Here is a 72,089-nt window from a genome sequence, read left to right as displayed (position 1 = left end):
AAATTCAGCTCAGCTCAAGGAAAGAGAGGATGCTACTGTATTTACTGGCTTCATCTTTTGGTGGAGAAATAGAGGCTATATGCATTTAGGACTTCAGATTCTGGTAGCTACATATGTTTCTGAAATATTTTTAAATACATTTTACTACATTCCATCTGGTTCTAAACTGGATGTGTCATAATAGAGGTCATCAGCTTCTGGCTGAACCCTGCTGCATCCCGCAACTTTAGTTACAACATTGAGTATTAGCTCAATAATAAACCCTTCCTTCTGTTATAGATACCCGTTCAGATGAGACCCTCATTTGGCTTTTACATTTTCACCGAGACTTTAGAACTCCATCCTGCCAGAGGAATATCTGGATTTTTTTGCCAATACAACAGTCTCAGCAAATAGCACATTTCCAGTCAACGGGGGGAGGAAATGTTAGCATCAAAGAGTATAGTTTCAATTATTAGTTTATGAACTATAAGAGCAATGGGAAAATGTAAGCTCCTAGTGCCATAGACACTCTTTTCTACTTGCTTAGCAGTAATTGACAATAATGTACACAGCTAAGAACTGTTTTGAACTGCAGCTCCTCCACTCATCGGAAAAGGAATTCTTGCCTAAATGACACTGAAAATATCCTATTTTATGGCGTGTGTGCATATATTTAAAATAAGTCATCAATTTTCATGTAGTAATGTGTCAGAAGTGTTAAAAAATTCTGCTAAAGGTTTAAGTGCTAGAAAAAAAAAAATTTCCAGAAATATCACTAAGTATATAAAATAATATTTAAAAAGTGAAAAAAAATTTCAACATTTCCACAAAAAATTGAAGTCCTCCCTAGCAAGATGGTTATGCAAGCACTAAATGCCAGGTGAGCAGAGCATCCAGAAGCCAGAGCCAGACGCCAGATAGCCAAGAGCTCCCGAGAAGCGCCCATGCCTCCATAAAGTACAAACACTTCTTTTCCCAAGTCATTCTGGGTTTGGCTGTTAAACTCTGTATCGAGGTCTTGGCTCAAAGCGCATCTTAATGAATCGCAAACCCCATCTCTGGCAAGAACGCAAGGGTTGTTTAGACATTAGCGGCCCCAAAATCAAGGAAGCAAACTCTCGTGGTTTCATGGAGGTTTCCTCCATGGTGGGTCTCATACAGCCTCCATCAGCCCTTGCTGGACATCTCTTGCTCTCCTTTTGTGACACCTCACCTGCTACGACATTCACTGTCCCCCTGCTTGCAGCAAAATAAAGTAAATCCATCAGCATTATAAAGCTCACACACTGCTACTCTCGGTTAACAAGTTATATTTAGCTCAGGCTCAACACTCCTGTTTTTGATATAGTCTCTTTACTCCAGATTCAAAGGTAATGGGTTCTTCTATTAAAATTTTATCAGACATCTATAAATGTAGCAGTTGCTTTAGACTGCATCGCACAAAGGGAAGAAAGAGGGAGAGACTGATAAATCTTAAAGAGTTTATTATTAATACAGGGAGAATTTCCTTTGTTTGTTGTGACGTGTTTTATTGGTGTACTCACCGTGGCTCAATTTAGATTAAGAAGTAGGAAGATTATTGTTTCCCAAACGACAAGTATCATAAATAAACACAAGCAGAGAAATTCTTGTATTTATATCCCAGAGAGATATGTCAAACTATCTACAAATAGCCAGGCTAACGGGAAGATTAGAGTACCTGCAGGTTCACGGGTAGCCTGCCTGTATTTTACTGCCCTTGACAAACACAACTGCTAGGTTTTCTCGAGTTTTGATCCACTGCAGTGCTGGCACTGCACTGTGTCAGGTTACACTGGGTCGCATCTCATCTGTGATGTGACATAACGTGACATAACTCAATGTGATGCGATGCACAGAATAGGCAGGTGCCCACAGGAAGCATATACTCCATGACTACGAGCAAGTTGTTCGGCACAGCAGGTACAGCGCTCTGAGCCACTCTGCGCATCCATTGATGTAGATAATTAGTATACAAAGCAACGCTCTGCAATATGCTCATTCCAACTCAGTTGTTTCCTATAAACCATACCCCTAAAAAATATTTTATGGGGACTGTTGGCTGAGATTATTCCATATTTGGGTGTTACGGTATTATAAAGAGAAATGAAATCACCTACCTCAATAAACCATGTTACATCTTAATTCGGTATGCAGGGTTCAAACGTTGGCATACAAAGGGATGCAATGGACGTCAGCTAAGTAGATTCTGCATTTTATTTTGATAAATAAACCTTCCTATAATGTTTTCACAGCCTGAACATGACATTTAAAGGCAAAATAGTACTCTCTTCACCCCTGAGGAGAAGGCCACCCAGCCCACCAAGTCAAGCGTTGACAGTTACCTCTTTATGGTAAATAGGAACCAGCTACACTACAATTTGTTAGCAAGTAACAAAAGAAAAAGTAACCAAAAAGCTTACAATGAAGCAGAAAACTTACTTTGCATGCTTTGGCAAACTGACATACTGTGGCTTATCATAGGAACTTCAATATTACTGTTTCTAATTGTTAATTGGCAAAAACTTCTACAGTACCTTTCACAATTAACTTGTCATTTGCTTTAGTTTTTAATTATCATAAAGAGCCTCGTGGATTAACATAGCTTATGGTCCTTCAACAAAGGTCTGCTAATCTCCTCCTCTTTCGTAATCTATGCATTGAAAAGCATCCCGTCTTCCCAACGCAGGCAATCTCAGATCAAAAAATACCAGAAAACCCTGCTCATTTCTCAGTTTAGCGGCAGTTACTACCAAGTTTATTTTCAGTCAATTATTTTTATTTTATTGGAAGTGCCAACAAGAAGAATGGTGCAGAACACTATTCCACATTATATATTTTTAGGTGCCGTATGAATAGTAATTTTAAAGGCATAGAAATCTTCCTCCTGGCCACACTACCGCAAGACACCACAAAGTTATTTGATAATATAGCTCTCCAGGTAAAATATACAGAAGATATTGAGCGCGCTCACTGACCCCCAAACTTGTATCCCCCCTGTGAACAAAGGACTAAGGCTAACGCACTGGTCTGGAAAGACACCAGAAGGTCCTTCTCGCCTCCTCCCGTGCTATGCAGATTCCTGCTGCCTTTGGAGATATGTTGTTGTGTTTCGGTATTTAATTGGAGGAAAACGCTCCCGAGCACGGGAGCAAGCGAGGTTTAACAGCGCTGTGAATCTGAACTTCTCGCGTAAGCGATCGAGCGCATTGTCAGCAAGCTACAGGTGTGCATAAGGAAAGGCAGGAGAAGCACATGTGTGACTGCAAGGGGAAAGGGCGATAACAGCCCCAGTCAGAAAGCAGTCGGTCCAAGGTGCCCTTGTTTTATATTTAGGTATTCCTTGCCTATAGTTTTAAAAGCATGTGTGCAAAATGAGCAGCTTTATTTTGCCCTTACAGGAGAGATGTTCCCAGCCAACCGAAGGGGGATGATGTACTGTAGACTGACAAGGGCTGCTAGGCTCGATCACCGCAAGTGTTTCAAACTGTGGGAGAGCTAAACACAGAGTGAGAACATTTTATTTTTAAAAATCCTGGCAAGCCATGCTCCCCATATAGCTCACTTCCTCCCAGAAACTTTCCCTAAAATATTTTTGTTTGATATTTTGATCCAAGTCCTTATCAGATCCAAAATTCGAGGCTCCTGACATCTGCTCCCATCTCTTCTGCTTCCCTGGGCAGGGAAGGAAAAGTTGGAGCCTTCAAAAGAGGTAACTGCTGCCTCTGCAACCTGACTGCAAACACGCTTGGGGTAGCAGCAGTGGTCTGCTCTCAACAGTCAGCGTTTACCAGCTACTACCCACTTCTCCGAGATACAGCCCTGCCATATGCTCAGAACGGAGTAGCCCTTGATGATGTGTTGTATCAAGGATGATCCTGTTTAAAGGCAGCTCTTTGTACGTAATACTCGGGCTGCAGAAGAACACAAAAATAAATATCAGCATTATTGGTGCTGGCAGCAATGCATACAATCATTTGCCCAAAACCTCCTCTTATTAATAGACACTGATTTCAGTCACTTTTTGTCTAGCCAATTTTAACTGTTTGAGCTGGCATTTCTATGCCAGGTATCTGTTTTAGAGACAGATGCTTTGGAGACACTTTAGCTCAAAAAAAAGTTGAGGCATTTCTTTGATGAGGGCTGGGCTGGGGAGAGGAAATGCATTGCCTTGCCCAGAATAACAGCAAGACTTATTCTTGCCAAAGATCCTACCACTATCCAGAGTGGGAACTTGAGATTCAGTGGAAGCAGGAGTAACTCTTGTCCGCTATCACCTATTTGACTTTGGCCAGGTTGTTCTTACCTCAAGTTTCTGAGAGATTTTTTTAATTTTTTTTTTTTTAATCTTCTGAAAGCTGAAATACATTTTCTCACAGGCCAAGCCTATGCTTTCTCAGGGCTTTCAAAAGCCATCTACACAGCATGGGAGAGTTTTGCGCTGAGCTTAGGGCTACAGGAGTACAAGAAGTTATTAGTTGCAGATGCTGCTCCTGGCTCCAAGGCAGGGCTGGGCACCCAGAGCAAACCCAAATTCAAACTGTCAATGCTCCTCAGTCAGAAATGAAACAAAAGAGGGGTTTGGGGGGAGATCTGGGTAGAGGGAAACTAAGAACCTGCTAAAATAGGGTAAAGAGGGGAGAAGAAAACCTGATGAAGATCAGGTGAAATGCTGGCTCCCAAGAAGGATGGAGAAGCCCCTGGGTAGAGCAGCCCCAGCCCCCAGAGCCAGGGACTTCCCCAGCACGTACCCAACAGCAACCAGGCTGCAGGTAAAAACCATCCCACAAGGGAAACGTGATGTGCTTTGGCTTTGGTTTTAAACTCCCAAAGAAAACAGCTTGTCCACAGAAAAGCCCACATGAAAAAGTTGGGAGCATTGATGTTTGGCTTCTCAAACCACGAGCTTTTTGTTTCTCCCTCCTCTTCACAGAAACATCTGGCTTGCTGTAACCCCTGCCTCCCTCACATCACACTTCCAAACATTTACCCCATCAAGTACGTGATCAAACTGTATCATAATGTATACACATGAGAAGGCCACCACATATGTATACAATTAAGGTCACATAGGCATTTTCTGACTTTTGAATCCCGGGCACTGCAAGCTTTTGTATGCTCGAAGCAGTGTACAAACATACGATACACACGCGCGCGAGCCTCCCCCTGGGATGGGGTGCGTTTGGGAGCAGCATCCTACACCGAGGTGAAGTCTCAATGGAGTCTGTGGGAGCTGCAGGGTGCTCAGCACTTTTGAAAAGCAGAACATTTATATTTAGATTCCTAAATGAACTTCGCAGCCTAAATTTAGGCTCCTATTTCTGACACCAAATAAAAAAAAAAAAAAAAATTAAAAAAGAAAAGATCCATATGAGCCTCCAAATTTAGAGCTGGGTACCTCAACATAGTCATCTCGGAGTGAAATGTAAACCTTGCACTTCGGCCCACATTCCTATCAAGTTGATTTCCAAATGGGGAACCGATCAAGCACGCAAGATTTTAAAAGGAAAATAATAATCCAGACTTGCTCGTGTGAATTCCTTGCATCCTGCTTTATTGCTAGCTGCCAGTCAATTGATTTGGATCTCAGTTGCCCTCTTACACTGCTGCAACTCCATCAGCTCAGGGCTGGCTATAATGAAAGCAAGATTTTGCAAAATTTCCAACTCAACATCAGATGCTAAATCATATTTCCAAAGGGAAGCATGGCATTTAAAAGTTTTAGTCCCGCCAAAGTCAATGGGGCTAAGGCTCCTAAATCCACGCTAAAGTTTTATACACCTTTCAATTTTGACTGATATAAAATATCACTGTGCAAATATTTTCCATTTGCAGAAATCACCTGCTCCTGACAGCTTCTCAGGGAATTTTTCTTCACATGTAATACAATCTAAACATATGTGTTGCATTAAGTTGGGTTATACCAGGTCATGCCACCTGACACAGTATATCCCAACATAATCTAATGCAATGTAAATCACTCGTTACAACAAACTTAAAGAAAAAAAAAGAAAGAAGAAAAAACCCAACTTTCCTCCCACCTCACAGACAGCTGCAGCAGATAAAGTGTCTATATTGTCATAAATGGCCAGGTGAGCATCTGTGTTTTGATGTTATTTCAAGGCATTTCAGTACACCTCTATTTCTGCGGTGGCCACAGCTACAGTCCTAGCTTGCCGATCACTTAGCGGTGGAAGGAAGGGAAGTTTTATGACTCTGTTTTAGAGAATATTTCCTATTTTCTTAGCTAATATATGCCACAGCAAAAGGAAAAATGTCAGAAATATTATAGCGCAGTCATAAAATTCAATGCAGGTCCAAAGCTCGGTGAAAACCAGCTTGGTGAGGCAGAGGAACAGGTGGGAGAGCAGGCGAAGGGGATCAGCTGTCCCAGGAGGTGAACCCAAGCCACGGTGCAAATCCATTCCCATAGAGGCCAGATTTCAGGTTCTCCCACCTCAGCTTAAGCGACAGAAATTAGTAATTCTACATCACTTCATCAATTCTACCTAACTGAGGACGATCGGCCTCTTTTACCAGCCCCCCTGCTGCTCCCTATATAAAATAGGGCAGGCAAGAGGAGAGAAAACTATAGTGCAGGTTATCTCCAGCAATAGACCCACTCCCATTATTTGGAAGTGGCATAGAAAGGTCTGTATACCCTGTTTGCTCTGCACAACATTTCATCTACATGCAGTCCATAGAGCTGGCAAAATTATTCTTGGGGTTTTAAAGCAGGCATTGAAAATCAGCAGTTCTTCCATAAATATTAAACTATCACACTCATTATGACAAAGGCATCTGCTGAAGGCGATTATTTGTCTGAACATCCCACACAGCGTAGGTAGAACATGGGTTATGTTAAGAGCCTGTTGTAGGATGCAGTCTTGTATCATTTTATAAAGTATGAATTTTACATCCAAGGGGTAAGCTTAATATCATGAATTATAACTATAGTAAATTATTGCCGATTTTTTTTTTTTGCAGTTCTGTAATTTTAAAGTTGTCGACCTATCTAGTAGAACTGCACCAAGTTGAATTGAATTGCCGACAGATTTGTAGTTATAGTAATAGGAGCATCTTGTGAAGTAACTACCAAAGGACGTTTACAGGACCAGGAAAATAACATCCCTTTACACTGAAACAAACAATTACTGGTGATGTAAAAATACGGAGTCCCACAGGCAAGCACGAACCCTGCCTACGATTCAGATTATTTCAACTGAACTGGCTTTAAACTCAAATTCATACTAATGTAGGTACTGTAAATACAGCTTGAACCTTAATTCAATAATGAGATCAACAATTACACTTAAAGATTGCTTAGCACTTCAGCAGTGTGAGTAAAATCCTTTTGATCACCTATATTGTGCTATTCATTATTTTCTTTGATGGTTAATAACACTGAAATGGGCTTGTTAAAAAGAATAAAATGAAGTACAATATTTATACCTTATTACAAAGCACATTAGCAAATCTACATTAAAAAGAAAACATCATCAATATTTGATGTTTGTCTTCTTTAACAGCTAGTTGTGTTTTTAACATCAGTAAAGCTTTTGACCCCGCATCCATCGCGGTATCCAGAAATGTGATCTTTTGCCCACCAGGCCCACATGCTGGCCATTTTGTTACACATCTTTGTTTCCTTCTTTGTGTGGCCTATAGAAAATAGAAATCAGCATTTGCAAACCACTGTGTAATTTCAAGAGGTGAGTGCTGGAAGACATTTTAGTAAGCAAGAAGAAAGCAGTTATTTGACTTGGAGATTTCAACACTATTCTAAGTTGGGGAAAAAATGGCACGAAGACATTGTGCTAGGCAACAGATCATGTAAACATTTCCTATGACAGTCTTTCATCATATATAGGAACATTTACACTGCCAGATCTTGTCTTCTTTAAAAATGTCAGCTCAGTAAGTTTGATGCACATGTGCTCCTTCTGTAAGTGTCTGCTCAGGCAGACAGTTTACTAATTTGTGGCTCAGTAAACCTTTCACTGCACCGAGCACCTTGAGGTTAGCACATCTCTAATCATTATTTGATAACAGAAATCTGTAAGCATCACATCCCTGGTAACAAGAACATTGTATCTTAGCAACCAGCCTTGATATTCAAACAATTTCATTAAAGCGTAGCACCTCTTAGCAGGTGGGTGAGTGCGGGTGTTGATAAACATTTATAACATGATCAACCATTGTGTTTGCCAACACTATAATCAGCATGACAAATTTATGAATTTGTTTACAAGCTCTTAGGTACCAACCTAAGTAGGTAAACTACCTTATAGCACGCTTCTATATCTATAGATAGAGGCACATTCAGAGATTTGATGCTTCTTTAAATTGAACATATTGGGTAAAAGGTTAGCAGATGAACATCACATGTCACCGTAAAAATCACTATTTAAATTAAGCCACAAAGGATGTGTTAGAGCAAGGGCAAGGATTATATTTCACCCCCAAGAGAGCAAGGAAATTTAAAAGTTGAAACTGTCTGTAATTTATCCCCAGCTCCCCAGCAGGGCACGTACGGGGACACGGTGCCCCAGCCCCACATGCGGGAGCCCCGCCGTCACAGGGCGAGCAGCGGGAACCAGGGGGTCACCGCCACCGCGTGACGGGGAGAGACATCTTCCTGGCCTCATCCAGAGCTTGGCAACCCTGCCAAAGGGAGATACGCAGGATAACCCGGCTGCCTCCCAAGGGAAACGGGCAGGGCTCAATTTATTTCAGTGCCTCAAATACCCTACAGCACACCTATACTAAGGGAGGATGGCAGACTTTGAAGAAAGCAAATCCATCATCCTATTTTGGAAATGCAGCTTGGACATCCTCAGTCATACTCAGCAAAAAGGGCTCATTTAAACATATCTTCTGAAGTGGAAGCACTGCAGACCAGATCGGCCAAATTTTGCTTATAGAAACACAGGAAACCTTTTTCAGTTTTATGTTACAGAGCCCTGTCCCTTACTATCCCAAGAAAGCTCATCATATGAGCTCAGAAAGCTCATCAAACTTCTCCTCATGAGCTACTTAGATTCATCTTAAAACCAGTTAATTTTGTCAACCCCATCATTTCCATTGAATGTTTTTTTCCAAAACTTCACTCCTCAGACAATTTGAGGTCTCCTAATCTAGGGTCTGATTTTATTTATGGATCTGGAGTACTTGTTTGTTCTCGTGCCAGTATTGCCATTTAACTGAGACAACTCAACTCTTCTTGGTGTTTCCACTTTTTTCCTTTTTTTTTTTCTTTTTTTAAACACACACAGAGCAATCATGACCTCTCTCAGTCTTCATTGTTGCTAGGCTAAACAAATTGCACTCTTTTATGGCTGTATTACATCAACACAACCCTGTGGAGGGCAATAGGTTTACTCTTTTGTAATCAAAACCAGCATTTGATCTCATGAACTTAAATGGAAATATCCTTCTACAAGCTTTACTTTCTAAAATGATTTCCAGTGTTGCGTTGTTGCCCAAAGGAGCAAGAGGGAGAGAAAGGGGACAGCCAGAGAAAGTTAGCAGGCCAGCCCAGGGTCAGAAAATTTGACCGCTCTGTTTGTAATTTGAGTGCCAAAAAAAGGCACTCAAATCCTTTCGAGGGCCAGATTTTATGCAAGTGTTTAGGTTACCAACCTAAATTATGAAATCGTTTATCTAACCAAATCCATCTAGAAATGCGATGGTCTCTCCACCCCTTATTTTCTCTGGAAGGAGAAGCCACCGTTACCATCTCACAGGGTTCTCTAAGACCAAGACCCTCAGGCACTGCATGTTACTTGCTCAGCAGATGTTAGACCCAGGTCCAAACGCACTCTCGAATTCAAAATTCACATAGACATAACATCTATATTGTGGAAACCAAGCCAACCTGTGGCTGGGAGGCCATATCTAGAAACCTCCAGACATTCCTTTTCTGAGAGCGTAACAGCCTTATAATATTATGCATCAGTCAGCCACAGATATCTTTCCGCATTGCCATTTGTGGGGGAGCGCAGGCCAAGAAGTAAAGGCAACAGGAGCAGCAAAAATGTTTAAGGTCAATGGGTAGGTAAACACAATACATATCATACTCCACCTTTGTATCTGATTAATGGATATTTTACTAAAACAAATCCAAAGCACTTGGAACAGTCAAGAACTCCTTGATGTGTCAACCTAGTCTCCAAAATAATGACCTGTTCCCATTTTCAGTAACTGGTTTGCACTAATTTTTCCAAGAAAACCCAATAACAGCCTTGCTAGAGCTGCAATGTGTGTTTAAAATTTACCCAAAGGTGCAAGACAGAATGCAAGTAAGAGAAAAACAGGAATATGAAGTTTGTACCTTGTACTTACTGCATCCAAGGTAACACTACCGCATCACTGATTTCACACTGGGCATGCTACATCAGGCTATTAATCTACCTGAAATACCTGGGACCAAGTGAAGCATTATGAAATAGGTAACTGAGACTCCCTTTTTGAAATTAAAGTCATACACAGCAAAAAAGAATAACACGTTCTATCATTTAAGCTTGTTGTCTTTGTGTGTAGCTTTCCTCCCATTGCTAAGATCTGATGATAAACCCACATGCTACAGCTAGGAAAGAAAACCCACCTGACACATTGAAGGAAAAGAGGAAAAAACCCCAAACATTACTCTAAACAGACTCTCCAGGTTTGTAAAGCTAGATGAGTTTTAATTAAGTATCTCAAGACATTTAAAAAAAAAAAAATCAGAAACAAAGAAATAAGAACTGAGGACTGCAGAGAACAATGGCAAATACTATATATACACACACACTTTAGTAAACAAACAAATGCCAAGTACTCATACACATAAATCATATGTATATATAAATAAAATATAACTTTAGCAATAAATTTGGATTAGTTCCACACAAAAGAAGGGAAAAACCTATTTAAAACAGGAGACCAAGGCAATCCATATTCTCTCCCATACAAACAGAATACAAATTTAATTTCCAGAAAGAAACTCTCTTTTGTTATCAAACAATATAAAAAAAAAAAAAAATTGACCAGCTGTGCTTCCTCATGCCTCAGTTTCATCTTCTGTAAAATGGAAGAATTGCTTAAATCCCATCTCCTTTCCTGCAAGGTAACATTTACAAAGCACGCCAAAACCGAAAGTATTTTTGGAATAGTCTCCTCTGAAAAGGCTGAAGAAATACCATAAAGAACAACATAACTAGCACACAGAAATCAAATTCATATTCACTAGCAGGAATCTTTTCACTCCGTGTTTGCATGGCACAAGAGTCTGATGTACAGAGCGATGATAGCAGTAATCTAGAAAGACATCTTCTCCTTCCTTTTCAGCTCATTTTTTACAGGACATGTGTTTAGTAGTCAAGAGAAATGAATGAATATGTGTAACTCTATGAAAAGTTTTAAGTCTGGGTTAAAATTTCCAAGTATGGTTTGAAATGGGACAGGTTTTGAAGAGACAAAGAAGAGTTTCAAGTGGCATTCAAGCAGTGTTGCCTTGCTCCCTTAGTCCACCCATGTACTGTTAATGGAAAAAGCCAATATTTTGGGTTCTCACTTTTCCAGCAACCTCAGATTGCAACTATTCCCCAGGAAAGCTTAGTAAAGGTGCACGTGCAGGCAAAAGCTGGTGAAAAGCTCTCCTTCTGCGCATCCCCTTTCCTAATACTCTACTACCCCAACTCCCAAGTTTGGTTTGTCACATCTCTGCCACACAGAGGAAGCCACTTGACAAAACTTCTTTAGCCACACAATACAGCAGGCAAGTACACATTGCCCAAATCAGCAAGGAACAGGCATGGGATCGATAATAAAACATGCTACTATAGAAGCAATAATTACTTAACACCACCACAGGCTAGTTAAATATTATCCCTGTTATACAGTTAGGGAAAACAGACAGAGATTGTGTCGAGGCTACATGGAATCACTCATCAGACATGGAGTTTGATCTCCTCGGTTTCAGGTCCCCATTTTTATATCTAGATTCAATGCCAAAAAGGGAAATGCTCAATGTTTTGAAAAACAGAGATTTTCTGGGGGTGGGAGGGACAGATTCTAATGCTTTTATGGCCTTCCCCATACCAGCTATAGGACCGCTCAGCAGTTTTGACTCACAAAAGGAGGAGGAGAAGCGTGCTGAGGCCACCCGTGGTTCCACATTCCCTTCTTTATTCTTCTCCCTTCTCCTCCCCAGCCAGCGTTACCCCTCCTTCCTGGGAGGAACTTCTCATTGGCCACTTACAGAGGCACACGTTTGGTACCTGGGAGGTCCCATAAATTTGAAATATCTCCGTGATTCAAGCTCCAGCAAGCTGTTTCTTCCCATACTGGGCCGGGAGAAGCAGCAGAATGGAAAGAGCATGCTGAGAAACAGGGTCCTACTGCACCAGCTGTGGGTAACAGTTACTTGCAACCAGTATTAGATGCCACAGATGACGCGTGAAGATAAATATACACCCTTTCATATTTAAACAGCATATTTTGCCTTTTTAGCACAATACTACAATCTGGTTTCCATACTGCCAGTTCAGAGCTTCCTGACATTTTCAGTGGAGAAGGGCAAGACGACCAAGGCTGAGGGTGCCTATGCAGAGCACTGCAGGTGACCTCAATTTGGGCCTTTGACAAAAATGTCACCACAAAGGTTGGTAGAAAAGCTGACTCCAACACTGCTCCTCTACACAGCAGCTTCCAAGACTCCAAAATTTGTTTCACAAACACTAAATCAAGTCCTCAGAAAATTTTTGCAAATGTTAGGCTGTTGAAGCGCCCATTCCAGCCCAGTCCCAGCTACACAGGCTTAAGGAATGAAAGACTTTGTGCGGATGTACACTGGCCTGGTATGTCCTCAAGTATGTCCTTTTCCTTGATTCCTAGCAGAGTATTTCATTCAACACACCCCTGCATCCAAAAAAAGGCACAAAACCAAAAAAGACCACCATAAACCAGGTAAAGCTGAGTTTCATGCTGGTCTGAAATAACTTATGGGCCACCTACTTAGTACTATCACACTAATTAAGAGTGTTCTAACAGGAGGGGAAGGTGAAAAACATTTTGGATGTTCTGCTGAATCTCCTGGAGCTGTATGAATTTCCAGGTTTTAGTTCTTCAGATGCCCATCCAGTAGATTAAGATCTTGCAGTGGTCAGTTGAATTATATATGGTTTTCATTAGAAACTTAATGATAAATATGAATTCATAAGTGTATGTGTGTGTATACACATACACATCTGTAGTACTTAATCATTTAGATCACAGTGGAAAGTAGTTTTAGCACAGCAGTGAATTTTGCCTTTCCAGTGTGTTAGAGAAAAGAAAAAAGTAGAGCTGTGTAAATCAGAGTGACCTTTACCACTTCTTTAACTCACAAGGAAAAGCTATCGCATTTTAGGGAAAGAATAGTCTTCGTTAAAGGAAGAGACAATCAGCCCATTAGGTCAATTTTAATTTTAAGACCAGAATATTAAATACTCCTTTTGATAATGAATTGTATTAAAGTGATTCAAATCTTCTAATAAAAAAAATCTGAATCCCAGACCTGCTGTCATATAAATACATATGGTTCACAATCTCAGTGCAACTTAACATTTGTAATGAAGTACATAATTTGTTAAAAATATAATCTAATCACTTTTAAATTGATTTTGAAACTCAAAAAATATACACTTTTACCATCCTCCTGATACAAAAGAATTTCAGTACAACCACTGATTGCATCTAGCCTTTTACTTCTCTCCTGATCACGTGACCACCTCTACAACATAAAACCATCTTGAAGAACTCAAGAGAATTTCATCAGATACTGCGAGACATGAGCGACAAAAGCTACAGGCAGAAATCCTAACATTTTCCTGAAGTATCTTTGTTATTATTTATAAACACTTTTTCTGTTGCTGTAACACAACTAGGAGACATATGCAGATAGATAAAACACCAAATGTTTATTTTTTTTATTTTTTTTTTTTATGTTTTAAAGTGATCTTTGCATTATGCAGGATTTTTCCTTCAGATCACTATAATAGTCTTCTGAGAGGCAAGCTGCAATCCCCGTTTGACTCATCACATTATGTGCTCGTATTAAGTTTTGCATTAAATCCCAGTGCCATGTATAACTTACTACTAATATCTTTACACCACTGAGGCTTTGATATTTGATGGAAAGCCCCTGAAACCTCACCAAGGGTCTCATCAAATCAGGCAAGCCTCACTTTCCTATGTATTTACCAACTGAAGCATATATTCAAGTGAGCTTAGTTTGAGGAGTCCATGGTTGGTTAATCAGCTATGCAGAGTTTTCTCAACCTATTGTTTCTATCAATATAGCCAAAATTCTACGAAATGGCATCCCTTGATGCTATACTCGAATATCAACACTTTACCTGAATAGAATCAAAATGGTATCTCTCAGTCACATTAATTCCTTACTTCTTGCTTAGTGCAATGCATCTAAAGAAATGAAACTTATTGAGTCAAGTTTAATGACATAATAAATTCTTCCCTTCAGACAATGTTGAGGCTTAATTCACTAGTGCACTTTAAGCCTTTGCCTTTAGCATCTGATGGGTCATTAGTCTGTAATCCAGCAGCTAGCCTGTTTGGAATCTAAACTAAATCAGCAAGTACCATATCAGTAGTTTCTGAAATATGACTGGCAGGTCAAGTGGCCTCAAAAAGACTGCCTGGGGCAGTTAAGACTAGGATAGGGCATGACTAGAACAGAACCAGTGATGAATCTGGAAGCATGTACTCAATAAAGACTTCATTCATTCTAACTCACTAAACAGCAGTTCTTCAAATGACTTGACTTATATTTTTGATGTTTTTAACCAGTAGGTCATGCAATAAAATTGTCCTGTATGTGCCAATAGGCTTAACACACAGATCATTGACTTGCGTGCTTGGGCATATTTTATTTATATTTTTCCCTCAAGTTTTTCCGTAGCAGCCTTAAATAGGCAATAGACTCACCATCGTGTGGGAAAACATGTAATCTAGTAGACTTAAATCACAGAATTTTCAAAAACAGAAAGTTTGATGAAACACCCTTTTGTTCCAAAAGAAAGAAGCTCTGAAATGCCAGTTCCTACACCTGAAAAGTCACATTCTTGAGATGCTACCAACAATCCGTGCTCCCAGTTGAATATTTGTCACATTACATATTAAAAATAGCCCTTATGCAATCATTTTAGAGTTTTTCAATACAAACCAGAAAACCAATTCTGCTTTAGAATTTCAGTTAGAGTATTTCAGGCTTATTGGAGAGGAAAGTGTGCTGTGCTCATCTCCATCACCCTCCACTACAGCATACGGTGAACGCTCATAAGACTTGATTCAAAGTCCACTTCAGTCAATTGACCCCAGTGGTCTTTAGATCAGGCCCTTAATCTGTACATTGCACTCAGATAATCAGTAACAGCTTAGTTAGAGGACACACGTTATTCTTTTTTTTTTTTCCCACCCATCATTCCCCAGATTCAACGAAACATTTCCAAACCTCTCAAAATAAAAGACTAGCACTTTCAGCGAATACAGTCTGTCATACACTATAGTCATGATTTAAGTGATATTTGCAGCTACAAAACCCAACACAGTGGGCAAAAATAAATAAATAAAATAAAAACAGGATCCTGATGCTTTGACTCCCAGAAGATGCGTTTTCTTTGCTGCTCCCCTGACCCATGTTTCTACTCTTATGCCATAGCGGTTTCTCAATGGACGCAGAGGACATTGGCACCAAGCAGGGGGTGGTGGAAAGGAAGACTAATTCTTGCATCGAGATCCATTTTACTTACTTCTCAATTACATTTCTTCATTTGCAATCATGTCTGTAGTACAACGATACTTCGAAACAGTTAACAGGGGAGGGCAAATCCACTCTATGCTAGCTGAGCTACCAAGCGTATCACAACCCTATGAAGGGTCCTACCGACTTCCACGTGACACAGGTATCAACGCGCAGATGCTCCAGCGAGCAACAGTAGCAGAAGAAGGTTGTAAAGCAATTCTAAATACAGTACGAAAATACCAGGATTCAAAAGGTGGACAGGATCATCCCCACTCCCACTGCAGAGCACGTGTGGGACAGGAGGCCACAATCAACCCATTTGATAGTCACCTTTCAGGCAGCGGTTGTGTGAAATTCAGCAGGGCAAATCCCAAAATATCCCCAATTAGAAGGATAACTCATTTCCAGATCCAGCTTGCTCAAAGTTGTCTACAGATTAATTTAAATATGCATTAAACACACTGTGTAACAGAGGCAAAATTACTTATTGCTTTAAGCATGCCCATGCTATTTTAAAATAGGCTGGCCGTCATGAGCATTTCTCCTATTATCTTTGGTGACATTTAATCAGTGCTTAAACGTTGGGAACACAAGGGAAAGAAATCAGGTTATATATTTGGGAAGGCAACTCTTAGAAATTAGGCTTCTTTCCAAAAGAATGCTTAACCGGTTGCTCACTGACTAAGCAAACGTAGCTAACACATATGCTTTCTCCCTGGTAGGAGGAAAGTCACAGGATACCCCAGCCAGGGTCAAATCCTTTCTGGGGACACACTGGCAAAGCAGAATTCAAATTCCCAGAAGACTCAGACCAATAACTTCAGCCTCTGCACAGTAATATTCCCTTTTTTCCCTGTCTCTCAGACACACTGCAGAAGTAGAAGGTATTTACAGAAATGAGAAAATATAATATTTTTTTTAATTTATTATTGAACTATCAAAGGAGCTCTGTCATTTGGGATCTCCCTCCATCTCCAGCCTTTGTATTCCAAGGTACTTCAGTAACAGCAGTAAGTGAGACTAAAATGCCAACTTGAGATTTGCATTATAAATGGCATATACAAAGAGAGATTTTTTTAAACTTTGGTTGATCTAGCATATCAAAGATCTTTTTCTCTCTTTTTCTAAGCTACTTCAGTGACTGTATTGAAGTGAACTGAAAGGATTAGCTTGAAAGTGGCAAGAAATCTGGCATGCAAAGAAAAAAAAATCCCCCCCCCCCCCACTTATTTCAGTTGAACTCTTCATTATATGGGGGCCCCTTTCCTCTTCTGAAACACGGTTTTCTCTCCGTCTTTCTCATGCTATCCCGTGCTGTGTCAATACCAAACAAGGTGAAAATACAAAGCACGCAAGAACAGCTCCTGACACCGGTTCTTTCAGCCCCTGTTCAACCTTCTGCGTTGCTAAACCGAGCACCGGAGCGAAGATTACAACACATTTGTTCGTTATTTCCTCTTTAGCCAGAGCTAGCAGTAAATCCAGCGATGCTAATGGCCTCTGCCTCTCCCACACCTTATCCTGGGCCGCTTCCCTAAAACGCAGACCATTTGTGTGATTGCGGCACGCATTGCCGAAACGAACACAGAGCGTGTTCTCCTCTTCCCAAGGAAATCACACACTGTTTTCACTGCTCGCAGTGCGGTTAGCATCGCCTTGCTCCAGTAACATCTATCTGGGAAAAATGAAACAGCATGGAAAAGTCACTGGGGGAAGAAGAGCAGAAGGAATGACTCAGCTCTGAACCTGAATACAGACGAAAATGAGTAAGAGCTCCCAAAATCAAAAAAAGCTTCATGACCACTGATACCAAGTCTCCATTCAGACGTGTTTCTATTTAGAAAGTTTACAACAGGTCAGAATATTCTTCAGAAATATTGGTCGCTTTGCAGCTCCCCACCTAGCCTGATGTCCCATCTCTTTTCTTGAATAATTAAGCAAACCAGCTGCATTTACTTTCTGAAACAAAAGCCCTTTATGTTTACTGACAGGTTCAGTGACAGTCCTCCCCAAACAACCCGCATCTCCTAGATAACAGTCTCAGAAATGAGCTCCCAGCCTGTGTTTGGTAAAAGGCTGAAGGTCTGAGGGGAAAGAAGGGGCCAGCCGGCACAGGCAAGGGGAAGGGTTTGGGTTTCCCATGCTGGGGCTGAAAACGAGAGGACGGCTGAGTCAGAGCCGCAGGGCTGCCTTAGCGCTGCGTGTTTACAGACTAAATTTTTATGCCCATCGCAGAAATTTTGCACTGGCCGCTCTAGTCCAAGCTCATTCCTCTTACATCAGTGACTTCAGAGCAAGATTAGACAGACACGCAGCAGGGAAAAAAAAAACAGTTCAGGACAGCGTAATCCTCACTTTTTTGACTCTGTTGCTTGTGCCGGGACAGCCCAGGCGCTCGCGGTGGAAGCGGTGCGTGCTCAGGCTGGCTGCCAGGTGCCACGCACGCGAGGACAGACCACGGGAAGGTCAGGGTACCCAAAACATGGGGAACATTATTCCAAACATAACCAAATAGAGCTTATAATGACATGCCACGGGGATAGTCTTTAACGTGTGGCTTCTAGAAGTTGATTTATCAGCAACTAATTACAGAAAATACTAGGGGGCTTTCTTCACATCACGTAAGCTACAATAGATGCTCCATCCCTCAGTGCCGATGACACGGGCACTCTGTCAAAGCTGAATAGCTGCCTACTGACCCTCCTCTTCATCAAGGGGGACTTGCTAATGTCTTGAGCTAAAACTGTGCCGGCACCAGCTGGCAGGCACGCTCGTGAACCTACAAAACCCACCCTGAAGACAAGCAGGACCTCTGAAACCTGCAGAAGCAAGACCAGAATTTTTCCTTCATCCCAAGATTAACTGCAGAAGAGTGCCACAACAGCTATTCATCAACACCACCACCTAAAGCCTTCCTTACTGCATATATCAACGTGTCTAGGGCTGTGACTAATGTAAAAGGCACCACCCTATAAAAAGGAATAAAAATGAAGAAACCATCAGTAACAAGCATCAAGTCAGCTGAATCAAGCTAATTTTTTTAATGTAAAGACTTTAAGTAAATACAGACTCAAAAAAAGGCCTTCTTTTCAATCTTCTCCTGATAAAGAAATGCAAAATATTAAATCAGTTTAGGTTTATTTCAGGTAGTCTTAAAAAGCTAAATAAAAATAAGCTTCCAAAACACCCAGGAAAGCTACCGACCTGTGATCCCACAGAGGTTATATGGATGCTGAGCCACACATAAAATACTGTTTGCATATGTGAAGTTCAGCACACAACAGACTTCTGAGAACCGAGTAATGTCAAATAAAAGACTAGCTGTGTTAATAGCTATATTTACTTTTGCTGTTGCTATATTCAATGTTCCTATAAGACAACGTATAAGTAGAGGAATTAATTGTCTGGGTGCTCGCAGAGGAGAGCCCACCTTCTCTAATGACCCATCCAACTGGGTCAGCCCGAGCCTGATTGCAGAAATGAGCAATAAAAAGTTTAACACTGTCTGAAATAATCCCGGATTTCATTTAATCTCCCTCCTAGTACTAAAAATAACAGAGAGCAATAAAATCTCAGATGGTGCATATTGCAAGAGCTGCCGTTTAATCTTGCTGATGAGAAAAAGAAAAAGCGACAGACCCCTTTCTCAGCTTCCCAACACTCAAAATTTTGGTTTTTTCCTGCACTGTTGGAACATGCACCTACTTCCTTGAATTAACAGATCTCCAAATAACACACACAGGGGCTATTTTCCTACACATAAACATGCCTTCTCTGTTCACAAGAGTATAACTGGGTTTGGGAAGAAATATAAAAGAGTTGCTAAAGCCAATAAAGTAATTTCCTCAGCCACACATATGGCTTCTAAGTTTAATAGCAATTATGTCATTTTTATATATGATTCACTTGATGTTGTTTTTATGTGAATCATTTGACATATATAACTCCGGCAGATTTCTTAAATAAGCATATCACCAGAGACTAAATTACTAATCAATTAACCAATTTCTCCCCCCCCCCCCCGCCCCTTTCCCCAACTTGGCATGCAATTAAGAGAGAAGACTAAACTTAGAAAGGCAGTAGAGGCATTTTGAGAAAATGAGCTTTGATAAACCACGGATTTTCATTTTGGGGGGAGGAAGGGGATTGCAGAGCAATAAATCGGGGGCTGCAGCAAGCTAACACATAAAAAGGCTTTGCATTCAGCCATCTCCCTGGTGCGACCCGAAGAGCATCCCTGCAGGACCCGAGGTTTCTCCAGCACCCCAAACACGCTGCAGCCATCCCGTGCACGGCTCGGAGGGCTGCAGCCCTTCTCCCTTCCCTCGCAGGGCGGGTAGCACGAACGTGGCCACAAACACCTGCGGCTCAGCACTTGAGCAGGTGCAGCAGGGACACCGACACCCCCAAATACACCGCGTTTTAATTCTCACTTCTCTTCTTGCTGGGGATAAAAGGGGAGGCCAGCACTGCAGAGGGAACAGGGAAGGAAACAGCCCAGTCGAAGAGGTGTTTACAGTTTTCTTGCCTGACCTCCTTGTGCTCTCACCACAACACACACCCTTCTTTCCAGAAGAAATTTTATACCCTGCAACACCCCTTCCTCATTTTCAAACCGTTCACCGCCCTGGTGCTCGGTAACCTGCGCCTGGGCCACCGGCAGCAAACCAGCTCTTCCTCCCCGTTCCTGGCGGCACGCAGCTGGGCATCCCCTTCCAGTCTGATATCAGATCAGCTCCCCGTGCTTTCAGGATCAACCATCAGAGAGGTTTTATTTTTCCAGCTTAACTGTTTTTAGCATATTTCCATTAGCTCGCAGCTCAGCATATAAAGGCAAAATACCTGACTCACTGCATTTATGGGGCTTGAGTGAACCAGGCACAGGCATTTTCCACACTCTTGTTGTTACTCTGCTTGGGGAACAGGCATCTTTCAGAAGGAAAGCCACTTCCCTCGCTAGAAAATAGCATTGAAAACCAGCTGTAATGCCTTCAATTTTAACTGCATACAAAAGCTCTACAGCAATTTTGCATCAGCTACTTCTTTCTGCCTTACAAGCCCCACAAGCTAACACACAAATAGGGGAGTCCTCACTCACAAATGTACAGAAAGAAGAGATACCAGCTCACAGAAACTACTCAGAGCAGCTATCTATGTACCTTGGCTAGTATCAAAGGAACAATTAAGCACACGCTTAATATAATCACACAAGTAAACGCACTAACTCCTTTAAGACAACCTTATTTGCTTGTTTTATTTAAGAACATATTCAAGAGATTTGTTTGAAGAAAGCAAAGCAAACAACAAGACCAGAGCTCAAACACTAAACATCCACAAGACCAACCACTCCAAGCCTTTTCTGCCACAAAAACAAAATTCAGGTTTCACTGCTTAGTTTTTAAACACAAAGAGATCGCGAGCTATCACAACACGTTGCCCCTACTTTGTTTTCCTACCTCTAGTAGCTGTTCTTACCTTAAAAATGAGTGCATTCCTTCTTCTTTCCTTCCCTCCTTGACCCAAAAAAGGGGAGAGCCCAGCTCTTCTGCTAGTCACCCCCCTGCAATCAGGCCCAAGTGAAGGCACCTGTGCTGCTGCAGGGTGCAGTCCCACCTGTGCCAGCCCACACCTTGGCCACGAAGCCTCAGCAATGCTGAGCTAAGTGGCAAAGTTTTCCTTTACCATGCACACCTGGGTGCACATGAAGGAGGTTCGTGAAAGTCCATAAGCAAAGCGGCCTAAATTGGCAAGGGAGATGTGTGAGGCTTACACGTGCACATTGGCTGAGACTAGTAATAATCCTCCTCCTAGGGTGAGCAAGCATCCTAATCACCTATCTCTGTTATTCACAGTAGTCACGTATAGTTTTGCCTACTGGTAAAAATACTGACTTAGGTGTGGGACAGCTATCTTCTAGTCCTTTACCTGATTCACAGTAGAAACTATTTATCTCCTGCCCAGTGTGTACATCTGAAATCATTGTGGTGAGAGGTTCCCTCGGTTCTACAGCTGAGGATGCTCCTCTGGGTCTCAACCACTTTATAGTAGTGGATTCAAGAAAAGAATAAAAGCAGCTGTTGGGTGAAGCACCTCCTGAGCAGTCCTAGGACCTCAAATGTGCTGCTGCACTTACACACATGCTCATATTGACGTGCAATACTTTCAAGAGGATTGGAAAAATCTTTGTAGGTTCAGGGGCAATGTCATTTTTCTGGGTGTCAGGTATTTGGATCCAAATCATCACCATAAGTCAGGAGAAGGCAATATTCAATGCTGACCTTCTCCTGTAGCAAAACCTCTGCCCATAGTGCCTCCTTGCCCCTGCATGCAACCCAGCATGGTCAAAGCACCCACCGCAGACTTTTGCCCCTCGGGCAGGATAGGTATGGAGCAGAGGTGTGGTGAACCACAGCAGCTTTAGGCACAAAGCAGGCAGTAAATCGCCTGCTGGCATCGGGCGTTAGCACATCTGTGTGGGACAGGAGCATCAGCGTCAGGAACTGAAACACAGGCAAAGGGAGGAGCAGGGGGGGCTCGTGGCACGCAACGGCTGAGGTGAATTTCCCTGGTGAAAACACCCGAGTCACCAGGATATTTGTCATCCCCTGAAAAGTTAACTTGGAGATGCACCGTGTTCACACTGAGGTTAACATGTCCATGAAGTTTTTTTCTTACAGCAGTGGTCCTCTCTCTTGCCCCTCACTCATTATTTCAGGTGCCTATCCCAGCTGCTCATGCTCAGATGTTGCAGATTATGACTGATAGGAGCTCCTCACTCCTAGAAGTTTTGTTCATTTTCATTCAAAACCTGTTTTTTCTCTCTTTTCCTTCTGCTGTAGGGATCTGGCAATCTGGTTTTATAAAACAAATGATTTCCCAAAGACAAGTGTGCTGACAGGAATCAATACAGCTGGTTTGACTCCCCTGAGATACAGCTTGTTCAAGGTGAAAAGCCTGCTGAGCTTTCTCTACCTGGCTGGTTAATGACTGTTATAAATAAGAAAGTCACGAGCAAACAGAGTTCACCTCCCTGTGCGTGTCTGGCAGGACCATCTTCCCTGCACAGGAGACAACAACTCCAAGATCCGAGATGCGACTGCATCGCGAAGGACCAGCTTCGGAGTAGCTGTCCCAGCTCTTGGGCACGGCACACCTCCCAGTTTACTGGCCAGCATTTTCCATGCTGCCAACTTTTCCCCACATCACAAACGTTAATCTCTGCTGGTGTACGTGCGAGTGGTCCACTGTTCATCCCAGAACCCTACCTTTGTTTTGTGAACACTCATTTCCCTTTGCAGGGGTGCCTACAAACCCGCAGCAGTCAGCTGTGGCTTCCAGGGAACCGTGTGCACTTCCTCAAAGCTTTGGAAAACACTGAAGCTTGAACGCTTCTCAAAAGTGAATCCCCCTGCCTTCTTTTTGAGCCTGTTTACTATGTACACTTGATTAATACAACCGCATTCTGAGGCTACACATTAGCAACACCACATGCCCTGGTCTAACAGAAACCACGGCAAAACATTAGTAATACAGCCTTTTTCCGCTTTGCAGAAAAAGTCGCTGCAAAACGCACCTACGTCGCGTACCAAGCGGCACGTCTTCTGCTGCACCTCCACCTTCCTCGCCTTCCTTTTCCTGCAGCTGGTCCATCTGTCCTCACTTGGGAGCTTTGATTTCACACATCTCTACCCACCGCATCCACCCTGCTCCCTCTGTCATCTTCAGGCGCTTCGTGATTTGTAAACCTGCACAGCAGTTACGCTGTGCGGTTTCCCATCGTCCCTGGGCCGCCCCGACTTCTGTATTTTCTGCTGCTGACAAACCCACCTTCCATCCGTCGCCGGGCCCCAGGGCACACGCTTCCACCCACCCCCCGTTTCATGTGGTCTGCGCTTGTCCAAGCTTTGCCGCTGTAGACCTTCCATGTGGTCACGCTGGGAGGGTTGATGCTGTCCTGCTGGGCTGTGTCGCCGGGGGCATCCAGCTCAGGAGCTCCTGCTCTGCTTAACTCACTTAAGAAAGTTTCCCAAGTCCAGACTGAGTCCTGAGAAGTTCACACAAAGACGACGTCCCAGCTGCAGAATCCGCAGTGCAGACAATCTCTGCAGTCCCAGCCCTGACGCCGTCAAAGATTGGACTGGACCTGTCAGACACGCTCTGAAAAAGTCATAGACTAAAAGCAATCTAGAAAAGAAGCAGACTGGCTATTTTGCTATCAAAGCAAAGCAAAACAGTTAAGGACCGTCCTTGCTTCCCTGTGACTTAGTTGGCCAATTAGGAAATAGCTAACCTAGTTCACTTTGTTATATAGCATACGACATTTCAAGACATTAAAATTTTCCAGGTTTTTCCCTTCCTCAGATTGATTGATGCTGCAAAAGGACAGACAAAGCTTGGCCTAGATGAATTTTCAGTCTTTCTAAAGTAAATTTCATCTATTTAGTGAAATTGCGTGCTGCTGATATGTATTATTGGCCTACAGAATGAGACAAACACACCCACCCAAGGAAAAGGATTAACTGAAATAATGCCATTTCTAGGAATTAAAGTTATTGGAATTCAAGCTGAAGCCCATTTCCAATATGCAATCTTAATGTGATCTTCAGGGAGCTCTGAAATTATCATCTTCAAGTAAGTGATCTTTTCATGCAATTTTATTCTAGCACTATATCTAGGTATCTTCTCCATAACTTCTATGTCCACAAGCTTATTTATCTCCTTGCTAAAGTTCAAAATCTAATTTCCAACACAGGTTACTTACTGTAATAAACTGTACAAGCTTTAAAGTGACAAGTTGAAAGATACAATTTTTTAGAGTTATGAATTAATAGCCATATATGTCAAAGAAAGTGCCAACTTTTTCATATTTATAGATATATTATTGAAATGATAAAAAATGAACTGAGGAAAGAGAAAAGAAGTGAGGAGAACTACATATAATGAATCAAACATACTTAACAAGACATGTACAGACACTTTAGTGTGCATCTCTTTTATTACATTACATTAATCAAATTCTGCTAAAGACATCCATCTAAGCGAAGTGTCACAGTGATATTCTATAAAAACATTCTTTTGAAAAAGAGTCTTCCCTGACAGCGGTATCAACTATACTGTCTTAAGTGATTGTCAGGACTGCATTACTCAGAAATTAAGAGAATTTATGTAAGTGCCTCGCGAGCTCCCCTGAAGAAAAAAATAGTTTAATTGGAGCAAGTGTACAAACTCTGATAAAGGCTGGTAAAACACGGATAAGTGATTTAACTTAGAGAAGCATGAAGTGGGGGGTTTCCACTTCTTCCTTCTTCGGTTCACAGCACCAACAGACTTTCTTAGTCTGGAAAGTCCTGGAAGAAAATCCTGCCCTCTGCTAAAATGGGTAGCAAGAGTATTTGTTCTATATTATCCCTCAAGATCTGAGATCCCGCAGCTGAGATTTTGGGTGCACTTTTTTCTACATGTATTTATTTATTTATTCTAATGAGCTTACAGAGAGCTCTCAGGAAGGCAATGGAGGTTTCTTTGCCGTGCAGATGTGAGGCCCAGATGTGGCACGGCTTGGCACGGCCTGGCCCTGGGGAGCAGAGACCGTTCCGGTAGGTTGGGCAGGTGGGTCGTGTCCACGTGTGGGCTCACGGCATATGTCAGGCCTGGCATGATCTTCTGCCTTCCTACTAACGGGCAGACACTGCGAACCAATGGGCTCGCTACAGGTAACTCGGTATTTTTATAACCTATTGTAGCTGTGCATTTCATAGTGGGATTTATAATGGGTCTCCATTTGTTGCGTAAAAAAATATGATGTGGAATTAAAACTTTGGTTTAATTTTGGTGTTATTTCACTTCCTTTTTTTAAAACTTTCTAACCCAGGATTTCTTGACTTTGACCATGCCTAGAAAAAATATGAATACCACAATTCCCATCAAATAGTGAATTTGGATTACGAGAAGCTACTTGCAGACTTCAGCGCTGGTGAGCCACAGAGAACAAGGGGTGAAAGGTATTGCATCACTTCTCCTCCATTATTTAGATGCAATGGGATTCATAAATCCACGGAGGTGACATCCATTAGGTAGCATTAAGGTAGCACTGGTATTCCCACTCAGCGCTGGGCTTCCCATTGGGGGGTTGATTTTACTCCCCTGCAAATCAAGGGAAAGCTCCTCAGGGTAATCCCTTAATGATGTGGCATCAAGTGTCAAAATATAAGACAAGGAAACAATTCACAGGGAACAGTTTTATCTAAATGATTCAATGACAGATCACAAAAGCAATGATTTGCTGTTCCCAATTACTCACTAATTTCACCATCAAACTATTAGCCTGGATGTTATTCAAAACTCAAAGTCAAGGCTGCAAATGCCGAACACAAAATTCACCATTTGCATAACTTATTAACTGAAATATGTAATTCATGTGACAGACAGAACATCAACTTCAAACTGTGTTTTCAGCCACAACGAGAGCTGTTTGATCTACACGGGTTAGTTCAGGCATCTACTCAGGACAAAAGCACGCGCACACACACACACACACACAATTTGTCAAACTAGTCGACGCAGTGCAATTTTGCAGTGAACTGTGTAAATACAGGAGAATTGTGAACACATCGGATCAAAATTCTGCCATGAATTCAAACTAATATTTACCGAACATCCAGTTCACTGTTCGCTCAGCTGCTCTTATCAATGTTATAATAAACTATAAATCCTAGCGAGCCCTGAGGCAACTTAACTGCTGTAGTGATGCTGGAGGGTGATTAGGAAAAAAACCTAAAGATAAGATCCATTGTTTTTTTCATGGTTGTGCACATCATTTTTCTATTTCTGATGCTTTATGTGTGATAATCTGAGCTTCCTCAGAGGTAAATTCTCATCTAATCATAAGTCCCCACACATCAACAGAACATATCCTATGTGGTCTAACAACACAAAAACAGAGAGCAAGAAGTGCTTCATTAAGAACATGGATTTAACCTACCGTAAGCTCATTTTTAGGCTGCAACAAAAGCCCCGGAAAAGGTGAAAATTAAAAGATGCCACCTAAAGAGCTCTCTAAAATTAGAATTAATTTTAATCTGCCTGAAAAAAAATCTGGATGGTGCTGACAGCTATGAAGATGGGGGCTATTTTTAAATATACATAATATCAAACAAAAGGAAAAGGTAGCCCTATTAAAAAAACAGGGCAGGTATCGTATTCTGCTGGTCAGCGTTATACATATATCACATGAAGACGTATTGACAGGGCCCATCCTGTGGCAGGTTTGATATATACAACGTACAGGGATGGGATCCAGGGTCCAGCGAGGTTAGGGCGAGAGGAGGAAGGGCACCAAGGGCAGGGGAAGAGGAGGTGCAAAAGGATCACCTCTCATTTTGGTAGCCCCGCAATTGCCAGAGAAGGGTCTTGGGTTTCAAAGGGATGTTAAAAAGACGTATTAGCATATTCTGGTCCATAACCGCTCACCGCAGCACTGGATGGCAGGAGACATCTCCTCTCACTGTTTTTGGGTTGGAGGATCCCTGCCCAAGCCGGGTTTTCTTGCTTGGCCTGCTCCACCCCAACCAGAGCAATAAACCAGGAGGATGAGGTGACTTAATATCAGATGACTTAATTATTTGCCCCTTTCCTGGTGTTTCCACCTCTGTCCCTGCCTGGGTTGGCACTCCGGGGAGCCCACCCTTGGCTCTCGCAGGCCAGGCTGACCTTTCTCCTGGCTGTCCCAGCGAGAGCCTCGTGTCACTCGCACGCACGGCGGCTGCCAGGATCAGCCCCAGCAACTGGAATTCGCCTCCCTCTAAGTGACAGCTGCCATTTTAATGATCCGGCAGCGAAGGTGAATTTCATCTCAGGAGGCAGAGTGGGAATGCAAAAAAAAAAAAAAAAAAAAAAAAAGAAGGAAAAAAGAAGTGTTTCCACAAGAATCTCCTGAAGATCAGATGGCTAGGAAGCGATTTGGGGGTGAATTCTATATTTAAAAAACATTTTTAGCCAATTTAACAGATAACTTAACCAGTTGCTATGTTGCACTGATGTATATTTATAACTCTATTTGAGTGGATTTGTATTAAAGTGTCTGATTTTCAGTGGTTTTTAACACAACCCTACTCTTCCCTGTCCTCATCTGCCTGGTGAGATTGTCCAAAGACAGCCTCCTGCCAGACTATTACACTTTAAAAATCATTTCAGTGACTTTCCCCCTTGGTAATGAGAGGGAGTGATTAGAAGAGCTTTCACAATTACCCCACCGTTTTCCTTTAAGACACATATGAAAATTCCTTCCCTTTCTCAGCCCTTGGCACGTTCAGAGTTACTGTTCCCACTCACAGCTGTCACTACCATGCAAACTTAATAAATTCCATCTATGCATGACTTACTTAGCTAACCTCCATCCACCAGAGATATACGCTTCTTACTCAGACAAGCAGGACAATAACATAGTAGAGCTTCAAAACAATAGCTCTCATGTTTCAAATATGTATAATATTGCAAGGGGCTTATCCCAGCCCTGGTGATCCTACCCTAACAGAAAGGAGCTTTTCTTTCATACTATTTAACTTTTAGAATTTCTTTTTTGGGGGGGGTGTTTTTTTTTTTTTTTAGTGGGGTTTTAGGGGGTTGGGTTTGGTTTGCTTTTTTTTTTTTTTTTTTTTTTTTTAATTGAAAAGTAGCTTGAAAATGCACAGGACAGCCATTTAGAAAAAGAGAGCTCTTCCAAAAACATAAAGGTAATTATAAAGGAAGAATTAAATAAAGGCAGAGTTGGACAGGGTTTCCCCCACCGAGCAGAACACACCCCAAAACACAGGCAGCCACATTCTGACCTAACCCATCTTTGAAATTTCCGGTAACAAACGAAACCTCTGGAACTGTTGCAAATTTAAATCCACATAACCTGGAGTAAAATCTGGCCCTCGAACAATTTTGTTAGCAGCAAATTTGTCATGCGCATTAAACCCTCCCCAACAACAGCCTCAGGTCACGTCAGCTGCGACCCTGCACCATGCCCGATACCTTTCCCCTTTGCCACCTTGTCCGTCAGCAGAGCAATCAGCACTTTTTGGAAGAGCTCAGCATTTTTCAGAATTAACACCGTAAGAGCAGTAATCATGCCTATGTTAAATAAATACTCCCAAATGCCAGGTAAAATGCACATCAGAGTGCATCAGGCAGCCACACAAGGTATCTGGAGGCAGTAGAACAAAGTATGCTTCACTTTGCATTAGAGCGGGCAAGCGTTGAAGCCTACGAGCAACAGAAAAATGCAGGATGAGTAATTTTACTAGGTGCTTCCTCGCAAGATTTCCTGGGGCGAGGCACTGTCCTGGCTTCCAACCTACGTAATTTTGATTAAATCAATAGCTGTTTATCAGTATGCCACAAAATGACAGGAGCCAGATGCAACAGGGTTGAATCCTAACACAGGTAAGGGAGCAACAGCGGCAGGGCTGCTAATGCTGGTAATCGCTAGGCTGATTAACTTGGAAAGGTCCATTCAAGCCTTTCATTGTTCAGTTTCTCCTATCGAATGTCCTCTAGATCATATTAAATGATGGATTTCCAGACAGATTTAGCCTACTATATATTGCCTAGGTGCTATGATACAGTAAATCCCGTGCGATTTTGAAAGCGTGAATCCAGAAGAGTAGGATTTGAAACACGATGCAGACTAGCAGAAAATATCTTTTCTTTTTGTTTATTTTATATCTTAGAGCTTTGGGGCACACTTGAAAAAAAGGGGCCACGAGAAGCAACGTTGGCTTGGAGCATCTCTTCCTCTGCTCGCCCTGAGCTGGCGATGGCAGTCTTGACCTGACTCTATGGACCACGGTCCTTGGACTCCAACGCCTTGCTGCTACCAGACATGATCCTGCCGGGTGCCCCTGCTAAAGGGGGATCAGGGGAAGCTTGAGGGCATTCAGTGAGTTTGCAAGAAATCTGAACTTTTTCCTAGCCCAAAGCTTGCTTACGGTATCTGCCCTAATCTTTCAAAGAAAAAAGATTGCACAACAAATGGGACGCACAAACGTATCAGAAAGGTGTAATGCATAACAAATACAGTTCAAAGATGTCATTTCTTGTAGCATATTCATACAATTAAATTCTATTATAGTCTCAATTTCCTCTTGGAAAATGGATGTCATAAGAGCATGTATAAATTATTCACATCTTTACTAAATGAAGGGCTATCAAAAAATTGTCACAAGCTATCCATACACACTATGACTTGAGACACAACTGACAATGTAACTAATATTTTTAATATCCCAGTTACTTTGTAATTACAAGAACACTGATATTTTACAGTACTAGTTCAAAGTGTGAAACTAGGAAGACTAGTAAATTTGGCGAAACCTATGAGCTTGATCCCGCACCCTTTGAAAAACCCAGGCTAGAAGCGCACGGTGTTTTTATGGACCGGTGGGTACTTTTGGGTATGCGCAGAATGAAGAAATAGAGCCCCATAGTGGTTAATCCCCAAAGCTAAAAATAAAAACAAAACAAAACCCTACTGAAACCAAAGCCTTTTAAGCTGCTATCTCATATTTTAAGCGATTTATTAAAATGTTAATTATCTGAATAACATTATGCTTGAATACAAGGGGGAAAGGCATTTTGAAAATTGTGCGCTTTTTTAACTGGGAGGGTAATTCACAGATTTCTTCCAAAATGACAATTTCTTTTTTATTCAGCAGCTTGAACACTAAGTCAGAGCACTCTTCAGACTGCAAATATAGCAATTATCCCAAGTAATGCTTTGACACTGTTACCACAGGCAAGTGGCCAAAGTGCATCAGCAGTCAAAATATCTAAGCAAGTTAACAAGCTCCTTTTACTCTCAGCAGAGCAGGAGAAGAAAGGGAATCCAACCCCTGAGAAATGTTAAAATAAAGGAGAAAGAAAAGCTGCTGGTGTTTGTTAAAGAAAATGGTGTCACTGTCTCGGCCTGATCAAGGTGTAATATCTGAGTCCCTGACAGATGTCCCTGGCTGTGTGGGATGGGGAGGGCTCTTCCCGAGCATCTCTGCCGCGTGTCCCCAGCTAATGACTGGCTGCAGCCCACCAGGACCCGCCGTCAGCCCACACCTTGCTCCTTGGTTTGGTGCTCTTTCTCCTCTCTCTTTGCCCCATTTTTTTTTTTTTTTCTTTTTCAGCTCCATTTGCAAAATACCCCCACATGTACCATACAAAAGACATCTAAACTCATTAAGGAAATTCCCAAAGAACTATTAACAAATCATTTTGCTTCAGCCAGAGATATCAGATTTAATTAGGTGAGCGGTGTTGATGGGGTGCAAAAACAAAAGCCATCTCCTGTCTGAAAAGGTTCAGGTCCTATGTAGGCCCCATTCTTTCCTCTATGGCACAGACAATAATTGAGCATTTTTTTAAAGGACATAGGGATGAAAAGAGGACTCTGTCTCGCAGACAAAAGCTTTCAACTAAGATTTGTTTTCCTTTCTCACCAGGTGACTTAAAGGGAAAAAATCTTCAGCTGTAAAGAAATGGCTATAACCTACAGTGAGAACACAGCGACAGAGAATATAAAACAGCTCTAACAAGCATAATTTTTGCAAGCGATTAATCAAAATGTATTTAGCCAGTCATTTTCAATGATAATCAAAAGACCTGCTTAAAACAATAATCATTTTGCAATAATAACAGTTATGTTCATTCAAATGCAGGCAGGCTCCGCTGCCTGGAATGAAACGTCGACATTGGACCCTGCTACGATGCCCCAAAAGACTAAAGGGTTTCTCCGACTGGGAAATCACCAGGATGGAGCCTACAGGTTGCACAGATTAACGCCCTATACGGCACGGCAATGCAAAGTACCCGGGAGCCAAAGGTTTATTTTTCCTCTCTTGTTTTAAATCTTCGGGTTAATGCTATTTGTAGGTCTGGCCAGTTGTCATTTTAGGGCAGTATTATCCGGGTGGGAGGATAATACCTCCGTGTTACTTGGTGTGTAATGGGAATGTTTTTCGAACGGGTTCCAGAGACTCCAGAGATCACGTACTGTCAAAGAACAGACTCATTCCAGTTTTTAAAATACATCTTCAAATTAAGAGGCTTAAGAAATACTAACAATTGACATATGCCTTTGTGGTACCAGCTATTACTCCAGACCTTTAAGCATATTCCTCATCTCTCCTTCCCTCTTGTACTGAGATGAAAAAAAGCAAATCCCACGTTAGTCGTCAGCATATCACATCTGAAACCGCTCTGGGTTCTAAGAATATATCTTTATAATTCGAGGCTTACAAGGAGCATGCACCAATTAGCACCGTGGAGCAAGCTTTTGATACAAATCATCATTAAATAAACACGCAGAAGCTTTTCAGAACCAGAAGCTACAAATGATAACAAAAGAAGTCAGCAGATCCAGCGTGAAAGCGCAAAAACCTCCTCCAAAACGTACTTTGATGCCACTACACAAAAAGCAGCGGCTGGCAGAGCTGCCATAAGCAGAAAAAAAGGGGAAAAAAAGTTTAAAATCTGCCATTTTAATTTTTAATTGTTTGAAAATGTTTAACGGCGTATATTTTACGCCTGCGAGAGATAAGCGCTGCAATCCAGGACAGGAAGAGTAACAGGACACGCTTCTAGTCCTGAAAGTCAACAAAAAATAATTTGGAAGTATTTTTAACTTATTTTATCTGAAGCCCTGACAGTTAATTTGGTGTGAAAAACTGCAACAGTAGAAAACAGATGTTAAGGGGCAAGCATATAGTTAAGGTCAAAACAAACATAAAACACAGCTTCCATTTCTAAGGGAGAAAAAAGATTTGTCCAGCAACAGGTTTTATGCTAAACCTGCTTTTTTATTGTTCTGCTTGTGATATCTGTAGACTACACAATGCAATACTGTCTGCTATAGTGCAATACCTCTCAGCACTAGTAATTTAAGACTTTCTTCTCTGTAATACACTAAACCATCATAACCTGTCTCTTCCTATTTAGTTTAACCTACAACCACCACATACTGATTTGGCTGTGTGTGGCTTTCTCTATTGCCATTTATTACTCCGCTCGACTCCTGAAATTCTGTTTGCAATTTAAGGCCACAAATTAGAAGCGTAAGTCATCTGTTTCCTATAATCCCCCTGTCAGGGCTGGAATCACATTTGGAGCTCAGCACCAAGCGCGGTGCTGGGCCGGCGCTGCCGCCCCGATTGGCCACGCGGGCTAAAAGCTGCGTTGGGAATAAAGAACAGGCAACCCGGCACAGGGCTGGAGGCGGCGCGGCGAGGGGAGAGGGAGAAGCCAGCCGGCTGCGCAGGAGAAATAAATACTGGTTTACAACCGTAACCTTTTGGAAATATTCTAACCCAGTGATGGGGGATTGCTAGGGGGGGGGCTTTTTTTAATATATATTTATTTATTTATTTAAAGCCATCTCATAGGGATGGTTATAACTTACTCATTCAATACGAATCTTGGACGAGTTCTGCCACCTTTGTCACGCAGCGCATTTTCTCAGTGCTGTCTTTTGCTGTCCTAATTAACTGTTTTCCCCCCGCACGGCAGGCGCTATATGGAGCTAAAATGGAGATTTTAACGCACTGACTCCATTTTTCTCTTTTTTTCTGTAATTATTCTAATGAATCTATGCATTTGTTCCTTTGATGCCAGTGGAAAATGATTTTAAGTGTGTAGATAAGAAATCTTAAAAGTGGATCCTTTTTTTTTCCTGACAACAAAACCTTAGTTAAAATAAAAAAACAATTCTTTCATGCAACATTTGGGCTTATGCCCACAATTTGAATATTATTTTCATTCCTTTAAGACATTTCAATACTAGTTCCTGGCCACCACTGACAGGAGCAAAAATCAGTCAGTATTTCTTACTTTAGATTATTTTAAACTTTCTCTTTATTGCACTGTGAGACAGCATATCCCGTCACAATCTGAAAAGAGCAAGATAAAGCATCTCTAAAGAGCCCAATTCAGAACAGCAGTCAGTGGGGAAAATACCTCTAGCTAATGGCAGCCCAATGGCAGAACTGCTCTGCTTTGAGGTGGGGTGGGAATAAATAAATAAAAAATAAAACTAGATTCCATGAATAAAAATTCCTCTAACTGACTCACATTTACTAATAGATATAGTTTCACACGGGCTTTGAACTTCTAGCAGGCAAATCAACTTGCTTTAAGGAGCATACTCTGGTCATGTAGTCAGCCAAATGCTGAATTTTGCAGTGTGATCCAGGCTGAGTTGCAGCAAATATTTTTTCCCTTGGATTTAAGCAAAACAATAAAAACCTTATAATTTTTGTTTAAGTTAGAGGAGTCCTAAAAAAGAACATTCCACTGCTCTTTGTGCTTCTGTAACTTAAAAATTGGCTGTGCTTTTAAGTGAAATTTGGCAGGCTGTTAGTCTACAATGTGACTAGGATATTTGGACATAACAAAATTGGCCAAGATATGATATTTTAAATGGAACTACTGTTCATGCAATTTCCTAAGTTTTTTTTTTTTTACTATGCATTTGGTATTACAGTTTTATACACACAAATAAATACGTATTATGAGTCCATAATATACAAACGCAAACTATTGTCAAGATGCATTTACAGCGTGTACTGTGATGATTCCTGAGCAAAAAGGCTCTCTCATAATAATGAATGCCCATTATTATAAATAAGCACACAGTAGAAATAACTCATGGCACACAAAAGCACACGCAAACCACTTGGTTTGTTCCAGAGCTCAGACACCAGCGCTACTATTGCCGAGCTCTGCGTTGGAAGAGCAACTGGAGTCCTGCCATGGAAATGAGCAGCATGCTAAGGAGCAGATGTTCCTCTTTGGAGGGGTGAGGGGGGGAAGTCTTCCACCAAAATGTTGGTGGCCCCTTCTGGGTTTACGAGACAACCCAACTGCTGAGATGCTGCCCTGAAACTCTGATGGACCCATCTACTAAAAATCTGGAAGCTGTAGGAGGTGAGCCTACACCAGCACTTAAAAAACATTTTGAAAGTCATATTTAACTACGGGTTTAAACCTATGTCAGGGGCCAGGAGGCTTCTTCCCCCTCACCGAAACTTCACACGCTTCCAGGTTCCCGGAATAATGTGCACGTCAAAAAAATACACTGACCATCTTGCTCGGTAGAGAGAGGGTTTGCGTGTGCCAGGTTCCACACAGACAGACACATGGTATAAAGTCAAATTGGCCATTGCTTTTATTAATTACCAATTGAACCAAACTGAGCAACTTAACCCCAGGCCTGGAAGCTGTGCCAGCTCCACTGTGAGCTACGCCACCGCACAACCTCCCCCAAAACCAATCAAAGCGAGCACGTCTGCCTCGCATCTCGCTCCACCAACACGCACGACACAGCCCCAAACCCTGCAACGCGGCTCCGCAAACAAGAAAAACCTTTTCTGCTCTACTGTGTTCACTCTCGCGCTGTAAAAATTAAAGAAAAATTGCATTCATTTTGCTTGTCCCAGGATTATGAATTAAAAAATGATTTGCCATATGAACAATACAACCATATTTTACGTAGTAGCACGCAAACTGCATCCCAAAATGCATTATGCATTAAAATACATGGCAGGAATCTCAGATGCAAGTTAGAGGCCAGAGTGGTGTAAAACCACCATATAGTGAATAAATGAAAATATTCCAAAGGCCACCTGGGAAGCTGGTAGCAGAGGCAGGTGCAGGAATCGTGTGGTTTCAGGGCTCCAGCTCAGGCCATGGCACAGCATCGAGAGGGTATGAAGAGCTCTGGAGTGGAAATCAGAATCATACGCAAAGCAGAGCACCTGGAGAAGACACGGGAAATGCCCTTGGTTTCAAAGACACGGAAAATAGGGAGCTGAACTACTATAGCACGGTAGCCCAGGAAAAAAAGAGGACATAGAAATGGCTGAAGCAATATAGGAAGTTGGAGAAAAAAAAAAGGAACCTGACCTGTGGCCGAAGACCGAGATTAGCTTTCAGTAATCACAGTCTGATGCTTAGCTTATGCTTCCTAAAAACCAAATCAGTCCAACCTATAGTCCTTAACACGAATTCAAACACCCCTTGGGGACCGCTATTTGGAATAAACCGGAGGGAGCGCACGAGCGGTTTTAAATTAAGAACGCAGATTTGTACTAAAAAATGTGGGTTTGACTTAAGAAAGAAGTTTTGAAGCGGAGCCTAAAATCACCTGCGGACAGAAGCGCTTTTGTCCTGTTCCTTGGAGGGCAGAGGGAAACGGGCAGCGAGGAGCGCTGGCTGCGGCAAGAAGGCGAGCCTTTCGTTCTTCTGCGCTTCCCAGGTCCTACAGGAAACATCCCAAATCCACACAATGTTCCCGAGTGCTACATTTTGCCTATGGATCTCCAAGCAATCTGACAGATGTGTAAATTCACACCGAGCCAAAAACTGCCCCGGGATAATACAGCTGTGCATGCTAAGGAGTGCAAGTTATTCCAGCATTAACTTGTGGACAAAAAAAAAAAAAAAAGTCATTTTAACCCACCTTTTGCTTCCAGGTGTACAGTTGCCTGAGGTCATTTGGGGCTGGTTTCATGCCATTGTGATCAAATCGACCCTTTTTTTGCCCATTAAAAACTCAAATGCAAAGAGGATTGTTTTCTTCTTTTTTTTTTCTTTTTTTTTTTTTTTTCTCTAATAGAGTGAGTGTTTAACAGGCGATGCGAGGATGAGCAGATTTTCTTAAATGCCAAATGTTGATGGATACACAGTGCAGATACACTAGTATCATAGGCTGTAAATGTCACTTAGCCTCAAGAATTCCTCTGTCCAACACTGTTATAACAAGGTGCTTTTAAAATTGCAACAGGATTTACACCAGAGAGGTGTGAATCAAGGATACATTTTTTTACCCAGTGATAGCTCATCAGCTTGTTACAGAAACCTGGCATGGTTTAGGCAAAGCTAGATAGTTACTCAAACCCACAGTGATTTACAGGGGTTGCTCTTAATGCTTTCAAAAGGAGCTATTACTGCATGTCCCAAAAGTAGCTTTGAGCATAATAGTCTAGTTTGTGATACACCGACCAAAGTAGCCAAACAATCCGGAACATATTAATTACAGACAGAAAACAGATTGTTCCTAAAGATACAGTCTTACTCTGTCTTTTCATGGAAAAGCTGTTTCTGAGTAGGTGAAGCACACAATAATTTGCTCTCCAAACCAATCGAAACATACCGTTAATAGGGGCACACCAACATTCACCGGACAAAGTTATTAACCCCACAGTAATCATTGGATAGTCATAATACAGTCATATAATAGCTGAAAGATTACAAATTTGGAGATGCAATGCAGTAAAGAAGGGTTGGAAAGAAAAATAAGTGCTATATTCAATGAATTCTCAGCGGCTATTACTTCAAATCAAAAACTTTGGTTTTCCAGACACCCTACATCAATATATCAAAAGATACTCAGAAAAGAAGTGTCATTTTCAGGCCTTTGGGATAAGGGGAGAAGAAAGAGAGAGAAGAGGAAATATATCCCAGTGGTAAAAGCATCAGATGAGAAATCACCTGTAACCCTCCTTGCTGTGTTACCTTTACTCCATCTGCAAATTGTGTGGGGAGGGAAGGGAGATGGACTGATAACGCTTCCTTGCCCTTGAGGATGTAATTGAGGCTCCACTACATTAATGCTTGTAAATCACTGTTAAATATCCAAGTGACCAAGCAGTTATTGCGTAGGACGAGGGGGCCCGCAGCATAATTTTTCTTTCCCTTCGGTTCCTCTGAAGGTACTTTATTAAAGATCTCTGAATTTGCAAGTCCCCGGGCTTGTGGAGCCAAGAACAAGGTAGTGAGAAACTACTGTTCAGAGTGCTTGTCCTTTACTGACAGCAGATATCTCAGCCATTCCCATATCCAGTGAGTTAACGGTGGCAGAAACAGCTTGAAGATGGGTCCTCCTTGATGGGCAAGATGTTTACAGTGACTACGTACAGCACAGGGTCCTGGGATGCCTTGCTAGCACAGCACCAGTGATCCCGACCGAAATCTAAACACGCTCAAGATGGATGTATCCTAAGGACATCGCGTTTCCTTTCTCTTTACTGTATACTGAGAATTCCTGTTTCTAATCCTTTTCCATACCAATGCTAACCTGGAGACAATGCAGACCAATTTGCTGCTGGCTTTCCGGAGTCAGCCGAAAGGCTGGCTGACTGCGAACGGCACTGGGAAGAGGACTGCAAATGTCCTCATTCACTTCAATATGGGAAGATTGATACTGAAGGGCCAACCGTGCACAGCTTCGTACGGCTGCTCTCCATGCCGAGCCACCTCATGAGTGCTCTTGGGGAACCGGGCGGCACATGCCACGTCGTGGCATTTCACCGGCGTGGTGGCATGTGGCATAAAGCAGCACTGAACGTGCAAGAACACACAAAAAAAAACCATAAAACTAGAATGCTCGTTACTCTCTTAAACGCAAGGTTAAAAGTTGCATTTCCATCGCTTTAACCTACAAAGCACAACATCGCTCATGATGCTTCGTGGGCTTATTCCCATAAAACTTGATGCGGGAGCAGTGAAGGTAGTTCCATTTAATAAGATAATAAATGGTTTTGAATGACCTAAAGTGATGCTCAGGTTACAGCATGAATACTAAATTCCAAGAGGAAAGCCACAGATGGGAGCAAAAATCCCCACAGATTGTCCTCAAATATTCAGAAAGCTCTCTCTTGGGATCCTCAATGTAAACAAACCAAAACTCCACTGTGGCTACTCAATAAGGAATTTAAAAGGCAAAATATTCTCTGATCATAGTTTTATGAATAACTTTCCCTATTGATCACCTGTCTGTATTTAATGCACAAGAATTCCTTCACTGAGATTTTGATTCTACAAAATACTCTGCATTTTAATGTGAATTCATATTTTAAACTGCACTGTGGGCAAATGCCTTGTTGGAGGACTGGGAGTGAATCTCTCCACAGACATTGAGGGTCCCTCATGATTTAGGACTTTTTCTCCCTGAACCCATCTACCTAACCTGGGCAGCCTCTGCTCACTACACCGATGGCAGAGCAGGTCTCCATTCTCTCTCACCTCTGCCTTCTCTTACTGCCTGTTTATCTCCTAAACCATTTAAATCCTTATGTCTGTCCACATGGCCTTCCTGATCCCCCTCGGGCATCTGTCAGCAAACCAATCCAAAATTCCCCTCGTGTTCTCTGCCTTTGCCAGGTTTCCATACCCTACATCAGGGTGAGCAAATTTTAACGGAGGAGATGTGATCTCGAAGCGATTAATATCTTTGGGGGTTACCCAAGAGCAGCTCCCATCCTTGCAACACCCTTCTGCACTTCACCCTTGGGGTGACTGTTGTCCCCCAAGCATTCATGGGTCTCACTCCTTTGCTGTGCTCAGCCAAACTTCTCATCCCTTGTCAGGGTCAAATTCTGTCACCTTTGGGATTTCAATCATTATTCTCTCCAGTGCCAACTCCTTTCAGAGGAAACAAATACATTGTACGAAGGGGAGAATGAAGAAGAACACCCGGCTTTTGATTTTATTGATATATATGAATGTAAACAACTTCAAGGACCTCTGCTTAGTGAAAGTGTTATTTGTCTGCTCTTTTTTATACATATAATTTCAGACTTTGTGAACATTTTGAATCGTTTTTTATCTTCAAGACTAGAAAACTAAAAAGTATAACGCTAGATGACCTGTAAAATTTTCTACAGATGAAGAAAAATGTGCTAATGGACCTCACAGCCTCAGATAACTGACGCAGATTTCTTAAATTAGACAAAGCCTAGTGTTAATGACAATACTTACTGCCTAATCCAAAAACCAAAGTATGTTTCTCCCATGATATGTAATCCATAATAAATGTTTAAACAATCTATGCGATTTCCAAAGTCCAGGAAAACCTCTCAAATGAGTTTCATCTCTAGGCACCTCCTCAACATGGAACAAGATCTTCTGTAAATGATTAACACCAGCCCTCATTCCATTGCACTCATCTTCTGGCAAGCCGCATGCTCCACTTGCTCCGGTGGCACAGGGAAGGCAACCCGTAGGAAATGGGTCTGTTGCAGTTTACAACATCTTTTAGCATGGTAACAGTAAAACCAAGAATAGCTTTTTAAACCAGAGTCACATTTACATATGTATTGATTCTTTTCCCTTTTGTAGGGGTGGTTAATGCAATCTGATGAGCTGCATACCGAATATTTGAACACTATGAAAATCTGCTTTTTAGGATATGTATGTGATAACTTGGATGCCACTAATGTAATTTTAAATGTTTACAGCATGCCAAAACATCTGACAAATTTTGTACCTTATTTCAAGAGGATTTGGCATTTTTCTGTGCTGGTTTCTTCAAACATACATAGCAGATTCACTTACTACTGAAGTGCAGCAACCTCTAGCTCAGCACGTATTAACTCTTTCACAGCACAGGACAATGCACTATTACTTTGCACTGGAAGTGAAAAAAATTGTATCCAATTAAAATTGCATGGAAAATGAATGCAGGCAAAATTTAATTACTCAAATTGGAATTTGTCTAGGACATAAAGGCTAACACCCATACGGTTTTCTAAAAAGGCATAGTCCCTATAATGGCCATATTTAATATTTTATATATGACCTAAGGTTAAATCTGAAAGATCTGCTATAGATCAATTATAAACCACTGACGTATCCTTGAAAAAGAAGAAAACAAGTAGTTTTCTAGTAGCACTGAAGAATGTTACAAAACATCAAAGACCTTGCCCTTCTCTTGATAATATAGAAATCAGGCACTGATGGAAAAAAGCTCTCACGATCACAAAGTAATGAAACAGTAATGAGCATAGCAGTCGTCTTCTCTGCTATCTCATTACAATACATGGTATTGTGGTGTGTTTGCCAACCTTTGAGAGAAAGGGAAAAAAGGCTGACATGTCTACCCAATATCATTTTGGGTAGAAAAAAATTAATTAATGTAAGACTATTTTATTTCTTCTTGAGAATAATAATCTTCCAAAAATTGCATTCTTGATTTAAATGTTCATGGATGTGGTTGTTAGCTTAGCCACATCACCAGAGGTTGACTGTTGCTTAATTGTTAAAGTCGCAACAAATTACCCCAAGAGGAGGTGGTCTAATGTAACTTTATTCATATAATTCCATGATGAAAACCTTTTTTCTCTTCAAGATATGAGCACGAGGCAGATTTTGTTACCTATGTCCTACTCACCTTGAATTGAACGTTATTTTTCAGAGGTCCACTGAATTCAGCATAGAAGAAATCGTGGCACTCGCAGAGAAGTTCACACGAAAGAGTTAATGCACTTGCAGCCACTAGACACAAACACGAATCTTTGCAAGTCCTGCTGTAATGCGGCTCCCCTGATTGCCTCAAAAAGACAAATTTCTGTTACAACACGGAAACATTATAAACTAAATTCACCAGAGTCCCGTTGTGCCTTAGCTAGAGAATATGATTCCTGTATTAAGTGCTTTTAATTTCAGTGCTTGGGAGCTGGTTTAAAACCGTCTGCTAATTTGCGGCGCTGTAACAGTCGCGCTCTCGTTGCTGCAATCAGAGGCAGAACTTCTTTAATGTGCCTCTTCTTATGCCACTTTGCTCAGCAGTAAGCTTGGGCAGCTCTCCACCTGTCCTGGCAAATAAATCAGCTGTGTGAAGTCTCCAACAGGTGAATTTGTCAAGCTTTGATATACTCCTGATACGAGTGAAATCCTCCCGTGACAGGTGATGCTCAACCTGGTTTTACTTCCAGCTCCCCCAACCCGTCTCTCTTACTTTCCAGGTCACCATCATCCTTCTCCATTGCACCAACATGCTCTTAGGACGCTGACCCTCAGGAAACCAAAACTTCAAAATCACTGAGATTTTGCTCTTGCAAAATATGTTTGATGGCACCGCGCTCCTGTCCTGCAGGCTCGCACAGGACCATGCGCTCAGCATCATCCCTGCCACTGGAAGCGTTGCAGAGCACAATGAACGGGTCCACCTTTCTCATCGCCAACTTGCAAAAATAGCAGACGGTTGTCCTAGGTCCCGACCACAATGAAATACTTGAAAAACATCCAATTGACCAAATATTAAAAAACTTCCTGTGGGGAACATCAAAGAAATTTCAAGCGGATGAGGTCCCCTGCTCCTCTGCATCCCATCAGCTAAAAAAAAGTCACAACATTGTTGAAGGTTGCATGACGTAATCTGGCAAAAGGTGGTAAATATTGAAGGCTTGGGAAAAAAAAAAAAAAATCTTTAAGTTCAGTACTCAGTAGTAGATATTTCACCAGAATTTATTACAGCAGGTGGAAGTAGGGTAGATGACAATGACCCGCAAACCATAAACTTGTAGGTATACTTTTTTCCTGTGGAAGTGAATTATTTTCAGGTAGTTTAACATATCTCTGATTGTAATTACTACGCAGACCAAGATCACCCTGAACATTTGACCCGAGTAGTTCCATTTCTTTGTTTAAGAACAGATTTACTTGAGGCTGGTGCAATATGTGAAAGGAACTCGGCTCCACTGCTGGGAACAAAAATGGATTATTAATTAATTTTTTTTTTTTAAATTACTATTGTATCAGAATCTTAAAGTGAGGCATTTTTCTGTGTCAGGAAATGCTTTTTAAAAATGCATCTTCAAAATAAAAAAAAAAGAGAAAGAAAAAGAAATCATTCTTCTTCAAATTGAAACCAGCATAAAATATTACCCCAAAAGACCTGGGCTGATTTCTTTATAAATGAGCACAACATTAGAACCATGGCAAAGGCAAATTGGCCTACAAGAAAACTGACAGCTTTATAGCCCCTGCCTCTGATTGAAATGTTGGGAAATCTCTTGGCAATTCTCCCAGACATCCAGGTAGAACAGTGAGTTCACTGATTATGTTAACTAAAACAATCTGCCTTTGCACAAACGCACCTCGAGCCCAGCCAAGTGTGAAGGCTTATCAACATGCCAGACCAAAAAAAAAGACCTATTTACCTGCGGAGAACGGCTAAACGATGGGGCTCTGCAAAACAACTCAGGGACATCAGTGTGCAGGGCTTTTTTTTATTATTATTTTTAATATATAGCTTAAATGAAGGCAATGAGCCCTTGGCGGGACCGCGTGGGTGTTAAACAAGAGCACAATTCCAACTGATGTGTTTAAATGCCGGTAGTAATCATTAATAACAAGAAACACCAACCTAAGAAGCGTGGTATTAAAATACATACAGACAGGGAGAATAAACTTATTTCTGGGAGAAAGAGGCTCAACGTAGTCCTCATTTGTTATCTTTTCAGCTGGCTGCGGCATGGAGGAAGCGCTGCCAGGACACGGGCGTCCCGCTCACGGGGCGAAGAAGGGAATTGTTTATGTTTTCTAAGGGGGGGAAAAAATGAGAGCCATAATAAACCTAAACAATAAAGATTACAAAAAGAAACAACGCTGTTAAGTGGCAATCTTTTGAGGTGAATGCATAGCTGAATGTTATTTTAAACAGCACATAACCCAGGGAATTATGATGTTGTTTACACAGGCCTGTCTTTTGGAATCTGTATATGTTTAGAGTTTGGTTTGTTACATGTCTTGGTTAAGCTCTCCAATATGTCTGTCTGTCTTCTGAAAAAGAACTCGATGCTGCTCTAAAAGTTAGCTCCAGCAAGTTAAAAACACGGAGAAAGTACCTTAAGTAATGTCCCTTTCCCCAGAGATGCCCTTGGTAGCAGTCAGTAATGCAATCAGATATCTAGGGTTAGTTCGATTGCCTGCCAAAACATCACTCATGTCTATTAAAGCATCCTGAAAAACACCATTACATCAATTCCAGCAACGGCATAATTATTCTTCTTTCTGGAATGTCTTCTGATGTGACTCACCCTGCCGGCGTGGGATTTCACTGGAAAACGGCTGTAGGAATGTCCCAGCGGCTGCAGGGTGGGGGCCGGCAGCGAGATGCTCTCACCCCACAATTCGGAGGATGCCCAGGACGGTGGCTGGATGCACCACGCGGTGACACCCCGCCGACGGCTTAGACACAAGCCCCTTTCCCAAAGACATGGAACCCCAACATGCGTCTTCTGCGCTTATATACTGAATTTTGGGAAAGCACATTTTTGCAATGGCAAACCAAGGCAAAGCACCAACAAGTATATCTTTGCTGAATAACTTGGGTTTCTCCTTAAAAATGCAGGTGGCAAGCTTCTAGGAAGCACAAGACATAGTTACAGTAGCTTATGTATTAATGAGCATGTTTGTGCACTGTAAGTCATTCAGACTGCAGTTACCTTAGGATTTTCACGTAGGCAACGCAAACCGCACCTCCTTAGTCCACGGTAATGTGACTGCCACTGGGATTGTGGTTTGTGCATCTTTAGGAACAGAAGGATTATTATGGTCCTATATTTCGAGAGTTAACAAAAATATATAGAAAATCTGTGTGAGAAATTCTGGTTTTGATTACACTAGTGTAAATCCCAGTCTCTTTGATGTCAATGGATCGTCTAGCTCAACACTCACAGAACAGAGGAGAATTTGGCCCTCTGCCTCCTCCTTTAATCTTTCTAACAGAAAAGTTTAACTTGATGAAATTCGGTTTCATTGCAGGAATAATACTGGCTAGAATAATGCAGTATTACTTTTTCATTTAAGAAGAATAAAGAGCATTTGACATTATCACTAAATAGGCAACTAGATCAAAAGTCATCTTTAAAAGAGCTACATGTAGATGATTTTTACCAGGAATGCAGAAAAGGACAAGTGCCATTGCTAAAAAAAAAATTCTTTTTTTTTTTTTTGTTGTTTAGTATGAACATCCAAACTGTTCCTATCCAGCTCCGTGAAGCTGTGGCAACACTAACAGACTTGTGATGAAGACCTGGCCTCATTGAAATCAGTCAAATTCCCAGCAACTTCAAAATTTGTGTCTTTCAAGCTATGTTCTGCTTGCTAAACATCAGAGTCCACACCAACGAAAAAACAAACCATTTACTCAGCTATCAGATAGATCCTAATGTCACAATCAAAATGACAGTATGGGAAAGGCTCTTGAAACAGACCCTTCAAGCATCCTCACACAAGGAAAAAATTATAAATGAAATGCTGAATAGTCATTTTCATTGCTGTCCTAGACATGAGGACAAATGTGACATTCCTCTCCATCTGCTGTGGGCGTGCCTGTTTGCTGCTGGTTATTAGAAAAAAGCGCTTCTAAAATTTCACTCCTACCTTCAAGGAAGATTTGTTAACAAATTAAGAAGAGAATTCTGGGGAAAAAAGTGCTCTTTCACTGCAAGATTAGTATTAACAGGGTATCTTCATTAGGAAAGTAGTCAAGCTGGAATGTCACCAGTTTGCATGCGAGGGTACTGTGCCATGTCACAGAGAGTAAATAAACATGACCTGGAGGACCCCTCTGCAACCAGAGAAGATGCTATTAAGAGTTCATATTTTGGGGGTCTTAACATATGGAGAGTACCATCAGTCTGAATATCTATGCCGGCCTGAAAGCTGTATCTCAGAGAGGCACAAAGAGCTATGTTAGAGGATTTGGAGAAGGAAGTTGACAAGGGTGGTGATGGGAAAAATACATCTTCCACTGGAAGCCTGAAGTAACTCCTTCTGCATCTTCCCATATTCGTTTTGTCACTCCTGCCCTCCCCAAAAGCTTTTTGCCAGGGTCAGAGCTATGAGGCCAAACCCTTAACCCTGTCCCATCCACAGGGAACAAACTTTCCCCATGAAACAGCTGGTTGAACAAAACCTCGTCCCCCCAAATTTCACTCATCATCCCCCAATGAGGAGAAAGGTCGTGACCAGGCCGTCAGCAGGTCCAGGCTTGGCCTGTTCGTTACAAAAAAGCCATAGGAGAAGTGAATGTGATTAGACCCATTTTATCAATGAAAAAATGGAGGCAGAGAAGCATGAAGTTTTCATACTTTTCAGCAGGATATCTTCATGCATTTGGCATTTATCACAATTTAATCTATTTTATGTTTTCTTGATTGTTTATTGTAAAATGGGAGACATACTTTGAACAAAGCTAGGGCAGGACATGAGTCAATATCCAGCAGCAACAAATATTTAGAGGCAACAGATTTGTAATAATTAGATGGAGACAAGAGATGATGAATTTGTAAATCTGAAAGTCTTTACAAACTCTGAAAATCTCAGATGATCGTTTAATCCATCAACTATCTTCTTAAGAAATACAATCACGGAAACTCCTGCCAAAAATCCTTACTGTAATCCTACCTTTATCTCATCCACAAATATACGTTTTCTATATAAAGACACGATCCCTCTTAAAAGGTCAGCATTTATAGTTGGCTACCAAACACACCAATATGCCTACACACCCATTCAAGCTCTTTACCATATCTATTTTATAACCTACAGACACTTCTATAGCAAACAGGGGAAAACATCCGATTTCTACACGGCAGACATATGTTTCTTCACATAGCAACTTCCACTTCTGTTTCTCACAGGTTACACACAGCTGAGATCCCCTTTTAGCTGAACGTCTACTGAACTTATTAAAGATGAAGTGAACAGGCATTTCCTCATAGTACTACCTCACACACGGGACAGCTTAATGGCTTTGCAATTAATATATGCATAAGTACAACCTGCATTAGTGGTGGTAAAAGGCAAGCTGGCTACTTGATTACACATGATTAAACAATACCAAGGTTCTTGTGTTCGGTGCAAGCATACGATATACCTGTTCAAAGGTAGTACAAGGTATGAGCTTATCCATAGCTTCATCTAAACACATGGCTGAGCTTACCCTGACATGATTCTCTTTTTTTTCGACCTGTGGAAAGCACCTGGTCTCATCTCTCCTGGTGATGATCAGCTATTTTAAAATGATGCCGCACCAAATCACACTAACAACAACAGAAAGCCTGGCCCAGAAGCTATCTGAAAATAAAAACAACAAAAAATAAAAATGTGAAAAAAAAAAGAGGATATCTTATCTGAACACATTACAGAGAACTGCTGCACGATGGCAATGGGGCCCCAGAAAGGGAAATCTGAGGCACTATTGCTTTACAGAAATCAAGGATAGATATCCTTACATTAGAGGAATGAATATAGGTTAAAAAATCCTGAGGAGGCTTGGGGAGCCGAAGTAGGGTTTTTTTAAGCAGAGCCTTCATATAAATTCTAACTCTGCAGTTAAATGGAAATGCTTAAGCCTGTAAAACTAGGCGATGAGGAAAGGGGGTAACCCATATATATGAAACTAGCAGATACAGAACCATTTTATACAGTTCAGTAGGCAGGCTAACATGAACTTAATAGTGACAATTGTTTTAAATTGATTCAAATAACAAATACACATTTCAGAGATTATGAAGTTTTGCACTGCATTTTTCTTTTTATCTTTCAAAGAAAACAATGCTAATAGTTTCCTTTTTCCTACGCTCAATGACTATTTACTACTTTCTTGATGTGGACTTTCAAAATACAAAGAAGGTTTGGCAAGTTTTCAAAGTCTTTCTTCAAAGTCAGCTCTTAAGTACTTTTTATAAAAACATGAAGAATACTTCTTACTACGGAGAATTGATAATGTACTGCTTTCGTTATTTGTATATGAAATGCTGTCAGATAAATGCACATGGATTCATTTGTTTGGACCTTCTCTGTTAACCTTCTGTATGAAATTGATTTCAATTGATCACAAGAGTCAGGAACGTAACAATTGCTTTCAACCAAAAGCAGCTCCAGACATTATAGACCCAAGTTTCAAAGAAAAAAAGTTACTGTACTTGCAAGTTTAGAGTCAAACTTGGCAGTTCTTCCAAACAGAGTGGTCAGAAGAAGAAAAATAAAAACAAACATCCTTCCCAGATTTCTTTTTTTCTTCAATTGCCATACCAAATAATGGTACAAGTATGTCACAACCCTTTCAGAAAGTTATTCATGAAGACACAAGCAAAGCGTCTTAAATACTTTGTTGCTAGATAGCTGACATTTGTATAGTGTTTTGAGAATTTAAGGAACTTTAGGAAGTTGTCAGCTCTTTTCTGCTGCACAGAGCTAAACTTAAAAACGGACGTGAATCAAAGCAACCTACTCCATGCAACAAACCAAAGCGGTCGGACCGTTTGTAGCCGATCACATAGATCTGTTTCTTTCAGTGGTGAACTGAACTGGGGGCCAAATTTGGAGGTGATTTGTAAGGTGGCGCAAATTAAATTGTGTAAGTAGGTGTAAGTAAATGTGAGTAAGTACGAGAGCCCGGGCTGGAGGTGTTTGCATGCCAAGGGGCCTGAGAGAGGTACCAACCAAGCCGGGAAGGAGGGAGAGGAGCAACCCTTAGGGCTATGGCTGTGTCTTCTCCCAGATCTCGCTGCGCTAGCTGAAAGGGTAGCACCCATCCTCCGCACCCCTTGCTCACCATCCTGCAAGGCCAGCAGACGAGGGTGCCTGTGAACATCCCCTAGCCCAACTCCGAAATACCCGGTTGGGTTAGCTCAAACGCTCTCCATCAGCAGGGTAACAGAGCTCAGGTTGCTTTGGTGGAAGTGGATAACGAGCATCTACACCACCTCTTCCCCCCCACAGCCCTGTGGGCAGCGGCGACAGGCAGGACCATTTTGAGCTAGCGCACTAGGTTTCCAAAGGAGCATGTCTATGCTTTTACCCCAGTTGTGGGTCTTCCCCTGATTATCTCCAGAAATTACATTGTGGCCTTCATTTCTCTCCTTATCCCTAACGCCCCTGCTCCTCCAATTTCCTGTCTCCGGTGCTGACACCTCTTTGTTCATCTCCCATCTTTTCTCTGTCTTGTCTATTTAGACCGTAAATTGTTTGATAAAGGGACCATGACTTAATAGGTGTTTGCACTACATCTGGCACCATTTGGTCTTAATCTCAGCTGGGACATGAAGTCTCTACTATTAAGCGAATAATTAATAATGATTAGGTCCTAAAGCAGCAACGTGAAACTCCACTAACCTTACCCACTGCTCCTATCACTCTTCTATTTCTTCTAATGCCTGCTGGCTTCAGCAGGGATTACTCCCGAGCCATGTCGACCGAGGGGCAGCAGGCACTGCAGTTGGGTACCCCGCTGGATACTTTCTTTCCTTTTTGGAAAAAGGAAAGTTAAACTGGAAATTATGCTAAATGCAAGTACAAGGCCTTACAAAAACTTATAATGTATTCTTGTGACGGGGCTATGCTATGCATAATATAAACAGCTGTATGTAAGGGAGATCACTGCTCTGTTTCAGGAAGTAATAGCTAAAGAAGCATTTATTTCTGACAATTAATGGACATAAAAGCCTATGTATTATCTAAAGAGGAGAAGATTAAAGGAGGGAAGTAGCTTACACTATTGGATTGGCTGCACCAAAACAAATAACCTCACAACTTCATTTTGTACAGAGCCTTCCATAAAGTCTGGATAATAAAATGCTTTACAGCGAGCAAAGAGGGAGGGAGGAAGCAGAAAGCAGAACAGATATGTTTTGAGCCGAGATTGGATCCGAAGCGGCGAAGCCGTGCCAAGCAGCAGGAGCTGCAGAGGAGAAGCTCTCACCCCAGCGGCAGCAGGAGCCTGGGACAAGCCAGGCAGCGGGCTGGGCTTAGGCTGAGCAGTGAAAAAAAAAAAAAAAAAAAAAAAAAAGAGGGGGAATAAAAAGTCGAGGAGCCAAATTTTCCTCCTGATTCCACCAACGCAACCCCACTGACATCAATGGGTGTAACTGAGAACAGAGCCAACCCGAGGCAGCCCAACAGACACACAGGGAGAGTTTGAAAACAAACAGGACGCTCCTGGTGGGTGAAGGAAGAGGGATGGAGAGCTTGCAGGGGAGATCCCGGCTGCCCCTCTCCGTGAGAGACCCCATCCCAGACCTGCAAGGCAGCAGCTCGCTGCATCGAAAGGTTTTGCTCGGGAGGCCCCAGGATCTCCCCAGAGCCGTGGCTCATGGCTTAGGGCAAGGGCTGTGCAGGGTAAAGCTCCTGGTCCCCATAGACCGGGGTGTCAGAGCCCGGGAGGCAGCGGGCGGATGCTGGACAGAGGGCTGGTCCCTAAAGCTTCGCTGATTTTTTGCAGGAAAAGGCACATTTCTAACGGGCTGATCAGCCTACTTCTTAGCGCAGGGAAAAAAACAAATCTTAGGGAGCCTACTGCAAGAGGAGATGTTTATCCGCCAAATGACAGGACCCCCCGTGATTATTTCTGGATCCTGTTGTAGCACGTAAAAAGACCAGATTCGATAAAAAAATTATTTCCAGCTTCCCCAGCAGAGAGATCTGTGCAAGACTTAAAATAAAACTCGATTTCTCCAGGCTTGCGCAGTCTTGTGCTGAGTTCGGCGGCGTGAGAAGCAGACACGTTTTTATAGAATCTCACCCTAGATTACTTTCAAAAGTAGTTTTTTCACAACATATTTGTTTGGAAGATTTTGCTGTCTCTTCCTCTTTTTCTATTTTCAGACAGCTTTGCTTAGTGGAAATAGATAAATAAATGCAGATCGTTTTACTGTTACTCAACATTTAAAAATTGATCTACTAAAAAAGAAATAAAATTTTCTGGAGCTTGTGGGACACACACACATACTCCTTAGTTCTCTAACCCTTCCTAGAAAAAAAATGTCCAAATAGTCATTTTGAAAAGTTGCTGGGAGTACACAGACAGCTGTTCCTCATACATACTGCAAATGTTTCTTTTAAATTCCTACGGACGCAAGAGTTTGATACCAAGCCAGTACCTCTAGAAATGGAGAAAACTAAACACACCCCATACTGATGCTTTTACTGTCCCAACAAACTTTCTCCCACAACTAAAATGTTAAAACTTTTACCCCACATCCCACATTGTGAGATTAGTCCAATAACTAATGCTCTGTCCAAGTAAAATACATTTTGTCATTGCTTGAAAATGTTACCTTTCACAGAAGTATAGTATTTCTGACCAGCAGGGAACATATGTCAACATTATCTATTATTACACAATGTCAGGACCAGAAAGGGAAGGTGGGTGGTGGATGTTAATAACAACTTAAGCGATTTTCTAAAAGAGGCATTTGAGAAGTACAAAGCCAGAAGTTTTAAATGTTTTGTCTGATTGTAGCTGTGTCAGCAACCTGCCCCCACCACTAGCACAAACCTAATTCTGCCTGTGACCCAGTGCCTAGTTCTCTTTTCAATTTGAGCCAACACATTGCTAAACTGGAAAGTTTGAAAAATACCTTAGAAAACTTCTCCACCAAAAGGAAAGAGAAAAAAGAAAAGAAAAACTTATGATCAGCCCTGGTGAAAGTGTTAAGGCTGCGATCTTAAGGCAGAGATTTTTCACTTCGATTTCCTTTAACACTGTGTTAAACTGCTTTTTGTGCACTGCTAACCATAACTATCTCTGTCTGCAGAGTGTCTTCAAAATAAAGGATTTTTTCTCGATGGTGGAAAAGCACAGCCCCACGTGGCAGAAAGGCTATCACAGAAATCATCTTGCTGTTCTAGCCGAGGAATTGGGAAACTGGGGTTCGCCCCACACCCTGCCACAGATTTCTCGGGTGCCCCTAGTCATGTCACTTTGCTCCCCTGCAGCTCAATTCCCGGGGTGCAGCCCCGCCGCTCGCAGCCGGCCACGCTTCCCACCTCTCCCAGGTTTTGTGGGATGCGTATGCCAGAGACCATGACACAGCTACAACAGAAGGGCTTTCCAAATACCTGAGATAAACAGAGAGCCAACTGCGGTGTTTACTTACCGCACGCATGAGAGATTTCACTTCGATAGGCAAACATAAACTGCTGCAGCAGCCCGCTTGGGTCCTGGGAATCGCTCGGAGGCAGCTTCAGGATGCTGAGTGATGGACCCTTTGGGTGCTCCACGGAACGTGTTCAACACCCCTTTGCACAACCCAGGATTTGGGGTGATAAGGGTAGTTTTAAGGTGACCAGACAAACATTTTTGGCATGGTTTTGCCTATAAAACCCTCACTGTAGGAAAGTTTGGGAGACTCCCATTTCCCACCAGAAAGCCTGCAAACAGAAATGGAACAGGCGAATGCTTGTGCTATATAAATCAAAGGGAGATGAACGGTGATGCCATTATTCAGTCACGTTTCCAGTAGTAATTCTGTCGCTGGAAATGCTGAAATTAGTGTCTCCAGCATCTCTTTTCCAGAGTCTGGTGCTAAATCAGAGAATAAATCTGGAGAAGGTCTACGGTGCTTACCCTTGGGGGAAGCCAAGCTCCCATCGCCCATGCAGGGACGGCTCCCCGCAGCCGGACGGCACTGCAGAAGAGCGAGCACAAGGGTCTCCACATGCTGGAAGGGGGAGAGGAAAATGTTTCCTCAAAACAATTGCCACGTGTGAGGCACATTTAGGTGCAAGTATTTCTTAAACAGCATGTTTCCAGGTAGCTGGTGGACAAATGTGTTGGTCCCAATCTCAAGACTCCACGAAGAGCAGCCAACTCCTCAGCATCGCTCTGGTATTTGGGTAGGGTTACCATTAAACCCCATTTTCTGCAAAACCATGTCAAATAACGGGCCTCACATTCAATTTTACAATGTGGATTTGGGTATTTAGAAAGAAAAATTATTTCCCCCACCACAAACACGATAGAGTCAAAGTTGCCTGGTCCAAAATATTTCCTCACCTATTTTTTTTTTTTTGTTTTCATATCTGTTTACAAAATCTGTGTAATTTCTTTGCAGTGTGTTCTTTCCCCAAAAGCAAATCCTTCAGGGTATTTATTCCCCTCAAAATACAAATTATTCTGTTCCCCAGTAATTATCTGTTTTGCATACAGTTACACAGCTGAATCAGAAACAGCAAGATATGAATAAATATATAAATAATGGACACACCGAGGTGTAGTTTCTCATGTTTAACATAACACAGGGGAATACATTTTTATAGCAAGCCAGTAAATGTTGTAAACTGATGTTTTCAATTCCAGTGACTTAGAATTAACTTCTAACTGTGAGATCTAAACTAGCTGCAGTCTTTTATAATCTCATGCTTTAAAGTTATAATGGTTTTTTTCATCTGCTGTTAAAGAAGAAATTATATTTTACTGGGAGATGGTAAAGGTAAACCATGGAAAAAAATACACTTCAAACTGCTTAAATATGATTATTTTTGTTCCATGTGATTTCACTCAGTGATATAAAGGAGAGAGCCCGATTAGTTTATTGGATGGGGAATGTGCCGGTGAGTAGAGAAAAACATACATTGTTTGCCATCGCTTATGGAGTTTCCATTAAAAAAAGGAGAAATATATCAAAAACTGTAGGAAAAACATTTTTTTTCCCCATAACCAGCAGTTCAAACATCTACCGAAAGCTAAGTCTTGTCCTGTGCCTTTTTTCTGAGGCCCAAACCAGTACCTTTAGAAGCAATTTCACACACAAAAAATCCCCCCCTAATCCTTTTTTGGAAGGGGACGTTCCTCCAAGCCATGGCAAGAGGCTGTCACCTCCCAAAAGCTATCGTTCGCTCCAGAGCAGCCCAGCGTTTGCCTTGCATGGGTTTGGATGGGACCAAAGCTGGCTCCAGGATACCTTTAATGAGTATTTTTTAATGTCACTGACCTACAGCTCTCCTGATTTGCTACAACACTTTTTTGACCCCTGCCACCCCACCTGGCTCCTCTGCAGGGCTGGAGGTACCCCAAAGCCCCAAGGCCACCACCGCTTGCACCGTTCCACCCGGCAAAAGTAACTCCTGAGAGTCGAACACCCCCGAACCTGGACTGGGAAATTCAGATGTAACACGTGCTGGAGCTCGCCGGCCTGACTCTGCTTCTTCAGGAATGAGGTTGGAGCTCTGAACTCAGATCTGAACCTGGATCTTGGGTTTAGATCCAAGGTTTTGGGTTGGGCCCCATCTCTAGTGAAAAAAGGATAAAAAGAGATGAAAAGATAATTGTAGAAACTTAAAAGCCAGTGCTGCATTCTTTTAAAATTACAAATTAAGCTATAAGCAATTCCAAACTATGCTGTTTTTATTAAAAATGACTTAATAATCTAATCTTCCTTTCCTTTCTTTTCTTTTGGAATTTATCCTATATCCTAGTAATCACACATAGAAATTACACAACACCACACTGGATACTCCTGACAATATAAACACAATTGTTTATCCAGAAGCATTATAGGTTCATGCAAAAATATGGCATTTAAAGCTTGTGGTCAGATTAAGAAACCACAAGTATAATTGTTTGTTTATCCAGCCAAGCATTACTCCGCCGTGTAAGTTTATGGGGGTTTTGTATTTATTTATTTATTTCTAACCTGTTTTAAAAATTAAAGTTATGGAGTGAAAGCAGGCAATTAAAGGCAAACCCCGCCCGCAGAGGGACATTTTTAATATGGAAATCACGCCTTTGTCATAGCTCCTGTTACCCAGTTTCATCCTTCCATGGAAGCCTCGTGATAACAGGGCCCTTTGGTGGAATTTCGACATATTTTTCCCTTTAGTTCGGGGCAGCTGGTTTCTTTCCTCTCGGAGGAGAGAGCCGAAGTATATTTATCACTCCAGCAGTGACTCAAAACAAACAGGAAATCTTCATCAGCAGGCTCCTGGGCAAGGCAGATACCAAGGTACTGGCAGAAAGGAAACAGAGGCTTTCGGCTGTGGGAGTCCGACACGCAGCGTATATTGCAGTGACAGCAGATAACTCAGCTAGAGCACCACCAAATTATTTTTAAATTTAAAAAAAATAATAATAAAAAGGAGATCCCGAGGTAGCAGAGAGCACACATGGCATCCTGGGGGGCGGCTGAGCTGGACGCCCAGCCCGGACACGCGGCATGAACCTGGGAGCGGGAGGAAACCTGTGTGCCGGCCGGGCCGGGAGGTTTCGCTTTGATCCGACGGAGTAGGAAACCCACTCCTTTCGCCCCAGCGAGTCCTTCTTTTAAAGCAGGGGTTTCCGGCGGGGATGGCTGCCTTGTGACCAGGAGGGAGGCAAAAAAGAAGAAAAAAACAACAACAACAAAACCAAGACACACTTAATAATTTTAACTACTGATACAATTATTCATATTCATTGTTGGTTTTAGAAAGGCCTCTGAAAACAAGCTAATAAATGGCCCGGCAGCGGATGACTCCTCCTGCATTGATTAGAGACGGTCCTGACACAGGAACTGCTCTGCTGGGTTGGGTTTTTTTCCTTTCTTTCCCCACCAGCATCATTAAACATTAAACTAAAATATTTCAGTCTATCTTAACAACAAAACACAAGCACAGCACAGGTCCAATACTGGTCTACACCTTGGAGACATCTCTGTTAAATGGCTGCAACTCTAGAAAGGATGCTGCGAGGCCGTAGGCCTCGCCACCACACCAAACACACGAGCAGCGCCGTTCGCGCCGTGCTCGCAGGCTCGGCTGATCCATCAGATTAAGGAAACAGTTGCTGAAAACGGGGAGGATTGGGAAGAGTCACTATCTGCTTCCCCTGTTCTTCTGCTTCTCGCCAGGCGCCTGCTGTTTACCGCGGCCGGAGACGGGGCACGGTGATCCCTCGCTCTGACCTGCCGCGGGCTTATCTCCGGAGCTGGCAGGAGGCAGCGGGGCTGGCTAGGCCACGCTTTCGGTGGCTAAAAGGAGACTTGTGCCTCTTAAAACGTGTGACTGCCCGCCCTTGCTTTTGGCCAACGCCGGATAGCCGCAGCGCTGAGGGCCGACCACGCCAGACAACGTGCCCTCGCGAGCCAGATATACCCCCCAACCGTGGAGGGGCCTGGGATGGCGAGTCCTCCGGCGGCCTTTTCACGCGTCCAGGCTGGACTTGGTTTGAGCTTTCACTACCAGTCCTCCGACGCAGCAGACATCACGTCCTTATCGCCGAGCTGCACCCTGTGACAACTAACCTCAATGTCTCACCACAGAAATCCAGCCCTCTATTAATGAGGATGACTGGCTTGGCTGAGAACCTAAGGTGCAAGGGGCTGATATAGGGAACACCAGACACCCACATCCTCGCAAACAGTTGGAGGGGTAGTGCACTCGGATGCAAACACTGTCTAACTATGGAAACGACAGCATGAAATCACCATGGCCTGAGACATCCCAGACAGAATAAGCATTAGCGGTGAGAGAACCAGTTTAAAAGTGTGAGTGCTTCATACTGGCTCATACGCAATCTCCATGGGACTGCCCTATGGAAAGCTGGCCAAGGTCTATGTCAGAAAGATGACTACCAAAACCTCCGGGTCAGGGCAACTCTTTGTTGGAAGCATCTGGCAGAATGTATCACCACCACGTTGACTCACAGATGTGTCAAGGCATAAAGTCAAGCTAGGTGGGTAATTCTGGAGAGTTTCTCTAGAGATCAGACTGTCTGCATCCTCCCAAGGAACAGTCTGGTCTAGCCAGCACCTCAGCTAGTGCCAAGGAAGGGAAACCTGGTGAAGGTCTGTGTATACTGCTCAGTAGGTGAGGAGGTTAAGTTAACAAGGAAAAGGAGAAAACATCAAGGTTGCAAACAAGAAATATGTGGTTTGAGGGTGCTGGAGATACCCTACTGATAGAGCTAGCCTGTTTCAAGCATAAGGCATTTTTGTTTCAATTGTGTAAGCTTTACTGGAACACTATCTTGACTGCATACCTACCACATCAGGCAAATGTCCCAGGCAGCCAGAACTCCAGAGCATCAAGAGTTTGGAAAGGCCACAGTGCCTGGGGCTCCCCCCATAACACACCAGCCCACCCTCATCATTGCATCTGGCTGAGGCATCGCCAGAGCTGGGATGGCTTTGCACAAACCATGCCAACCCGACGCTGCCAGTGTGCGATGCCCGTCACTGCTGCTGGGGGATGGGACACAGCTCAAGACTTTCTCCTTCCTCCCAGAAGGGTCAGCTGGAAAGTGAGTCAGAGCAAAGGCCTTGACTGTAACTGTAGTGTGGGCAGTAGCGTGGGGTCCAGAAAGCGATATCCTTTCATCTTTTTGCCTTGGTTTGGAAACAGCAACTTGGCTTACCAGATGAGTCCTTTGGCTACTCACTCAAAAGCAGCTTGAGTGGCAGACTCCATTTAGTATTTCACCAGCTAAGGATCTGAAATTAGGAGACAATTACAGAAAGCACCGCACTAAGGATGCGATTTGCAGTCACGGGGAGCAAGTGGCAGAGCTGAGAGCAGAGCAGAGGTCGGTAACTCTTACTCAATGCTATACCTACCTCCTCAAACGTCAGAAACGTTCAAGCAAATTAGCAAGCTCATGGCAAACACTAACTGCTGTGCCTAAAGGTTAGCTTTGCAAGTATATTAGAGAAGTCTTTGGGCTGCTCTGGCTAGCTTGTACTAGTCTTGAGCTTGCCATCTGCAAGCCAAGGAAAGCTAGAGTACAACATATTTCCACCACATGTCTTTCCATCCCTTTCCTTGCCTCTGGCACAGGCTTTACAACCAGGGCTGTAGCAAGCAGTCAGTGTGCGATGCTGGGAGGATGCTGAGCAGGGTGTGCAACCTTCCACGCAGCACCAGAGAAACCCAGCAAGGCAGAGACCCCGCACCCAAAGTGAAGGAAAGGCACTGTGGCCTCAATATTTGATCTTCAACCACCTCCATTCAAAATATTGGATAGCACAGGCCTTTTGTAGCTACCCTCCAAGAGATGGAGGATCATTGGCTTCGGTGACGAAGTGCATTTGTCAGGATTGGTTCACTAAAGGAATTTTTTTTCCTTGGCATTGCTCTATGCCATCTAGTTTGATTACAATATTTCGTCCTCTCCAACATGTATTTTCCTTCTCCTAATCTTTGAGCAACTTTGTGTTGAAAGGCAAAGGTCTACACGTTACGTTGCAGCATATTGCACCACGTGCAGGATTCAGATCCTGGGCATTTGCCTCATTGTACAACAACAAACGTAAGGTGCCATCCTACCTACAGACCTGACAACTGGCCAGAACGAGGGCTACTGCTTGGATGCCCCCAAAGCAAAGCAACACACACACACACACGTTCTCCTGTGGGAGATTGCGCTCAAGCGAGACACTCAAAGTTACTCATGTAATTCATTTTTATCACGATTCATTTTTAAAACCAAAAAGGCACACGTTCCAAGCTGATAATCACATGTGATATATATAAATCCCAATTCTTAAGGAGGGTCAAAAAACAGATTGGAAGAATCGAGGGGAATTTATATGGAATCCAGAATCAGAGAGAAGAGGATGAAAGCGGAGAAAAGTGTTATGCATTCAACTGCTTAAGTCCTGCTCAACTCCATGATGACAAACAAACAAACAAAACCCGTGTCTCTTTTTCTCAGCTCAGTGATTACAGCAAACCCACAGTGCCAGCTTCAGACTGGCAAGGCAACTAGCACTGCTCATAAAAACAAATTCAATGGATTTTTTTTTTCTTTTTTTTTATATTGGTTGATTTAATTATAAGGGTCTTCCACACTCTCACCTATTTCCTTACCATCAGTCGAGGGATATTTCTGTTTCCACTGCTATTGTTTCAGGCTTATGAAAAAGGAAAACTGAGGAATGAGGGGAAAAAATCATGAAGGTATACTGCGCACATACAGAACAACTCTGAAATAAACTCTTTTCTTTTAACATCACCAACTTAAAGGCACGTGCAAAAAGGAAACTCAGGAAACCCATGTTGCCACAGCAATTCTGATCTGCCTTAGAGCTCCCGCCCAGGAAAGGTGTCTCTGACGTTACCTAGGTGTCATCCAAACAAAATATTTCCAAAAGAGGTACTTGCCACACCTTTTTTCTTCTAATTCAGCATTTCAGCTGGCAGTAAGAAATAAATGAGAATCAAAACTTCTAACAAAAGAAACCCCAAAAACTAAAGAGTTATTTATTAGGAGAGAGATTAACTCCTAGGATGCCTTAATGCCTGGAACCCTAACCTGGCTGCCCTACTATTCTGGGTTCATCGAGAATACTAATTTGGACTTTGGGCGTTAGGGAAAAGCTCTCCTGTTTTAAACACGGAAAACTGTTATTCAGTTATTTCTTGAACAAATACACTTCAAACAATGTGAAGGAAATGGCACTTCCCATTTATATGAGTTTACCAACAACAATCATGACGAAAAGGACAAAGACTATTTCAGGTTTGTAAGGGCTGTCCATTATAACATGCTGTTCCATGCAGCAGGGCGTGTAGACCTTGTAGGATCTGAGAAAGTTAAGAAAGTTCTCAGAAACCTTCAGCAAGGACCGGTGCCCATCAGCATTATAAACACAGTAGGAGATTATCTTGTCCCAAAGTATCACTCACGAGGGTGGCTCTGCCTCTGAGGAACAAATTAGCCACTATTTCACACCAGCCTACCATGAGACCCTGTCCCCAGGCAGGTCACCTCCTGCAATGTCACAATTCGCTTCTCCTCCCATTGGAGCTGCAAAGGTGGGTTCTGAGCTTATTTATGCCACTGAAATTTAAAAAAAAAAAAAAAAAAAAAAAAAAATCACTCCTTCAAAGCAACAGGTTGGTCTGTTTGGAGGTAGATTTTTAAGATGAGCAGAGCCTGCACCAGTAAGTATAACAGGCAATTTCTGCTCTATGTTTAACCTATGCAAATCCAGAGCAAATGTAATGATGTTAGTAGCCCATCAGCAGAGTTTGGCAGGGGTAACAACAACCATAGGGAGATAAGATAAGGCTGTAGGTTTTAAAGGTTGGGAAATAGAAGTATCAGGATTACCAGAGAGTTTGTAGCCAACTGAGGCTGTTCTCCCACCCTCTTCTAGGAAACAAAAACTGATCCTTTGCACTTCACCCTGAGGGAGGAAAATAATCATTAACTTCACATTATAAAGATACATAAAATAATTGTCTCTCTAAAATGCAGTCATGCCTAAACCGAGTAAGCATATGTGTGTACAGCTGCAGTTTTACCGTTGTGACACAACCTACCAGTACTATTACCCTGTCTCACTAGGTCTTTTCTAAACCGTAGCTCCCTGTGAACTGGGACCACGTTCTGTTGGTTTGCATAGCTCCTATTTTTGCCACTATAAATAGAAGAAACAACTTTGCCTGGCATAGTCTCCTTCGAATTACTTTGTAGGTTAAACAAAACTTAAACTGTTTCAGATAAAGACAGGCAGAAGGTGTTTTTTCCAAACATCCCAAGCGAAGGAGTGCATTTCCTGCTTCCCTAATTCAACCTACGGCATCAGACATCTGTAACTTTGTTTACATTCCAGCCCTTCACAACTTAATACCGCTTGAAGCATCAATAATATAGGGCACATTTCTGACTGTTCTTTAGATATTTTTTTATCTCCATGGGACTTCCTGGTTTGGGATTTTGTAGTTTACAGTTTCTCACTAATAGTAACTAGCTGCAGCATTTGGCCTTAAGAGTTTACATATTATTTAACTAGATATAGGCAGCCTATTTTAATTACAGCAAAGAGCCCTGTAGAGGGCTCGTCTGTTTTTCCCCCTACAACTATATCAGTTGGCTTAATAAAGATATTACCACTCCCTATAAACCGGGCTGTGATCGAGTTCTTAGATACGCTAGAATTTATTAACGTACTTTTGCCACTTTAAAAAACACGTCCTATCATAGATCTTCAAGTACTTAGATGTCCAATGCCTTAATGAAAGCGGTGTGAGCTTTCTGTAGCATACACACATTTTATTTTGTGTGTGTGCACATTCCAGCACTTCTAAGCAAATTGCTCGCCCTCCCCAAACCGAGGGTCATCTGCTCTTGTCACTGTGTTAGAGCATGATGTTTAACTGTACAGGCTGAGCTCTTAGGACGAGCTTCCCTTCCCTAGGGGATGTAGAGCACAAGCTTTGCTCTCCCCTACCTGCAGGGCCAGCAATAGGTACATTCCTACGAGGAAATTCAAAGTTCAGCACTATCCTACCACATCGCGCCTATGTCCCTGGTGCCTCTCTGTCCTCTTCTTCAGGTCCTGTCTTACATGTTCTTGCTACACACGCTCTCTGACCCCCATTTAGGTAACTTTCCACAATTTATTTCATTCCTTTGGATAGCAAAATTCTTGCCCAGGGTTGGCACTCCGTGCACCTAACCCTGATTCAGAGCAGCCAGGGTCTTGCTGCTGTCGGCATTTCATTGAATTCTACATTTGAAGCCAAGGTGAGATACCGAGACTTCAGTTTTCTTTTTTGACAGGGCTGCTTTCTTCCGCAAGGTATCAAATTAGTACCTGAACATCACCTACTAAATCGACCATGCATATTCACGACTCTTCTAACATTTGCAAGTAACATTACTACAAAGGAAAGCTCGAGACAGCTTGATTAAGCAACTTGCCCAAGGTCATACAGGAAGTTGTAGAAGAGTTGAAAACAAAAGCCAGATCTTCTTAGCTCCTGTCCAACCCTCTCTGGAATGAAAAGGCCAAACTGCTCTGTGGAAATATTAGCAGAGTCATAGATCTCATCGTATAAATTTCATAATGAATTCGCGACTTAGCAGAGAAAATACACATTGCTCCCAGCACTGCTTTCCAAGGAAAAACTTGCAACCCCGCCGCAGCAGCTGGGAAGCGTTCCCCGAGCTCCGAGCGGTGCTGGCCGCAGCCACAGCCCCTCTGCTCGGACAGAAAGAAGAAAAGAGGGAATAGCAACACCCTGCCACGCATCAGGCCATTTAATGCAAATGGGTTCTCTCATCCTATTTTCTAGCCACTTTCCTCCTCTTCAGGAAAGTGAAAACATGCATCTCTCGGACAAGCTGCCGAAGTCACTCAAGAGCGAGTATGAAATCGTTCAGGATAGCAAAAGGAGCATCCAAAGTGCAACAAAGGCGGTATTTATGTCTGTCCTTCTCCCTGTCGGCGTGGCTCTCGGTGATAGCCACAGGAATAAACAATAGCCTTGGCCCCTTGGCTGCAAACCCTTCGCTGCAGAGGCCCAATTAAGTCGTTGAAAGTCTAAACACAGGCACAGGAATCCGCTAATGCGGACAGGCCTGCACAATAGGGTCTCATCCTGGCTCTGCTCTGCTCGTGCTGAGCACCACCTTGCTGGGAGAAGAGCCCCCCATCACCAGCGAGGCTCTTCCCACGGAAAAGGCCCGCTCCGCCTCGAAGCCCAACCCAAACGTGCACATTTCCACCCATGTCGGGGAGGATTCCTGGCTCCGTGCGGCATCAAGCTCGCGCTCGGTGACACGGGTTGGGCGATCCGAGGCTCGCTACCACCCGACAAGCGCACACGCGTTGTTGCAGGTTGTTAAAGAGCGATCCCCCTCCCCAAATCTCCGTCAGGTTCAAACCTCCCTAACGTAAACACTTCAAACGGCCAAGGCAACCTCAATAGCAATGCCAAGAGCAGATAGAGGCTTCGACATTGTCTCGGTACACAGGATGCCGGCTTGACATCATTTAGCAGAGACAATGCTCGCCCTCTTTCTTCTGGAACCACGTAAAAAACTTGGCCGAATATAAAACAACTTCAAAGACACATTTCTGTGCCAGCCAGGATGCATCAAAGTTGGGAAAGGAACGACCCGATTCACCTGATCCGGGGAGCTGATAGAGAAGCGCGGGGAAGCGGCTTTTATCGATGTACCTTCCCAGCACTTCCTTCCTGCCCCCGATGCTATTTAAACCCCTCGCGCCTACCTCCAGCCAGACCTGCCGTCCTCCGCTCTAAGGAGGAGAAAGGAAAAAGCAAAGGGAAGCCCTAAAAAAAGGCGTCCCTGCAAATTTCTGTGCAGTTACCGGGCAGTCATATCCTTCTGCTTTCCCCTGAAAAATCAAGTATCACCTTATCGTTTCCTCACCAAGATTAACTCCCGCTTCCTGAAGAGTATTTCTGAGGTAGAAAGCAGAGGTGGTGAAAAAAAAAAATAATAATGGGGGGGGAGGCTGAAAAGCCCAATCTGTCAAGCTGCGTTTTAGAAGAAAGGAAAACTGAAAAGTGAACGTATTTAACATGAGCTATTTCCTGCACTCAGGAGGGAAGAAAGCATGCTACTAACTGTGTGCATGAGGAGATCTGCACTAGTGTTATCTCTGACCTGCAGCTTAGCCCTTGTGTCTCAGCTGCCAAAAAGCTCCTATTCAACGTTATGCTGAGTTCATCAATGCTCCACGTGTCAGGATCCTAACAGGAAAAAGCAGGACAGACAGTCACTCTATTCAACTGCCTGGGGACCCCATGACAACTAAAATCCCCTTGCAGACTGTCCATATCAACCTACGGCAGGTCAGAGCGCATAACCCCTCCAGAACCGCAAGCCCAGGCCCACACCCTTTCCCCTTGTCAACATTGTCACTTTAAAACAGCCCATCTAGCCTTATCGCCAAACCTGGAGTAAGTATGACAATTAAGATGGATTGCAAAGCCTGCTTGCGCTTTACAATTAACAATAACTTGGCAGCGTGTCCCACGCAACTGTTGGGTGGTATGGCAAGAACTTTATCCCTGCTTAGTATTGCATTAGCATATTTAGTAGGCTGCAAGACATAATTCCTCAGATATGAACATATTTTGTCTTTTCAAAAAATCTGCAATTAAGCCATAACGTGCAGGCAGTGTGCAGCCGGCAGTAAACTTTGTTATTAGGGGGACTGTGCTAAAACGGCCCTTTTTGACCTTATGTCAATTATCTATTTAATAAGGAACCTATTCGATTAAAAAAAAAAGTCTTAGCACAGTCTTTGCTAGGAAGCAGCAATATTCCAGAAACTACAGCTGATACTCATTCAGCCCTGCACTCGCTCTGTTAACAGCATAGTGCTAAAGTGGGTTTGGGGGGAGGTTATTTCAGAGGTTGGGGCATTTTGTTGGGGTTTTTCCTTTTCATTTTTGGCTAGAACAGGCAAATGCTTCCCTTGTGCTACTCGTTTTAAAACTTTTTGCTTAAATAATTGTCGGTGTAAAAGAAATAAACGCCAGTCAGCAGCACCTTCCTCTGCGAATTGCGTCTCTCTCCTTTTCTCTCCAAGACTCCCACGTTTACAGGTAAATTAACAGTCTTCTAAGTAATTAAACACATTTGAGGAGCAGTTATTTAGCATGGCCTAACTTTATCAATTTCCTACATGCCGTACAAGACACGCTCAACCCCCCTAAGCTTTTTAAGTCTGTTTACGGTATACATTTATCTAGAAAATCTGATCAGGTGGGGGGGAGGCAAAGATCTTCCCTCGATAACCCGGACATTGTCCCCCTTGACATCTGTGTTGCTGGTGGACAGGATATCCTGCCAAATGCAAGAAGACAACTGCGTGACCCACCTTGGGCGAGAGGCACCGCTCGTTGATGCGAGCACAGCGGGAGCGGGTGCTGCCTCTCCTCGCCCGGAGCCGCATCCTCGGCACACAAAGAGCAGCCGGAGAGTTCTTGCAAAAGCAGGGGGAGGCAAAAAAAAAAAAAAAAAAAAAAAAAAAAGTAAAAAAAAAAAAAAAAAAAAAAAAGGCAGTTTAGGTGAGTAGCACATATTCGATAAGGGAAAGCAGATGAGAGCAACAAATGCAATTTAGCAGACAAAGTCTTTCTTCATAAAACCGGCAGAGGAACGGATTAAACCACCTGGCAATCTTGGCAAGAAAAAAAGAAAATCTCAGGCGGTGACAAAACCAAACAGGTGTAACAGGTATAAAACTTTTGCTTCCCAATAATACCCCTCTCTTCCCTGGAATGCTTTGACAGGTGCAGAAGTTCAAGTTACAGCGTGGAAGTGGCAAATAAATAGACAGCATTAGTGTCTGACGTGCTCGCCGAGCAACCGGGGATGTTAATAACTGGCAAGGTACACTAATCTCTGATTGCAACATTTGGTTTACCTTAATCTGGAGGGACAGCTGTATTAAAGAGGGAATTATACTAATCAGTTCAAGGCCCTTGCATATAAAACTTCCCATTAGGCTTAAAGTACAACAGCTTACGCTCATTCTCTAGGAGCCTTACATCTGGTTCTGAATAAGGCTGTCTCTCATTTGCAAGGTACAAACCGAAAACAAGGGAGGGGGGAGCTGACAGTTGCTGGAGGATGGTTGATGGAAGAACAAGCTACTAATTCTTTGAAATTTTTTACAGCGCAAAACTGGCTGTAAGGCATCTTAATACTAAAAAAACAGGCATGTGTTATCAACCCTAGGCCATTTTTTCCTGTTACCGGAGGTGACCAACATAAAATAAAATTGATGATGTCAGTCAAAAACAGCTAAGCACAAAGCTTGGCTTTGTTATCTTAAGTCAGAAGGTATGATAGGCCATGCCATATGGCTCTAATCCTCCTATATCTTCCATCACCTAACAGGCAACCTTCATGTAGCATGACCTTATTTGGCTGGTCTCAGGTTAGGGCTGCCCAAAGGGGATTTTTCTGTTTCTGCTATATCCAAAGGTTTATGTTGATTTTTTTCTCTTTTTTTTTTTTTTTTTTTTTTTTTTGAGCCCTGCAAACTATAAATCCGACTGATTACTCTGCACTCTTTTGCTTGACTGAGCCTTTACAATCAGACATCCCCGTTAACAATAAGCTCCTAATGAATCAAACATCTATGGCATTAGTTTCACCTAGCTGCCTCTTTCCCATGCACTGCAGCTCTTTGTCAGACCTGGCTTGATGAGAAAAGCTAGTGACACTTGGTGCACCTATTGATAAACAATTCAGTAATGAGGGGCATAACAAAAATTACCTAAAACAACCTGATTAAAAATGACAGGCAAAGGGTACTACAGAGCTTTGCAGTTAAGGTAACTCTCGTACTTCGGGCGAGATGGAAAAAATAATTAGGTGCAACACAATTTGCTTTAAAATTACAAGTTCACACTCACATTTTGGCTTTTTTTTCCCCCCCTTTTTTTTTGGACTAGGAGTTTGATGGGTGTTAAAAGGAAAATAGTCCATACTTTATAAGAGATTCATCTTTTTTGGAAAATTTGCAACCCAATAAGCTTTTTCTCTCTCCTTTTTGAAGTACTACATTAATAGCTAAATGCATTGCTATTTGTAATCCAACTTTCTATCTATAGCAAATTCCTATATTATAACTCAGCATTTTACTTCCTTTGTTTAAATATTGGTTTTGTTGCTTAAAAGCACATGTGGGCTGTAAACAAAGGATAAATAAGCTGTGAAAATAAAAGCAGGCTCCAAGGAATAAATAAGAACAAAATGGAAAAGACTGCACCGGGCTCCTGCGATGAATACAGGGATCTCTTTGTGAGAGGGGAAAAAATGTGTTAAAAGGGCACATACTGCAACTCTGAGGCAAACTTTGAAATGGAAGTGTGGAAGCATAAGAGCATTTGATTCAAAATCAGCAATGTGTGGGTTTGCATTTGTGTAGCAGCATGTTGGGAGGGTTTCAATCAGTGCACAGATGCACTTGAAAATCAAATATGGACATGGGGAATGTTTTTGGATATAGCAAATGAGGACTGATGACATGTTTACACTTTGCACATGGATCCAGTACAAAACCATACCCTGCAAAGAAACAATAACCACCATTTGCTGCTTTTCAGGGCTGTAACAAAATGGTGGCAAAGGAAGAGAATACACATGAGTGTCTCTTCCCACCTGGGAGGGGGCTGCACTGTTTCCCTGCCGATGGGCTTATTTTTCTCATCGCTCGCTTGAGATAGATAGGGACTTTTTAACAAATATTGAAAAAACAACAAAAAAAAAAGACACAGCGGTCTGAAAAACAACAGTGCGAGAGGAAAAGGAGAGAAAAAGCAAGTTTCAATCACCATTAATGTCTGTCTTTGTTGTCAAAATATTTTCTTTACAGAAGAATTAAAATTATAGTTGGAATGTCACTGAAATGGAATAGGGAATAAATGTAAGCAAATGCACTTTCATCATCTCCAATGGAAAAATTGCAGTTCTTACATTTTTTCAGTATCTGGCTCTATATATCCTTAAAGGAGAAATTCCTGGCTCATAAATAATGAAAGTTTATCGAGATGGCAAAACTTTTTTATAAAGGCAATAGTAGTTGCAGGCAATTGCATCTGACCAGACTATAATGTATCCCTCTGGAAGGCAGCTCCAATTCACAGTGTGAAGTAATCTTTTGTGAATGTTTTCCAAACTGTGATGCATATTTTACATTTTAAAGGAAGAGGCAAAAGTTAGCTATCTATGAAGAAAGGGGAAAAACATCTGTTCTACACTTTCTGCTAATCAGACATTAAAGAAATGCACATGAACGAATATCCCAAGTTTTAAACTTTTATGAAGAGTTCATTTCAAACTTTTAAGAGGGTATCGTTATAGTTCGAATAGTCCTTCAGACATTTGACTTCTGCTACTGATCATTAATAATAATCATCCCATTTTCCCTTACACTTTTCAGCATGATTTCAGAACGTCAAAGCTAATTTTCTCATCAGCCTCAGACTTATTTAAAGCACCGCAAACTTGAGACTTCAGTTCTCTTCTCACACGCTTGGGTTTTACGGGAGCGTGGGGTTAGCATCCAGCCTCCACGACTGTACATGGCATCAGCATCTGTCCGACCGAGAGCCACACAGAGAGCCGGCAGCTGGGTTTTTCCTGACAGTACCTGAATCTGGGGGTCTCTTGGCCCTCTTTCTGGCACGTGTCCAGCCAGAAGCCCACGGGTTTTTCTTGGTGATCCTAGAGCCTGGTTGGCATTGTGCATTGAATGAAAGCTGAATTATCTAAACAAAGTCAAGCTACGGACTTCATGAGATATTTGTGTGTGTATTTAGTAAGATAAGATGCTCAAACTGTTAACTCTTAACAATTTTCTCTTTGCACCTTGCTAGAGAAAGGTCCGATTCACATTTACATGAGGGCCACTTTGCACCATGCTGTCCCATCTGATGCCCTGAAATGATACCAAAGAGCTTGGAGCTTAGGTGCGAGTCCCTGCTCCATGCACAGCAATGCCACTTGCTTGAATGGAGTTACAACCACATACGTAACTAGCGACTATGGCTCAGTAAGTACAATTTTTTTTTTTTTAGAAGTCTGTCTTCTGCTTTATTTCCAAGTGCATGCTCTAATCTGTTCATTGTATATACAACAAAGCCAAAGTGCTGGTCAAGGGAAATTATTTCTCTGTAGTCACGATTAAGGCCATGTTTACTATAGGCACCGCGAGTGCATTACAGGACCGTCTCTGTTCGTAAGTGCCTCTCTCGTAGACCTCCTGCACCAGCCTGGGGAAAACAGACCCTCAGAAATCACCTGCTTTACCAGCAGGCAGGAGGGAAAGCAGCCCTACACCTTTCGCAGTTACACCTTAGCTTACCTTGAATGACAGTCTGTGATCACAGGTACAACACAGCTACCACATTTCTTCAGCCCTGTTCTTCAAACCTCTCTCTTCTGGACATATCCTCCTTTAGCTAAGGATTTAGCATAAAGACAAAGTAAACACCAGTGAGTGATGCTTCCTTACATTACGGGACATTGACATTTTGAGCTCAGCAAGAGGTGTGCTGAGTCCTGGCTTCCTCCATAGTTAGCTTCGACTCTCTGCTGTGTTATTTTGTCCAGTGTTTGTACATCCAACAGCAAAAGGAGGAACATGTTAAACATCCAGGTATGTATGCTCCATAATAAGGGTTATAAGAGATTATTCTTATGAAACACCGCCAGGCTCATAAAATCATAGTAACCATATTTAGGAAAGCAAACTGGAATTCTGAATTGTTTCTGTGATTTTCCTTTCTAGTACAGAGTAAGGCATTTCTATTTATTTCTCAGATAAGAATGCAAAGTGTCATTTCCTTTTGATCACCAACAATAAAAGTAGTTGTGCTTTCATTTACCATCTTTTTTTTACACAGCAAAGGAACAGATAGTCCAGTTGCTATAAAATTATCATGATTTCCAACTAGTAGAAATCAATGTAGTGCCAGGGATGTCACCTAAGTGAGACCCCGAGTGGAAGGTAACACAGGTTACTCTTCCAGTCACACACACGGCCAGCATCCACACCACGGAGTGAGGCTTGAGGTGGTGGATACCAATGCTACCTCATCACGTGTACTTTCAGGACTTTGCAATCCTCGGTTGTGATAGGATAACACGCAGATTGTGGTAACGCAGGATAACATGTAGAACAACACTACCGCCTTCACCCGTGCAGCTTTTGGACCAGATAACTCCCTGCTCAGTAGCTGTCGACTCGTCTTTCTTCAGTCCACCTCCTGTTCTGTACTTTGTACATTAAAGAAAACGGACCATATGGATGAGAGACAGGCAAACCCTCACGCTCTGGGCTGAGGAGGGATTAAACTCTCTTGATTGTGTATCTTGATGGTACTGAGAACAACTCAGATGCTTTACCACTTTGCCAGAATCAAATATTTTGTCTCTATTGTCCTTCACCTAAGAGCCACTTTAACACTGCAGTTTAATATTCATGTCATCAACACCGCAAACTATTAAAACCTGAATTATATAAATAATGAATTAATATGTATGTGCAGATCTCTATTTTGCCCAATATTTCCTACACCTTTTTTATTGGAGCCTCAGCATTCTGAAGGCAAATACAAATGATTCTTCCCCTTGCAGCCTGACTTCGCTGTCGCCATCACTGCAGCCAATTAGCAGCTCCACTCCAGCCATCACAGTTATCCCAGACGGAAGGGGACTTTGCTCGGGTACATCCAAATGGACCGCTCCTGCCAGTGCTGACACCAGTCGACGTACGCTAACGTGCCAGGCAGCCCCTTGACGGGCATGGGAATGAACTGGTTTCATCAGCATTGCTTATCGAATCCTAATGAACTTGGTGGCAAGGTCTGTCCTTACATGTGCAGAGCCTCCGAGGACTCTACTGGGCTCAGACATGCATGACCATGCACAGGCCTTCAAGGTTAGGTGTCTATTTGATATTAGAGCCAACTTAGTGAATTTACTGTAAAGGCACTCTCATATAAGAAAGCAAAATCTTACAAGGTTCAGAATTCAGCTTCAGCTGGGATTTGCCTTCAAAAAGCAAAACTTGGGTCTACATGCTTAGTGGGCAGAAATCAGCCCATGAGTTCTGTTTGCCTCAACAGAACAAACTCAATTTACATTGGCAGTAAATTTGGCCCTAGCTCTGCATTTTGGGAGAGAATTTTGAAAAACAGCCTGCACCAGGACGTTCTTTTTTTCTTTCCTATTTTTGAAAACTTCATTGGAATAGACTCTTCTGTGACTATGCTTTTAACCCAAACTCTGCAGTAAGGCCCAGCTTGAAATAAAAAGGAAACAAGATCAGCAAAGGTTCAATTCTCAGTTTTAGTTTTAAAATGTTTTGGGGTACAGTGAAACCTGAAATATACCACCAATATTATACCTAGGGCAAGATTTTTCAAGACTATATGCGAGCCAGGAGATGCAGAGGAACACCTGGTAAATTTTCAGATTCTCTTGAGATGAGACACCCAGAGTAGCATGGACCTCTAGAGTCATCTTACTATCAGAAATGCATTCAAAGGGTGTTCTCACTCTCTGATATTTATCAGATAAAAATACATTTTGTGACACTTCAGCTGCCCCATAGTTAATGGTGGAGCTATATTTATTTCTTTCTCTCTTGAAGATCTGGTCTGATTAAGTAAAAAGACTAATCAGTAAAGACTACAAATTTATATAACTACAAGCCATAGACTAAGTAGGTTCTCTGTCACCACAGAGACCAGATGACTTGTCCACATCATGGGTGTCTAGTTAAACACTTGCTCAAACATCCAATTTTGAGAAGTGCCACAATTTGGAAAGATTTCACTGAAAGCCAGGCATTAAGTTAGGTGCCTTTCCTCAAGGCAACATCTTATTTAGATCAGGAGATCATTCTCCCTTCCTGCTCTTGAAAAACATTTTGTTATTCACTCGATATGTCCTATTAGCAGAAAATAGAGAAAGTTCTGATGCATCATATCACGTATCTGAAATTCTAATTCTAATTAACAAGAAGTCATCTGTAGTTGTCCAGCATTATATTATTAATTCACAAAGTAATAAAGGGAAATATTTCAGACTGAATGAGAAGATAGGTACTGAATGGGGTCATAGGATTTCACTACACATAATTTGTCATGATCTTTAACTATTTCAAACCTATAGAAGTCAAGCGGTACAATGCCTTACCATGAATATAATTTCTCACATAGAAAAAGCAGTTACACGGGTATGATTTATTCTCATGAACTTAAAACCTAAATTAGATCTAAATCTGTATAACCCAGGGTTGCATAAAGAAGTATATTTTTACTGTGAATACGTAGACTTTTGCTCTTTATGTACTTTTGAGGAAGAAAAGTAATTCTAGGGACATTGTAATATGCTTTCTGGCATTATGATCAATACGTACATTAATTTAGTTAAAAACTATATTTAGTAATAGGAACAGCAGATTTGATAATTCATTAGAAAAAGCACATCTCAGTTAAATTCTCAACTTGACATTCCAAAAGCCTCAGGAGAACTTTTTTTTTTTTAACCTTCACCCCAAAAATGAAGACTTTCCAAAATGCATTGCCACCCAGTAAAACTTTCTTCTTCCTGCTCATTTCAAAAAGTTAAGTTAATTCTAAAGTATAAGGAAACCCAAAATCATTCATTCATCCATTACCTTTCCAGCAAGAGAATGTGCAGTTACCAGAAACAGTGCTCTGAGAGTCCTTTAAATGGAAACCTGTAAGAGGAAAGTAAAAACAAATCAAAGTTAATTGTGACTGGCTGGAACAAAATGCTTAAATCAATATGGCGATGGCTCATCTGCTCATCATTTAGCCATTACCTGGGAGACGAGGACCTCCTGCTATGCCTGATTTTTTTTCTTTTTTTTTTAATACAGATTTACCACTGCTTCAGTTCTGCAGACACATACGAAGCCAAAGTCATTCCAGACTTGCCCTGTCATACTGTTTATTCTTCATATCTTATTTTATTTATTCCTGTTTGTTCTTTACATTGGATACAGAGATAAACACATACAAACATTAGTTTGTTCAAAAAGTTTAGTACAACAGCAAGAGAGGGCAAAAGCCACCATCTCACATTTATAACATCCTGGAGAAAATGACATCATCATAATTCTCCTAAAGAAGAAAACCTATGCATTACAAGATTTTCTTTGAAGTAAACTTTACAATGAAGAGGAATGCTGCATCGTTGAGAAATATTTTGAAGTATTTCTTCACCATATAGAGAAGCCAGGTTAAAATATGTTTCTAGCACAAGTTTAGAAATAGAAACCTCATTGTCTGGTGTTCAACATACAAAAAGCCTAAGGACGTAAGGCATATAACTAAGGAAAGGGCATTTTGGTGACCCTATGGACACACAGGGCCTGATCCTTACCCTACTGGCACAGACAGAAATCCCAAATCTGTTCGAGTCGGTGGTGTTTGACCACGGTCTGCCACTGGGATCAGAATCAGAGCCCTTGTGTGC

General features: G+C 42.1%; 2 long non-coding RNA genes across 8 annotated transcripts; both read right to left on the bottom strand.

Annotated features, from left to right (window-relative positions):
* Positions 1-34,501: 34,501 nt before the first annotated feature.
* Positions 34,502-52,007, bottom strand: LOC121233387. Of its 3 annotated transcripts, XR_005932699.1 has the most exons (6): positions 51,951-52,007; positions 51,481-51,754; positions 48,719-48,849; positions 40,980-41,993; positions 35,955-36,068; positions 34,502-35,565 (listed from the first exon to the last, which is right to left on the bottom strand). It is a non-coding gene; the product is annotated as an uncharacterized LOC121233387 (long non-coding RNA). The 3 variants fall into 3 exon arrangements; XR_005932697.1 differs by lacking the exon at positions 48,719-48,849 and having other exon boundaries at positions 40,980-42,288; XR_005932698.1 differs by lacking the exon at positions 48,719-48,849.
* A 26-nt stretch (positions 52,008-52,033) lies between these two features.
* On the bottom strand, positions 52,034-63,276 carry LOC121233386. 5 transcript variants are annotated; one of them, XR_005932696.1, is made up of 6 exons: positions 59,412-62,743; positions 59,067-59,138; positions 55,418-56,790; positions 54,130-54,676; positions 53,473-53,614; positions 52,034-52,245 (listed from the first exon to the last, which is right to left on the bottom strand). It is a non-coding gene; the product is annotated as an uncharacterized LOC121233386 (long non-coding RNA). The 5 variants fall into 5 exon arrangements; XR_005932693.1 differs by lacking the exon at positions 52,034-52,245 and having other exon boundaries at positions 52,461-53,614; positions 59,412-59,487; positions 60,595-63,276; XR_005932695.1 differs by lacking the exon at positions 52,034-52,245 and having other exon boundaries at positions 52,461-53,614; positions 59,412-61,104; positions 62,217-63,276.
* Positions 63,277-72,089: the final 8,813 nt, after the last annotated feature.

This window comes from Aquila chrysaetos, chromosome 6, assembly GCF_900496995.4.
Source record: "Aquila chrysaetos chrysaetos chromosome 6, bAquChr1.4, whole genome shotgun sequence".
Lineage (NCBI taxonomy): Eukaryota > Metazoa > Chordata > Aves > Accipitriformes > Accipitridae > Aquila > Aquila chrysaetos.
This window is presented reverse-complemented; position numbering and strand designations above follow the sequence as displayed.